We start from the raw sequence: 57,925 nt of genomic DNA, 5'->3' as shown, positions 1-57,925 counted from the left end.
ACGAAGAAATTCCGAGCTAATACGTCTAATTGAATGTGCTATTACGATTATTCAATTATATACGGAAAAAAACTTGTTTTTTCAATAAAAAAGACACATAAAACACAAACAACTTAACAAATTCTAAAATTTGCAAAGATTTGTGGCAAGAACATGCTGAAACATCACAAGAATTTAAAAAAACAAAAAAAAAATCCATTATGCAGGATAAGACAAGTTTCTTCTACAATAGTAAAGTAATTAAAGCAGATTCATAAAGTGAATATAATTTAAATAGTAAAATTAAAATTGCTAAATCTACTTCCAACCTCTTTTCTGGAGAAATCATCTTGTTGCATGATTGATGAGATTAGTTGAGTTTCAATGCTGAGTATCCAACATACATCAAACTAACCAACATTGCAATTTTTTTTTGAGTGGAAAGAGTCTTTCCACATAAGTATAAATACCTTTGTCAACACAATTCTTCACCCCAAACAATGAAGTTTTCAAATATTTCCAGGTATTTTTCCTAACATCATAACAATAACAGGATCGAGATTTAACCGATTCGTTTAACCTGATCAAGAAAATTAAAATCTCACCGTCACAACAACTGCAGATTCGATAAGTACCAAAATTCCTCATGTTTGAAGGACAGTGAATGATATGACTCTGCCATTCCTCTTTTTGAGGGTCTCCTAAAACCCGCAAATGCACCAACTTAGAGGTACTGTTCCATACGGCTAATTTACCATTCACTTCTATCAGCTCGTAATGACCGTTCCAGAGTTGTGAGCCCCTCCACAACGGGATAAATTTGAAATTTTCAGCTTTAAGATCGAATGCAACTAGAGATGCACTCCAGCAATTCAATATATAGATAACTCCACAAACACAAAGTGTGTGTATCTTTTTATGTGCGGAATAAATCACACGATTAATCTCTCTCCAAGATTTATCTGTTCCTAAAGTAAAAACCCAATTTCTTGTGCACTCTCTTGAAACACAAAGTGTCATCAAAACCTTATACTTGTTTTCTTCTGGTTCGTAACCTAGTGTATATGAACATCCATAATATAATGCAAGATAACATTCACTCAAGTTACGAAGATTATATAATTGTTTCACTCGGGGAAGAACTATTACTTCTCTCGTACCGGGATTGAAAATCCTAACAGATTCGAATTTTTCAACCCAAAAACAGAATAAACCATTCTTGTACGATAAGTTGTTGTATGGAAAATCAAAATCACATCTAGATACTTTTCTTCCCTCTTTTGTCATCTCTATGCTATGAAAGCCATCACATTCTGGCACAAAAAATTTGATTTCATCAAGGCGACTTCTCCTACGGGATAGTTGATGAATATCCATAAAATATGATTCCGATGGGAGAGAATTAAAAAAGGTTGAAAGACACTTAAACCGCATTAAAGACTTAACAGGAAGCCTTGAGAATAGTTCAATTGTGATATCGTCCGGAAAAATTGTAGGGTTTATTGAACTAGCTTTCATCTTCTTCGCCGCCATGATGAACAAAGCCGGATAAATCTTTCACGGACTAATGTTGGTATTTTTCGTTGGTTTTTAAAGAAAGATCTACTTATATGGTAAAAAAAAAAAAAAAAAAAAAAAANAAAAAAAAAAACAAAAAAGGAAAATCTGATGCCAACAAGGTAAACAAAAAGAAAAATAAACTACAAACCTACTCGTACTAGAAAACAAAAAGGAAACTTCAATTTTTTTTTAATAAATAATAAATCCACTCGTATCAAACAAATGACTACAATACAAATTATTTTGCATATAAAAGCTTTTATTATTTAAAATTTTATATATTCTCGGTTTAATTAAAAACCGCTATAGTTAAATTGTTTGATTTGACAGAAACCTATGTGATGGAAGTGCCTTTGAAGCCCTCCAACTAACATAGTAACATGGTAACAGAATAATCCATTATCGTGTTAAATAATACATAGCACATGGCTTTCACAAGGATGCTAGCCAGATATGGACAAAGTTATGAAAAGAGGCTGATTACTCAAGCAGATGTTGTCAATTTTCTTGCTTCAAAGTAGCATGCTCACAGCCAATACTTCTTTGAGGTCACCTCATTTAGGTCTCTAAACTTGCTACTAAGAAAAGTGTCCCTTTACCTAATTGGCAATTTACTAGTTTAGTGTACCAGCTAATATACATTTAGCTAAATGAATCAACAACAACAACATATACCAGGTTAGAGTGTACGCACACCTTACTCTTACCTTGACAGCTAACTTAATGAATCATCATCAAGAGGTGTCTTAATTAAATCCATTTTCTTATAGAGAAGGAAAGCAACAATCGTACCTTATAGATAAATAAATATATAAAAGCTTGGACTTCTGGTTGCTCGAGCTTTGTGAATTCTTGAAGTTAAATGGTGATTTCAACCAACTTCAATATGAGCACATGAACCAGTTGTGGTTGACCGATCGTATAAAAATGAATCCGCCTTGCAATTATATATCGAGCTGGTATGAGGTGCACTGCAGAAATATAATTACAATAGCAAAATCGAGGAGATTATAAACACCACCGGAGACTTAAGAGGGTTAGCTTTGGTCCTATTGTTGCATATTTCTCTGATGTTACCCTCACCCTGCAGCCCTCGTTTAGCTCTATTTGCAAGGAAACTAAAAGAAATCACCTACTTGTCACCCAATGACACTTTGAGCTGGCGCCTTTATCAGTCCGACTTCATTCATCAAAAGTCTCACATTCTCTGCATCTTTCCATCTTCCAACTGCGGAATAGATCTTTCCCAACAGTATATAATTTCCTGTGTTCTCTGGCTCCACCTTAAACAGCCACCTTGCAGACAATTCTCCCAGTTCCACATTTTCATGTATCACACAGGCACCAAGTAGTGCACCCCAGACGGCATGACTTGGTTCAAAAGTCATAGTTTTAATAAGTTCATATGCCTCCTCAAGTCGGCCAGCTCGACCAAGAAGATCAACCATACAGGTATAATGATCTGTTCTAAGACTGCCAGAGTGATTTGTAAGCATAAAATTAAACAAACAAAGACCGTCATCCACCAAACCAGCATGACCACAAGCATGCAAAACCGAGGTGAAAGTGACTTCGTTAGGTTTGACCCCAGATTGCACCATCTCATTAAACAGTGACAAAGAAGTCTCGCCATGCCCATGCATCCCATAACCAGCAATTAACGTACTCCACAATATTATGTCCCTTTCTTTCTTGGGTATCCCATTGAAAATCTTGTGACCATTATCTAAGTTTCCACATTTCGAGTATATATCAACTAAACCAGTAGCTACCTCAGTTCTTGTAACAAATCCGGATCTTACAAGATAGCTGTGCATGCTCAACGCTTGCCTTAGATCAGCTTCAATGGCAAATGCAGGAAGTACACTTTTCAGGGTTGCATCATTAGGTTTGACAGCCTCTGACAACATGAACTTGAAAAGCTCTATCGCTTCTCTTGCAAGCTCATTATGAAGGCACCCAGACAAAATTGCATTCCATGGGACAGTCCTCTTCTTGCTAGTCTTTGTAAACACCTGATAGCCTAGTCTAAAACAATTGCATTTAGCATACATGTCAATAAGGCCAGTTTCTACATTAACATCAGCCTGAAGGTCCTGCCTGATAGCCCAGCCATGCAGACATTTACCAAGCCTCAAATGAGGTAAACTGGCACATGCAGCAAGAAGGGATGACAGAGTTACTGCATTAGGCTTTACACCTTCAAGCTGCATCCTTTGAGAAAACCATAGTGCATTTTTTATGGCACCATCTGAAATGAAACCGTGGATCATTGAAGTCCAAGTAACCACATCTCTATCTATCATCTTCTCAAAAACCAACCTTGCTTCATCTATTCTTCCACACTTGACGTACATATCAATGACAGCATTCCGAACTGACAAATTGTCCCAAAAACCTACTTGTTCAACCAGTGAGTGAACCTCTCTACCCATCTCAAAGTCCTTCAGACACCCACACGCAGGCAACACGGAAAGCACAGTGGCACAATCAGCGTCAACACCAGCATCTTCCATTTTCCTGTAAATCATTAGTGCCTCCTTAGGACTATCATTTCGGCAATACCCACTGATCATAGTATTCCAGGTCACAACAGTTCGTACCTGCATTGCTTCAAAGACCCTCCTAGCACCCTCTTTATCTCCACAACTCATATACATGGACAAAAGTGAATTTCCCACAAAAGTATCCCACATATGCCCACTTATAACAGTCAACCCATGAATAACAATACCCTGCTGAGGTAAGAACAGATCACTGCACGCCCTAATCACATAAGGAAATGTATGCCTGTCAGGCTTGTGTTTATCCGATCGCAGCATTTCCCCGAAGAGTTTGAGGGCAATGTTAGGGAACCCCTTCTGGGTGTACATTCTTATCATGGACCTGTATGACAGCAAAGTTCGTTGAGGCAATTCATCGAACACTTTCCGAGCATAGGAAGTGTGACCACAGAGTGCATATGCTGCTGTCAGGAGAGAACGCAAATGGGTCGAGCTGATGGATTGTAGGAGCCCGAGTGTAATGGTATGAGCATGGACTCCCTTGGTGGTTCTTAAAGATTTGATTTTGGCGCAGTGTTCTAAGAGAGACTTGCATTGCTCTGCTGCTGTAGCTGTTGTTTCAATGACTCGTTTTAGGTGCGTCAATTTCTTGAACAGTGGCAAAGATGGGCCATTCATGAATTACAACATATGTCTTTTCAGCGCAACAAGCAAAGCAATTCACCTCTTTTCTTGATTTTGGTCTTAACTCAGCGGTTATGGTAGGCCAGCTTGTTGGTTAAACTAGATGCCTATTTGCAAAACAAACATAATGCTCCTATTATACCAAAAGAGGATTTTTTGCTCATCGAAAATTAACTCAACCAACTTTTTTTAACACATAAATGGCACAAATTAGTATCTTTTTTTTAAAAAAAAAAGGTTTTACACAGAAAATTTATAGTCGAAGTTAATATAAATTGATCATCGACAAGTAAATTTGGTTCACTTTTGGATCAATCATCTCTTGATTGTCTTATAGATTGACTTCCTTCTAGTAACTTCAAGATATATATAAACTTTTTTGACTTTCTGCAGCTTTTTCCATGTAAGTACGTTTATGCATCCTCAACATTCTTTAACAAGAAGAGATGGAAATAAAATGTATTTCTAGCTTTGGGGACAACAAATTTGCTGAGAAGTATGATTTATTTCATAAGTTCAAATGACACTTAATTCTCCAGGAAATAGCCACCTGTTAATTTATGTTGAATAAAATGTGACATCTTTTTAACTCTTCAACAATCATTCATTAAAGACCCCAGAATAAGGGTCCATTACACCCAAAAGATCTCCCATCCATAACCACAATGACAGAAGAAAACATCTAAATTTAGTACTTCAAAACAGGTGAACTCTCCATATCAAACCTAACAATACTCATCTAGACAATCATATTACTGACAATTACAAACAATTCGCAAGAATGGCAGAAGCCTAACTTTCACCTAATTGTTAATGCTCAACAGGACCTGTAGGAGAGCAAAGTTCAAATCTTGACACCCTTTTTCCTGTTGATATAAGCAGCTCTAGCTTCCATCTTCACAGGCATAGGTGCTGAGAACACGGAACTTTCATTTTCGTGCTCATTAATATCATTCTCATCTCTCACATTCCTTTCATAATAGCCATCCTTTCTTGAAACGTAATTTGGATCCATTTCATTATCACTACTTCCACTAGACCCTCCATCTCCTTCCTCATCACCTTCACAACCCTTGGATGCCATACCAAGCTTTTCAACTCTTTTGCTAAGATTTTTTATCAGCTCTTTCTCAGAATCAAAAGTTTCTTGCTCATTAACATTCCCCATTGAAGCAGGCTCCATGGTACTATGGAAAGATCGGTAAGCATCTCCATTCTCTGCAAAGGTCACTGATTTCCTTTGTTTGGGTTTAACCCCACCATAACTCCTGGCCAAACCACCACCCCTAGTTCGTAAAACGCCAGATTTTCTAGTATCAGAGAACCTAGGGCTTTGGGGATCTTCCTCCTCCTCCTCTTCCTCTTCAGATTCCTTCACTGATGCAACGAATTTGTCAACGGCTCCGTTAAAATTTGTGTCAAATTCTACTTTACGGTCACTGGAAAAGACCCTAGCTTTGTTTCCACCTCTCACATTCTTCACTACTCTACTTGAGAATATGGAAACTCCATTAATCACCTTCATAAATCGAGTCAGTTCGTTGCTTATTGACCTTTTACCATCTCTGATTAACGGATCATCGCCCTACAAAAAGAAAACCCTTTTTCAACATTTGCCCAACACGCTAGGGTTATTATAATAAGCGTATAATTGCAATTAGAGCTTAATTACCTCAATAGAATCAAGTCTAACGAGTAAATCCGTCGCTCTATGAGAAACAGCTCGAGTATCAAAGTGTGTTTTACCAGAAACTGACGATTTGAGAACATAGAGAGTTGTTTTGATGGAAGCCAGCTGCTTCAGCTGTCGAAGGGTTCTCGATCTACGAGCAAGGAAAGCTCTGAAATGGGTCTGAATAGTTCGCGCTGCAGCATCGCGTAATGTTTGACGAGAACGAGAAGAAACAGAAGGAGAAGAGGAGCTCCGGCGGAGGGAAGATTCTAAGGCAGCGATCCGACGGAGAAGAGATGTAACAATTCGTTGGGTTTGTTGGTCTGTTACTTTGTTGGCTTGATTATTCAATTCTTGAAAATGATGATGATTTTGGTGAACGTTTTCACATTGGCATTGGGTATGAGAGGGCGGCGACGATGGTGGTGGTGGGACTAGATGGGAAGTACAGAAGTGAGGCTGTGGAGGGGGGTAGTGGGTATAAGGGGGAGTGGAGTGTGGATTTAGGGGTGGAGGGTATGGTGAGGGGATGGGGTGACAAGAGTAGCAGTAACAGATGGTGGTGGTGGGGGTGGTTGCGGCCGTCGTAGGGTAGGGGTGGTAGTGATGGTGAGATGCCATTTTCCGAAAGGTAGTATCTTTGGGGGAAAAGTTCAAGACCTGTTTGGCTCAACTTTTTGATTATGTTAGAGAGACGTTGTTGACTACTTCATCCAATCTATTTTACCATACTCTTCTAACTTGAGTCTACTTTTAACACACATTCTCAGTTTATTTTGTCTGATTTTGATTTGACACGAATTTTAAAAAAAAAAAAAATTCAACTAAAGATACATAATGTACTTAAATATTATTTAATCTTATCGTATTTCATGTCATGTTTTATTTGCAAAGTTAAAATTAAAGATTTGACAAAAAAAAAACATGTTATTCTTTTTTAAACGGATTAAAAGTGAAAGTAAGATAAATAAATCGAAAGAAATTAAATATTCTTTTCTCAAGCACGTGCGAAGCGACAGTGAGCGCACCAAGTTGGCTCAGAACTGCAGCTGTTATCTCTAGTCTGCTGTTAACTGAAAATTGAATATTTAAATCGTTTTGATTTGTAGAGTTCTTATCAATGGGAATAAAATGCATGTATAAGCTTCAAAAACCATTACAACAACTATATATAACAATAAATCCAGTGTAGTTTCCACGGATGGGGTTTAGTATTAGGATAAAGTATACACGGACTTTACTCCTATTTTGAAAAGATCGAGAGGTTTTTTTTGGATAAAAGCTCGACTGATACCAACGATGAAAAAGTAGCAGCAATAATAACAATTAATGAACTCAAACAATGGAGTATTATGGGAACACATTCTCATATTTGGCTTAAGTCCAAGTTAAACACTCTTTTTGCAAAGTGAGAGATTAATTTTATAGCCTTCCAACCATAAGGAGAAGGACACTAGAGACCATCAATTGGCCAATTGTTATAACTTGTTGATACCTTATGTCATTATTAAATAATCACCAAATGCCAGATGCTACTTTTTCATACATATCATCTCAACATGTTTCTTACCAACTCAACAGATTAAATCCAACTCTTGGGATTAAGACATGCATAGGTGTATTGTGGGCTGGGAAAATATGTACTACCAATGCAAGAATGCAATGAACAAAAAGTAACCAGTAATGTTGTAATTTGTATGCCTCATTCTCATTATGGTTTAGGCAGCAAACTGTTTTAAGTATTCCAAGACTGAAAACTATCTTTACAATGATGAAACTCAAGCACGAAAAAGAATCATGAATTATCTGATTCTTAAACCTCTAGAGCAGAAACTGAGAATGAATTATCTCAACTCGACATCATCAGCGCGTCACCACTTCCAACCCACCAAAGCTTGAGCTCAACATCTTTTTCCCCTCCATCCATAGCAATAACAGGATTATTCAGATCAAAAGATTTATGATTATCAGCAACATCATCCAAATTTTTCACCAGAGTCTCTTTAGTTTTGCTTTCAGTGAATCCAGTGTAATGAGCCCTCTTGTGGCCTCCCAAAGATTGGCCGGATGGGAAAACTTTGGAGCAAATTGGGCACTTGTGAACCTTGCTTTTGATAGGATCAGGACTTGTCCTGATTACTCCAATTTGAGAATTGACCATATTCAGCCCTGCATTCTTGACTGAACAAGAATTCAGAAAAGCAAGATCCTGCATTACAACTGATGAGCTTGGATCATTCTCAAATTGCATTTCAGTAGAGTAGCACACCTTTGTGATCTCAGTGTTGATCAACATCAACCTGTCTGAAAACTCAGCGATTTCATAGTTCTTTTTGTAACCATCAGCACAACCAGAATCAGAAAAGACAGTATGAGACAAATGCTTTACAGTAAAAGCATCAGCAGAAATCCCCTTAGCACAGTGAAATGATTCACTTTCAAGAATGACATTTTCATTTTTAGAATTCTCTGAAATCGAAATGTATTCATCCCAGTCCGTAACACCTGATGACAGCATCATCAAACACCTAGCAGCTTCTTCCATTTCATCAACTTCACTAATTGCAGAAGAGGATTCATTCAAACCGGAAAAAGAAGAACTTGCATCCATCTTATATTTTATCTTTGATCTCTTCTTCCGAATAGGGCAAACAGTATCGAAATCAGACAAACTCTGTTTTGATTCAGAATCTTGATTATCAACCCTTAATCTTTTCGAGTGAACCTTCATGTGACCAAAAAGGGCCCTCATTGAAGCAAACCCTTTTCCACATTTCTCGCAAATATGACCTTTTTCCATCCCTTTCTTCGAATGAGTCCGCAAATGACCTGCCAGAGCTTTCATGGAGGGGAATTCTTTGCCACATTCTTTACAGATATTTGTCGTTTCCAAAGAACAAATCTTTAAATCAGAAACCCTCCAAGATTTTCTTGGATTCTCTCTTAAACCGTAACCAACTGAGTCACCATCATCACCAATGATGATATTATTGTCCTTTTCTTGATTCATGCTTCCATCAGATTGCTCTGAAATGCTCAAATCATCATGGGTATTTGCAGCTTCTTCTTGAGAACCCATTTTGCTATCAGCTTCTTCTTTCTGATTCTTTGCAGCTGAAATCAATGCTGAATGACCCCTCATGTGACCTCCCAATGACTTTCCACTATCACAACTCTTGTCACAAAACTTGCATACAAACTTGTGTCCTTGTGTTTCTTCCATTTGGGGTTCGCAAAAAGAATGTTACTTGAAGAGGGAAGTCAGTAGGAAATGCTGAAAGAATAATGGCGCACTAAAACGGAAGCTCAAAAGTTTTGCAAAATCAAGAAATCGGTAATGGGAATTGTGTATTCAGATACTCACTATATATGGAACTAAAAGAAAACCCTTTTTAAGTCTGACTCTCCATGAGTCGAACTCTAACTAAATGGAGAAGATGGGTTTGTTAGGAGTTCGTTTTTTGGGTTTATTTATACTCAGAACCTAACCAATTGGAGAGTGAGTAGAAACAGAGTTCTTGAAAATCTTGAATTCTTGAGGAGAAAGCATTACATACATGCAATTAAAGATTTGTCACGTGATGCTCTATCATTTGTGCAAAATCATACAAAAAAAGGGCAAAAAGGATAAGAAAATTTTGAAGTCTGGGAAGCTAGAGTGACTCGAATTGGCTCATTAATAAAGTAACAAATGAGATCGCAACTCTGATTATTAGTTTGGTTGGTTGACTACTTTCAGTTTATCAGTTAGGTTTGATTAACAATCTATCAATTAATTTAGTGTGTAGAATTAATGGTAATAGTGTTGTGTATTGCAATTGCAAATTAGTTTTACTTATCATACTCCATCCTTTCCATTTCATGTGGTCGTACTTATGTAACTTCTTTCTTTTAATTGGACTTGAAACCAGTTAAACTTTGCAAAACTCACATTGGTAGAGTCAACTCTAATTTATAACTGATTGATGAAAAAGAGTCGAGAAATTGAAAAAAATTATACAAAACTTGACAACCAAATGAGACAAGAGCTTCAGCTTCTAAAGATGTTTAACAAGGGTTCTGACTAATTTTCGTAGTCGTATTCAGGATTTTTAAGAAAGAATACTTACATATTCCCACGAGAAACAAATCCAAGATTTTAACGTAGTGAAGGCAGACTATTTGTGCATCTCCTACTGTTTGTGATAGCAGATGAAACGTAGTTGTAATGTATATAACAATCTGAGGCGCATGCTACCTTATATCATCTAGTTCAGCTGAAATCAGTACTTTCTGGGTGCACTGTTAGAACTGATGTATCACTAAATTTGCAAGAATTAGTAGCTAAAGAAGTAAAAGATTGAACTCATTTAGTTTAAATTCAGGATCCGCCTATGTTCTGGAACAAACTTTCAGGATTCATACTAAGGTTCAAAAAAGTTGGTTTATATGACTGCTTTCTCCGCCTTGGCATATTCTTCAGAAATCAAACCCATTACTTTGGCCCCGCAGATTACTAGGATCACGAAACTTTGATTTAGGCCCATTTGAGAACAAATGAGTCGTTGGATCTTAGCTTGGAGCACCAAAATCAGCCAACTGACAATCGTGTGATCAGTGATGTAAAGACCTTTCTTGGATTTTGTCATAAAGGTATAAGAAAAGTCCAGCCCAACAACCAACCTTTTGTTTGAAGCAGAAAGATCAAGACAACTACTCACTGACGCATGGAAATAAATGATTACAAGACTAATGCCCTTTCAACTTGGAATATTAATTAATTATTCAAGTCTGTAATACTGAATCTTTGTACTAACCAGTTAAAGATTCCGAAAGCATCCAACTTAAAAGACTGCCGACATGAAAATTGTCAATCGAAAGGCACACCAAATTCATACCAAAACTCGGAAGGAAAACAGTATCTGGTTCAAAACTTAAATGCCCTTCATAATCAAACAAATAAATCCTCCGATATGACAAGTAAATGATAAAACAAGTATCATCAATACAAAAGAAACAGAAAACATCTTACATGCGACTCAGATAGTGACGATGGTGGTCTTTATGACTACAATGGAAACAGAAATTGAAGTGGTAAAAAAATAGTAAAGAATCCCAGCTGATGATTGTCTGATAACTAATATCTTTAAGACCAAAACAAGCCACTTGAGCAAAGTAAGGCTCTTAAGCGACAGCAGGCATGTCCTTAAGCCAGGCATCGAGAGGCTTACCAATTGAGTAGACGATAAAGCCAATCTCTCTTAACTTGTCAGCGTTCACAACATTCCTGCCATCAAAAACGAAAGCGGGTTTTTGCATGTTATCATATATCTTCTGGAAATCAAGGGTCTTGAACTCATCCCACTCAGTGAGAATGCAAACAGCATGGGCATCCTTTGTTGCACCGTAGGCATCCATAGAAACACTGACTTGTTGTTTCACAGATGTGGGACTCATTGGCTGGAGGTGAAGGGGATGATCCCAGTCAAACTTCTTCATCGAGAGGTCCCTCTGGATTTGGTCCTCTTGCACCTGAGGATCATATATGCTCAATTTAGCATTATCCCCCATTAGTCCCTTGCATACATCAATAGCAGGGGTCTCTCGAGTATCGCCAGTGTCCTTCTTGAAAGCAAAACCTAGAATTGCAACTTTCTTGTTTGAGACTGTGTTGAACATAGAGGCAACAACACGATTGACAAAACGACTCTTTTGATAGTCATTAATCTTGATAACTTGTTTCCAGTATTCAGCAACCTCAGGCAGACCATTGCACTCGCAAATGTAAACCAGGTTCAGAATATCCTTCTGGAAGCAAGATCCACCAAAACCAACACTAGCGTTGAGGAACTTGGGACCAATCCTCGAGTCCTTACCAACAGCATATGCCACCTGTGTAACATTTGCTCCTGTAGCCTCACAGAGAGCTGACATGGCATTCACAGAGGAGATTCTTTGTGCCAAGAATGCATTGGCAGCCAACTTTGAGAGCTCAGCGGACCACAAGTTGGTGGTAATGATATTGCTTTCAGGAACCCAATGAGCATAAACATCCTTCAATGCTTGGATAGCCTTCTGGCCTCCTGGAGTTTCCCGGCCTCCAATTAGAACCCTGTCAGGTTTAAAGAGGTCTTCGATTGCGGTACCCTCTGCAAGAAATTCAGGGTTTGAGAGGATCTGGAAGTTAATTCCCTTGCTGTTGTGGGTCAAAATCTTTTCAATTGCCTCAGCCGTTTTTACTGGAACAGTTGATTTCTCAACAACTATTTTGTCAGATTTCGAGACATCGGCAATCATACGGGCTGCACTCTCCCAGTAGGTAAGATCTGCAGCCTTGCCTGCTCCAAGACCCCTAGTCTTGGTAGGAGTGTTGACAGAAACAAAAACTATATCAGCCTCATGTACATGTTTCTCCACATCTGTGCTGAAGAAGAGATTCTTGCCTCGGCATTGCTTGACCACATCGTCAAGGCCTGGCTCATAGATGGGAAGTGTGTCACTGTTCCAGGCAGTGATGCGAGGTACAGAGATATCAACAACAACCACTTCAATCGTGGGGCATTTGAGTGCAATGACGGCCATGGTGGGGCCACCAACATATCCAGCTCCTATGCAGCAAATCTTCACCATTTTTCTTTCTTCTTTTTTAACTCTGTAACAGACAAAAGTTCACATATTTCTGAGGCTAAACTTCTCACGGTTGCGGAAAAACCCATCATGTCCAACAAACAACATATCAGAGAATATGCATTAACTGATAAACTAAAAAGTTTTAACGTGTGTATAACAGTTAACCCCTTAAGCAAATGCTTAGGTCCGATCAAGACATCCAAAATGAAAATAATGATTGGAGTATACACCATGATCACACTATCTGCCCAATACTTACCACAAGATCTACATTCTAAACTATTAAATGTAACACCTAACCAGAAAACTTACTGTTTCGTGCATTTCTCATTGCAGAGTAAACAAGAAGAAAAAACGTACAAAATATTAGACTTCCTGAACAAGGATACACTCAAAACATGCCATGTCCAACTATTACAGTCAAACGGAAGAGGAAATTTTACATTCAGAGGATGACATTAACATGCAATTTTAACAACTTGATATGTAATTCTCAAACAACTGAAAACAAGGCCAACGTCACTAATTCAACACAGAAACTAACAAATGCAAGAGGAAATGATATGCAGTAAGCCAGTAACCATGATCTTGACCAGATCTAATACAAAGACATCCAGATCATCCACTAAAAATCATATTTCAGATCCATCTCTGAATGATATGAACAAACACTAGATCTAATCAAAATCTAACAATTCATTTATGTATAATTGAGCACTTCCATAATTAATCAAAATCATAAATAATTGCGTTGTTATACACCAAGTTGTGTAAATCAAGCTTTACCTCCTCATATTAACCTTACAACATACACCAAATTCACACCTTCTGATCAACGAAATCAACAAATATAGCAAGCTGAATCATAAATGCTTGAGATACAACACACGAAATCGTGTGATTCATCATTTTCCCTCAAATTAACGTTAAAAATACTACAAAATTCACAACTTCTGATCCATAAAATCGAACAAATATAACAAGCTGATAATATTTTTTTAAAAAAATGATATGCGATGTAATACACATAATCATGTAAATGCATAGAGTGCAGCTGAAATTAAGAACAGTATAAGAATAAGCAATTCGAAAATTCATACCTTAGAGATGAATTTGAGAAAATGAAAGAGGAAAAGATGGATCTGTAAGGGTATGTGTTATGAAGGAGAAGAGGGCGGGGAGGTCCTTTATATAGTAGTAGCAGATCTAAGATCTACAAATATGTGAGAAGGGGGTGAGGAGTCTTTAATAAGGAAACTTTTTAGAGGAAAATAAATTAAAAATTCGTAAATAAATAAATAGTATTTTTTCACGTTTTCAGCACTGATGTGGAGAGATCAACGACAAGCCTCCAGCCCTCCACACGTAAAGCGAACAATGTATTCGTCAGTTGCGGGTTTGATCAATTCTCCAAAATAGCCTTGTAACTTGAATGGTAGAAACGTTTTACAGTAATTATTAATTTGCACCTTTGTAAAGTTACACTATGTGTGGATGGTTGTTGTGTATTGTTTTATAATATATTGTATTATATGGATTGATATTATTTTAATGAATATAGTGTTTGAATAAATTATATCGTTATATGTCGTTATATAATATTACACATCTATGATCTGAATGAGGGTATAGCTACCTACCACGAAAATGTATGGTGAAAGATGAAATATAACTAACAATAAATAAAGATAAAATGAGAAGAAAATATTAAGATAACGACGCGATCACACCAAATCGGTCATTACATGAGGTAACGATTGATTTAAACCATACGATACGAACAATAAAATTTAAACAACATTTAAAACAAAAATTATATTTAAACTAACAATGTAATACAACGGATAACAAGCATCCAAATAAGGTGTCAAAGTGATGTTGCGCGTTATGATGTATAGAACTATAGTATAATTAGTTAATTACTGGATGACATAAGTTTTTTCTTTATTAATCGTTTTGTCAATATATATAAGATTATGTGACAAGTCAACGAGTTTAAGAAAGAGATATTAAATTAAAGTTGGTGATTTTGAAAATATAATGAAGTTATAGTGACTATAATAAAGAGTGTGAACTTATGTTTTTTTTATAATGTAAAAGAAAGCTAATTTTAATTAATTTTTTTCAAATAGAAAATATACTCTCTTTTTTTCTAAACGAACTAATAAGTAAATACTTCATATAAAATTTGAGGGCACACTTATTGCGTAAAAGATGGCATGCTTATTTAGTTTCTTCTTCTTTTCAAATTTTAATGATGCAATTGGGGTGAAAATTTAGAATAACACAATGTGAATTTTCTTTTTAAAAAATAGGGGTAGGTGGAAAGTAAATGAAAAAAAGACTTCACATATCAAATTTTCATTAATAAGATAAAATTTCAGAGAAATTAATCAATCAAATGATTAAGATACCTCTCATAATTTATATTTATATTTAATGAAAATTTATTCGATCTAGTAAGTGTGCCCGTGAAAAAGACGAAATTAGATAATTTGTTGACTTTTTGAGCCTATTATAGTGTGGTCTCTCTTCATCTAATTTTCCGTATTGAGTTGAAATTTCTTTTCATAGAATACCAGTGGTAAGTGGAGAGAAAAAAAGAATGAGAATAGTCAATTTGGGAAAGGTGGAATAGTTTGGGCTGTAAGCCAGCAGAGATTGGTTATATTTCCCACGCGTTTTGACGGTGCAAGCACCACTGTCAAAGCACGGCGCTGGCGCTGCCCTTCCGGGTAGGTGCACTCCGGTTTTCAGAACCAATTCTGTGGACCATGGTCAACTTTCCTATTAGGAATCAAACATTTAGTTTCGAATATTTATATTAAAATTTAATTAATAATATAAATTCACTTATGAAAAGTATTATTTTGATCGACTAAGAATATTCTACTATAGATGATTTTATTTTTAACCCACAAAATCAAAAATCTTTTACTAAAAATGGGTATATTATGAACTCCAAATACAAATAAGTCATTATTAAAAGATTAGTTTGGCTGATTTATTTGTTAATTTGACTTTAAATATTTTACAGAGTCTCACATCGAATGAAAAAAAGATGAATAATTTTCTTAATGCGACTTGAATAATTCATAGTATTATGTGATGAGTGTTTTCTTTTTGTTAGTTAAGTTATACTTTGTTAATGTATTGATGTCTTTGATCCCGCATAAATATATGGTCCACAATTTTTACGTAACTCGTGTGGGTATTAGGTATTCACATTCAATAAGACCAACCTAATGCTATATTAGGTTATTTTTGTATAATTTTTCACACATTATTATTTTTTGTTGAATATTATATTGTGATTATTTTAAGATAAGATTTTATTCGGGAAGAAAAATGTTCTTTATCAGAAAAAAAAAATTATACCCAAATTTGAATCCAAAAATTTTAATTAAGAAATGAACATCATCATCTATTGCAGCATACAAATTACTCTTTTCTAATTACAGTCCCAGTGAATCAAAGTGGTAAAACAAATAATTAATAATTTCATAAAACAAACTTGAAATGAGTGAACTTTTAATAAGCTTGATCTACCAAACTGTCCCAGTCTTACCTTTTTAATTATTTCATTTTTTCATGAATCTGTTTGAGAATTATAAATCATAAACACTTTTTTAAAAAGCACCCTCATTCAGTGCAATATATTTATTTAATAAAGGGATAAGGGTCTAAAAAATATCTCAACTTTGATCAGATTTGCGATTGCGATACTAAACTTTCATGAGGACCTATTACCTCCCTAGACTATTTAATACCGTATTTTAAACATATATATTTCCCCATGTGAACATAAAAAATAATGCAAAATTATAAATAGTAACGTGTCCACGTGTACACATATATACCTTTAAAATACACTATTAAATAGTTCAAGGGGTAAAAAATACGGTGTTAAATGGTCTAGGGAGGTAATAGGTCCTTATGAAAGTTTAGTATTGCAACAGCAAACTCAACCAAAGTTGAGATATTTTTTAGACCCTTATCCCTTTAATAAATAAATCATGCATAAAGAATAAGAAAAAGTGAAGTCGAATCAGAAATATCCTACTGACTTTCCAAGTTTATTTTTTCTAACTAAAAGGAAAACTCAGCGTCAGCCATAATAATATTTATATTGTCATAAGCTTTGAAGCTCGTATTAATACAACAATTTAAATAAAAGAAACAGGTATAAGCGAACTAAAAAAAAAAACTCGTGGTCCTTTAATTTGTCTATTCCCCACAATTTTATACATTGGACTTGCTCCAAATTAGGTGATCAAGTTAGAAAAATATTGTTCCATGTGTCACATATTAATTGTCATATATTTTAAGGTAACGGGAACTACATTGCCGTCGCTGTTCTTTGGACACGCCTCCTAAACTTATCATTCACTTGCAAATTCCACATGCCTTAAAAAAATAAAATATAATTTTTTGTCCTTATTTTTACAATAAATTGCACTTTATTTATTTAAGAACAAAATTACGATATTTAATATTACTAATGGTGAAATGAGATTAAAAAAAATATATTATTTTTTTATTTTGAAAAATGACTAGTACATTAAGATAATTATTTTTTAAATAATTTTGACAGCTAATATGAGATGGGTGTTTGATTAGTGGGATATTTGTTTTTGTTTTGTGTCTGTTGACCTTTGTCTTTCTCGACCAAATTCTGCTACTGATAATCTATTTACATCATCAAACATAGTATTAGCTCCTCGTGTCTCTAAATTTGTAATATATATAAAAAATATTTAAATAGTTATAAAAAATTTAATATATATAATGGATATGTATAAAAATATATGATACATATACTAATCGAAGATAACAAATATCACGTAAAGTAAAGTGAAGTTATTAATCTAATAGCACAAAATTATTACTAGAATTACCGTGATGATTTGAGTTGACTATTTAACACTAATTACGGGAAAAGTAAGCTTCAAATCAAAGAATGAGGTACTCGATCTACATGTGGTGGGATGGGTACAGCTTGAAAAGGGGGAAATGGCCTTTGAGTGAAATGCAAGTTCATTCCCTAGTCCCAACTCCCAACAATACTATAATTTTGCAAATCAAACTCTTTCATCTGTCCATTTTTAGTTGTCATGGTTTCTTTTTAGAGTTGAATTACAAGAATTTTGATTAACATGATGTATTTTTTCATCATATTGATATGTAAAAAATTACAATTTATACTACTTTTCGTATAGTTTTGGAATATCTAAATTTTTTGTTTGAAATATTGAATTAATAAAATTTAATTCAACTTTAAAAATTAATCAAATTAACTTTTGAAAAATGTAATATGACAATTAAAAATGGACGGAGAAGTGTTAAAATTTGGTTTGGGTACCCACTTTCTAGACTACATGTCAACGAAAGGTCATTTGGACTTTTGATCCTATTTCATTTTGTTTTTAACTTTTACCTAGGAAAACAAATAATTATTTTAGAACATATATTTATATTTTCATATCATAATATTTCGTAACTTTTTAAATTTTAACTGAACTCTAGAAAAAATTCCTGAGTTTGAGCTTAACTCCAAAATAAACCCAGTTCAAATTCTTGCTCAATTCAAGAATTTATCATAATGTGTTCACTGGCTATTTTTTCAAAAGCCATCCGTGTGATTAATTTTCAGTAATTTTGCAAGCGTCGATTATTCATGGATTAATGCGCTTAAAAGTGTCTATTCGTAAAAAAAAATCCCCAATTAATGACAATAATAGAAGGGAGAAAAAACAAAAATAATGACTTCTAATCCAATCACCAAAGAGAACGTCAGATTAAAGAGGAAATTTCATGACAACAAAGAGATTAAGCTAGCGTTTGGCCATAGATTTCTAAATATCCTTGGCAAATATTATTTGGATGAAATTTCACCATGTGTTTGGTCATAGTATTTTGGGAAACATATTTCACATTTTTAGAAAAATATGATTTATACCCATAAGTTTTAAAAACTATCAAAATTAACCATAAGTTTTTAAAACTATCAAAATTAACCATAAGTTTGTATTACAAGTCAATTGAATCTTCGTTGCAACAAATAACAAGTAATGTGGTAGTTTGGAGTAAGTGCAACAAACATCATTCCATACATCATGAAGTAGACAAAACACATGACTTTGTTACCTTAAGCCGATTGTTCATCAACAACCATATCATCACTTTTATATTTCATCACTACTTTGGTGTTCACGTAAAAAATTATGTAATACAACGCAAACAACTACTATAGAGGGTGCTTTTGTAAAAGATAAAAGTTTTGTGTAAAATTTCAATTTTTAAAAGATCCCAAATAATGAGATTTGACCCAAATACTAGAAAAAAAATTGCATTTGAGAATTTGAGATATTTGCCAAAAAAATTTTCCCAAATATTACTTGGGAAATCTATGGCCAAATGGGTCCTAAGTTTAGGGACGGCAATGGAGTGGTGGGTGAGGCGGGTTGAGCTTAACCCGTAAAATTTTTAATCCGCCCCGCCTTACCCCATATAGCAATTTTTTTCATTTTCAACCTGCACCGCATAATTTTTTTAATATTTTATTTTTCTAGTTAAGTTTGATACTAGAAATAAAATTCGTAAAAATAAATTTTATTATTTCATTAAGTTGTATTAATTTAATAGATAATGACTTAAAAAGTTATTTTTTAGAGGTCCATTGGAAAACATGTAAGAAATTGATTTTTTTTATTGAACTATTTTCATTACTATCTTGCATATTTTAGTAGCTTTAAAGAAATCATTGTAATAAATAATGTTCTATCAGTCTTATAATATGTAAAAAGTTAAAATTAAGTTTGAACCCACATAAAATCACATATACCCGCAACCCGCCCCGTATTAGTTTTTAAAAAACACACTTCAACCTGCCCGACATTCTCCCGCTACGCACAATCTTAAATCCGCCCCGCATCTATCCCGTCCCATTGTCATCCCTACTTAATAAGTTTTCATGGCTATAGTTTATTTAATTACGCTTTATATCTATAATTTCATTTGCTATAGATATTTCCGTTTGTAAATTTCGCTTGCCAATATACAAACATATAAATTTTGTTTATACATTTAGAATTTTTCAGATAATATACAAATTAAATGTATCAACAAATCATATACAAACAAGATAAACAAATAGTTAGGATAAACATATACAAACTCTGGATTTATACAATTAGGAATTGAATTATACAAATTCTGAACGTGAATCACGTAAATTGGTTATATGTTAGTGATGAAAAATAATTTCTTCAAACTATAATTATATGAAATAATTAACTAGAATATATTCGCATAATTTTCCTATTAAAGTACTATGGTCGCAATGTTTTCATTTGAGAAGTCCATCAGACAGAACTAAGCACGCAGAACCACAATCGCGTATTACATCTGCTAGACATCAAATCACAATAAAATTGGGGCCAGTTAGAGTAAAGTACAGCCTAGTGTGACGTCCCGCCACCGACATAGGCAACTCTTGCAACGAAGAAGGCATGGAGGTTTCTAGAATAGGCTAGAGAACCTTAGATATTTCAAGAAACCTTTAGAGAAATGTAGAATTCTCTAGATAGGGGTCAAAGTGTAAATATTTGAGGGACCTCTCATGTAAATATTAATTGCACTTTAGTCATTGGAGAGTAGTATAAATAGAGGTGCCACCATTTGCAAAGGCACCAAGCAAGTTGTAAGCAATCTTCCAAAGCTCAATATAAAGCCTTCTTCAAAAAGCTCTCTTTGTTCTTTCCAAAACTTTCCTTAAACATTCTCTTAGCCATCCAAGTCCTAAAGGCTTCCTTGAGTTTACAAGATCTTGAAAGATTAGTGAGTAAACCGTCAAGGGCCACACGGAATCTTAGCCATCACTCTAAGTCCGTGACACTAGCCTTTCTCTCATTTTTGTCTTGAGTCCAATATTTAGCCAAGCCCAGAAAAATAGTAAAGACTTAAAATATAATAAGATAAAATAATTATAATTTGCTTAATTATGATTTATAGCTACATATTAGAAGAAGAGAGAGACGAGCAAGATTGAGAGATGAAGGAAGAGGAGAGAGGGGGCAGAGAGAAGAGAAAGGCAAAATGTATTTGTATATTTGCTAGATAATTATGTATATGTAACTTGTATGTATATGTATCAATTATTGTATTTATATATTTGTTGGGTAATTGTATTTATATAACTAGTATGCATATGTATCAATGAATAAAACTATATTAATGAATACAATTTTTTATCCGAATATAATTCGTATCAATGAAAATTGTATCAACAAATACTTGTATCAATGTTGTACCAAGTTCAACATTTGTATTTGTATAATTGATTGTTATCATTTATATTAATTGTATTAACGAATACAATTTATATCAATGAATAAATTACATCAATATTGTATCAAGTTCAACATTCGTTACTGACTTATCATTTGTATATGTATACTTGATTGTTATCATTTGTATTTATACTTGTATTTAGATAGATGAAGCAAAGAGAGGCGAGAGAGAGGAAGGAAGAGGAGAGAGGCGAGGGAGAGCGGAAGATAATAGAGAGAAAATAGTAACAAACCTTAACTATAGCTACAAATTGTATAATGGTGTATTGTTAATACATATTACATATTTGCCTAATTACATAATTACTTTATAGTCTAATGATATTGGTGTAATTCTTCTTTGTAAGCGTGTGGATTTAATTTCATAGTCTAATTTTGTTGAATACGTTGGGTTAATTCAAGAGATTCTAATGGGCCTAATAACAGATCAATCTTTTGGGAAGTCCATAAAAAAGTAACTATTTCATCCCTGAAACAAGTACGACGTCGTTTGTAAGCTCTCTTTAGTCGACCAGAACGTGCTTCTTGATTTTCTTGAGCTTCGTTCCCATTTCCCTCTTTCCCTGTATAGGAACCACAACAAACCCTAGCCTAATTCATAAGCCATAACCATGACGATCCGGCAGCTCTTAACCCTAGCCCGCCGGTCCCGAAACCTCACCACATCCCATTCACTCCGACGTCTTTATTCGGCGTCTGCCGCCGTCGCCGCCACATCCTCCTCCGCCCCTGCCATCGGTCCGCCACCACCAGATGCAATGATCTACGATCGATTGGCTGAAAACGTTAAACAAAAGATCAAAAGACTCGAGAATCCTGATTCCCGATTCCTTCAGTACAACTCACCACACCCAACTTTAGCCGACCACACATCAATCCTCAGCTTCCCTTCTACGCGCGTGACCACACTACCATCAGGCCTGCGCGTGGCCACGGAGACTAATCTCGCTGTCAAGACTGCCACCGTTGGGGTATTCATTGATGCAGGGTCAAGGTTTGAGACCGATGAGACTAACGGAACAGCTCATTTTCTTGAGCATATGATCTTTAAGGGTACCGAAAAGAGGACTTCTTGGGAAATGGAGGAGGAGATTGAGAATATGGGTGGACATTTGAATGCCTATACTTCCAGGGAGCAAACAGCATACTATGCTAAAGTTTTGGATAATGATGTCCCTGTAGCTTTGGATATTTTGGCTGATATACTTCAGAATTCTAAGTTTGAAGAGAAAAAGATTGAACGTGAACGTGATGTCATCCTTAGGGAGATGGAGGAGGTGCACTTTTTTCTCTATTCTTTGATCTCTGAATATCAAGATTGCTGTTTTTTCCATCCTTGTTAATGAGCTGCAATAACCCTATGTTATATTCTACTAGCCTCTGCATGCACTTGGAGCTTAACCAGTAAGCTGGTCACTCAAAACTAATTGGCATATTCATGGTAAATTGACTAGTTTTACACTGACCGCCAACCTAGCAACCCTCATTAGCTCATGTAGGATAAGAACTTGCTCTAATCCCTGTTCTAAAATTCTAGATCACTTGCGTTCTTGTTGAGTTCCCTGGATGCTAACAGGTTTTAACTTTACTGTTTCATCGTTTTTCTTTTACTTTCATTTAAAATTACCTCTAGCTTCTTCGGTTTCATGAAAGTATACAGTCCATAGTATTTGAGTACAGTTGCAGACAGGTAGATGTCGAAATGGTTTACTGATTAATATCCTAAGATTTTGTTTAGGATTATTGTGCTTCAGGTTGCCCTTGTTGATACAATGTAGTATTAAGTTTTAACCACTATGTATCTCTTTATTTGAGAGATTAAGAGCCATAATAAAGGAAATGAAATGGCCGTGCATTAAGTTTGTGCTTGACCTTACAAAGAAAAGACATTCCTCTTTACAGAAACAGAAGAGAGTACACTCCACAGAACCCAAAAAGTTACTCCCATAGTGAGCTTATGAATTCTCTATCATGCTGCCTGTATCATATTCAACCTGAAAATTAGCAATCCATTATAACTATCTGTTTGCAGGTTGAAGGTCAAACAGAGGAAGTCATCTTTGATCACTTGCATTCAACTGCATTCCAGTACTCACCTTTGGGTAGGACTATTCTTGGACCTGCCCAGAATATAAAGACAATCACCAGAAGTCACCTGAAGGACTACATATCAACACATTATACCGCTCCCAGAATGGTATTTTGGAAATATTTTCATCTTCTTTTTCTTAGTCTGTCTTGCTTGTTAGCTCAAACTTGATTCTTTTAATATTATCATAATCTGCTGTATAAATTCTCAGCCTTCTCCGTGGACATTAAAATAGGTAATTGTTGCTTCTGGGCCTGTTAAACATGAAGAATTTGTTGAGCAAGTGAAGAAACAATTTACTAAACTTTCAACCAATCCTACTACGGCCTCAGAATTGGTTGCCAGAGAACCAGCAATTTTTACAGGTTCAGAGGTATGCCTATCTTATCAGGGTTCGTTACGCCTTCATGGTGCTTTTTTTGCTAGAATACAGTTCTTATGCTGATCATTTTACCAAAATCAGGTTAGGGTAATTGATGATGACATTCCGTTGGCACAATTTGCTGTTGCTTTTCAAGGGGCACCATGGACTGATCCAGATGCCATTCCGCTGATGGTAATGCAATCCATGCTGGGCACTTGGAATAAAAATGCCGGAGGAGGGAAACACATGGGGTGAGTTGTGTATCACTACTTCGTTTACAATCTGTGTCATTGCAAGCATGTCAATGGATCTGTCTCATGATTTTTATGGGACTTCCTAACCATTTGCAGCTCCGATCTGGCACAAAGTGTTGGCATTAATGAACTAGCTGAGAGCATGATGTCTTTTAACACCAATTATAAGGATACTGGGCTGTTCGGCGTGTATGCTGTTGCAAAGGTAAAAATCTTTAACACCTAGTGTTCCTTCTGTTGGAAAGAATGTAGTATGATGATACGTTACCTTATTTTCCTTGCATTTTCTTCCATCAAGTAAAATTTGTTCTGATTTTCTTTTTTGGTGTGTATGTGTGTGTGACTGTGTGTGTGAGAGAGATAGAGAGAGTCTGAGAGGGGTGGATCTGTTGGTTAGCTGAAGAGCTGCTATAAATGCAAGCTCTTGCTCAGCTGATTGGAGTATTAGAGTTGGATGTAAAGGTTTTAATGCGCCGCGTCTTGTATCGTGGGTTTAGGTATTCAAATGTACCTTTTATTATACCCTTCAGCTGTGTTTTTATTTCATTATGATTAAAATGGAGTCTGGAATCTTGAATATGCTTAAAAAGCATTCTAAGTGTTTATTGGTTGTATATTGAATGCGAAGTGAACTAGTTCTTCTTCATGTCATCTACTGCTCATGTTTTGGATTGATGCAGTTCATATATTATTAGACAAGGTGCTCATCTGCTTGGATTTTTTGAGATATTGTGGTTAGTATAAACGGAGTAATTCATTTATTTGTTCTTAAAAGAAGCAGACCTTTTCTCTAATGACAAAAAAAAGATGGTTAGGTGTTGGTATTGTGACCCTTTTGACTGGCATGTGGTTGTAAATAATTCTAGTTTTATATTAGGCAAGGTAGTTCTGATCATCTTGGATTTTTTGAGATATTTTGGTTAGTATAAACTGAGCAATTTGTTTATTTGTTCTTAAAAGAAGCAAATTTTTTTCTCTAAAGACAAAATTAGTATGATTTGGTGTTGTATTGCGATCCTTTTTATGGTTGTGAATAATCCTTGTTTTATCTCAAATGAAATCTTAATTTGCAGCCTGATTGTTTGAGTGATTTGTCCTACTGCATTATGCGTGAGATAAGCAAGTTGTGCTACCGGGTTTCGGATGCTGATGTGACTCGTGCTTGCAACCAGGTCAGTGTTGCTTAATGTTTTAACGGTCTGGTCTAGTTGTTATTCCCCCCCTGCTGTTTTCTTTGTTTCTCTCTCACCAATACCGGTTTGCAGTTGAAGTCTTCTCTCATGCTTCACATTGATGGAACTAGTCCTGTTGCTGAAGACATTGGGCGTCAGGTACTATTCTGATATCTGATTCCGTGGGTGTACACGTGTGTTTTGTCATGATTGTAATTAGTCTTTTTTCTTTTTGTTATTCCTTGTAATTTCGGGGGCAAGTGTTGGGATTGGGTTGTGTCATAGATTAGATGCTGCAGATGGAATTTATTTCCTTCTCCCACAGTATTAGTTTCCCTAAGAATGTTCTGGACACCTCCATATATGTGCATGAATGAGACTGAATTGCTTCATGTACTTTAGTCATTCCATGACCATAAAGATTCTGAAGTAGAAGCTATAATAGTAGCGAAGAGGATATTTTAGGAATTTCATTACTCTTAGAGCAGTTTTAGTTGAACCGTGCCAAATCCTACTAATGGTACTGCCCTACCCTAGATGATGACAACAGTTCGGTCCATTATTGCATATAGATTCTGAATTTCAAGATTTCACGATGCCAGAATAATCCTCTTCACCACTATTACGGCTTCTACTTCCAATGTTACTGTAACTAAATATAAACACGTGTTAGCCATATCAGCAGCAATGACACATACCATATTTGGATCATAAAGTTCATTTTTGTGAGAGGTAGTGTGACTGGGTGGTGCTGTACAACATCAAGAAGCCAGCCTAATTATGCGTGCTTAATGTTCGGTAAAAATAGCTCTTAACAGACCTTGTAAGAAGAAAAAATGGAAAACAAAAAAGAACAGCTCTTAAACCGCAGTCCCTTTGCTCAAGTTGAGTTGGAAAAATTTATAATGTGAAGAGCCAAATGATCAAGTATGTGCCTTTTCTCTGGTTTTATGTTTGCTGACAAGTTTGAGTGTGTCATCAAGTATTTGTGTTTTGTATGAAGTGAAGCGTACTGCATCATCTGCTTGCAAGTGGAGAACATAGGTTGATTAAACTCCCCCCCCCTTCCAATATGAGGAAAAAATGTATTTAAACTTCGTTAGGAATGGGATCCAGTGATTTTGTGAACTAAGATCATTTTGCTTAATGCATTTTCCCTTTCGTTTCTCCTGCTTGCAGCTACTCACATATGGCAGAAGGATTCCAGTCACAGAGCTGTTTGCAAGGGTTGATGCCGTGGATGCTAGCACTATCAAACGAGTTGCAAACAGATTTATCTTTGACCAGGTAGGATTCAATTTTTTTTTGAGACTTGGGAGTTCATTGCTATAAAACAATGAACCAAATTTTTCTTCCTTTTGGCAGGATGTCGCTATATCCGCGTTGGGGCCTATCCAGACTCTACCTGATTATAACTGGTTCAGGCGCAGAACCTACATGCTCCGTTATTAGATGATTCTTTTTTTTTTTTGGAGTTGTAATGCATCACAATTACACACCTCGCTCGACCATTCCAAACTTGGACATATAGGTCTTACTTTTCTAATTCTTCCTCTTGCCTACCTTCTGGTTTTGTAACGGTTTTGTAGTTTTTCCCTATAAAAATAAGCGGCCTATATTTAATAATTTGGTTGTTGACGTTTGTTTTCATATTCTTTGAAAAATTGTACTCGTAGATGCAAATTGACATTTAGGTTTCTTATGGTTTACCCTGTAGTTTTTATATGAAATCAAGAATGCTATGGATCTTCATTCAAAAATTGTCTGGAATCTCTTCTTGGTAGTCGATGCAGTAATTTCCAGACTTAATGAGGTAGTGGTTTGTCTATGATAGACTTGAGAAAGTTGTTTTCATTTGGACCTTCTGTCAAAAGAAAAAAAATGGGAAGGACGCTGGTTGTTGCAGATGAGTTCGTCTACTAGTAGAAATATTTTTTTATTTTTTTTTTCAGGATTGCAATCCTGATGATGATGTATATATAAATCATGTAGAGACACAACAAAAGTGTGTGTTTGGGGGGGTGGATTTCGCAAGATGAGTTATAGGAAAGAAAAAAAAAAAACTAATGCAAGAAAACTTCAGGCAGAATGGAATGATTCAACAAATTCTTACTTATCACCAAAATAAGAAAAGCATTCATCTACCAATCTTCTAACATCCACGCATGCTCATTTCATATTCGTGATGCTACTACTTGGTACTTACCAAGGTATAATAACTTAATTCACCTATAAATTAGCTTGGGGAGTTGAGATAAGCCATATTCCTGGCAATGGGAACTCATGTAGTTGAATGCTCACAAAAGCAAGAGGAAGGTGAACACATTTTCCGGAGTAGATATCCTCCGGTCCATGTACCAGACAACGTGACTCTCCCGAATTTTGTACTTCACAATGTAGAGTTGTATGCTGACAGACTGGCGTTTGTGGATGCTACCACTGGCAAAGGCTACACTTATGGCGAAGTTGAAAGAGACATAAGGAGGTTTGCCAAGGCCTTGAGGTCCCTTGGCTTAAGAAAAGGAAGGGTTGTGTTGGTAGTGCTTCCAAATGTACCGGAATATGCTATTGTTGCTCTCGGAATCATGGCTGGTGGTGGTGTCTTTTCAGGTGCAAATCCAGCAGCTCATTCATCAGAAATTATGAAACAAGTTGAATCTGCTGATGGCAAGCTTATTGTCTCTGATCTACCAACCTATCACAAGGTAAGTAAACTTCCAACTCATTTCAGTGGTGTACGCATAAAGTTGCCTAAGCAGTGTCAGCCTATTATCACGATTAACTTGACTTGTCTATGATTTGCGTATGGGGTTATAGAGGTTTTAAGACTTTACTTCTTGTCCCCAATGGATGTTTATTATATACACACGCGCACATACTTACTTAAGAAATTTGAGATGACACCTCTTGTAGAAGAGTGTCTTCAGATGGCTCATTAGGACCAAACTTCTTGTACTTGTTACTCGTATTGGTCCAACTAAAACTTGCATTTTACTATGATGGAAAACAAGATGATTTCATCTTCCAACTAAAGTAATGGAAATTGCAGGTGAAAGATTGTGGGCTGCCAGTAATAATACTAGGTGAAGAACGTGTAGAAGGAACAATTCATTGGGATGAATTGCTCGAAGCTGCAGATCGTGCCAGTTCCAGAACTGATCACATAACAAACCAAGAAGATGAAATTGTGCAACAAAGTGATCTATGTGCACTGCCCTTTTCATCAGGCACGACAGGACTATCCAAGGGAGTGATGTTAACTCACAGAAATCTAGTAGCAAACCTCTGCTCTACACTCTTTAGCATTAGTCCAGAAATGATAGGTCAAGTTACGATACTAGGTCTGATACCATTCTTTCACATTTATGGTATAACCGGAATCTGTTGTGCAACCATTAGGAACAAAGGGAAAGTGGTTGTCATGCGTAGGTACGAACTGAGGGCATTTCTAAATGCACTCATCACACATGAAGTCTCATTTGCACCTATCGTGCCACCTATCATCTTGGCACTTGTTAAGAATCCGATCGTTGATGAATTTGATCTCAAAAAGCTTAAGCTTAGATCCATAATGACAGCAGCTGCTCCACTTGCCCCTGAGATTCTTAATGAATTTGAGAAGAAATTTCCGGATGTTCAGGTCCAAGAGGTGAACATCCACTAGAAACTTATAGTGGTCCTTCTGATGTCAACGAATTATTCAGTCCAAAATGTTGTTTTTGACAAGTTTTGTTCTGGTTTATTCAACTGCTAGGCATATGGGATGACTGAGCACAGCTGCATTACTCTTTCCCACAGCAATCAGCACATTGCTAAAAGAAATTCCGTTGGTTTTATTCTGCCTAATTTGGAGGTAAAGTTCATTGATCCTGATACCGGTAGATCTCTCCCCAAGAACACACCAGGCGAGATATGTGTCAAAAGCCAATGTGTTATGAAGGGTAGCTGACCATAACTCTTCCCTTTAAACAGTCCTTCGTTCTAGCAGGCATTGGTAGATATATGGAACTTAACCCTTTGATGTGAAAATGTACAGGTTACTACAAAAATGAAACCGAGACTAGCCTTACAATTGATACGGAGGGGTGGCTTCACACTGGTGACATTGGCTACATAGACGATGATGGTGATATCTTTCTAGTGGATCGTATCAAAGAGCTTATCAAGTACAAGGGATTCCAAGTAAAGATAACACTCATATAACCAAGTCGAATCTGTTTTTCTTTTTGGACCTATCTTAAAACTTGATCAAATTTACTAAGCTGAACCAAGAATCCTGTTTTTACTTTTGTCTTTGGACCTCTTTGCTGGTTTAACAGGTTGCACCAGCTGAATTAGAGGGGATCCTTCTCACACATCCTTCAGTGGAAGATGCTGCAGTAGTTGGGTAAGTAAAATCAACTAGCTGAGTTCAGTTTTAAAATGGAAAAACTGACACGAATAACGGATGTATATTCTTTACAACTCTAGGCTACCAGATGAAGAAGCAGGAGAGATACCAGCAGCATGGGTAGTATTGAACTCAAAAGCAAAAGAAAGCCATGAGGACATCATCAACTACGTTGCATCAACCGTTGCACAGTATAAACGAGTGAGAGTGGTGCAGTTTGTGGATAGTATTCCGAAATCTCCTTCTGGAAAAATAATGAGAAGACTTATCAAGGAAAAGATGCTAGAAAGACTTAAAGAGGGAACATAGTGATGTTACAAATACAAAAACTTTTCTTGCAGTGTACAACTTACTCCAGAAGAACAATAAAACACAATGGTGTTATTTCATATTAAAAAATGAGATCTAATCGTAGATTATAAAAGACCTTATTGGATTAAACCAAAGATGCTTCCTTTTTATGTTTGCAATAATGCAGGTTGTGTTGACATATATAATTGTTCTATAACCATTCACTTGTCTGAAGAAAATGACCGCCCCACCTCCACCCTAAAGGCTACGCACGTTGAAGTTCTAGAAATATAATCAATATCAACAACTACACCTCAATCCCGAACTTATTTATTCAACAAACTAACTGCAAACAAAAAGAAAGCTAGGAAGGATTTTAACATGTTTCTATCCCCATCTATACTTGCTGAATGGTAACTAAAAAGGAAAAATCAAAAGCAAGAGATAATGATTGAATAACAAAAGAAGCTTATTAATTATGTCATTATTAAGTTCATACATCTCACTGTGAAAATTTAAAGAATTTAGCTCATTAGCTCAAGAAAATCAGGACATTGACATGTATTGCGAAACAAATCATTCCACCATCTTGCAAAATCAACCTTGTTTTCTTCTAAATTTTGGTCAGTTGGTATGAATCAACTTCCATACTAATTGAACTTTCAACAACTAAAAAAAACATATGCTAACTAGATCATTTCTACTGCTAAATCACATACTTTGCAAGCATGAAGCATCACACATATAATTCAATCTCCTAGAATTATTTACATTTAACAAGTAAGACATTAGGAATGTTGCTCCTAATGTAAAAATACTAGGTGATTCCTTCCATTTGTTCTAACCTTAGTGGAAAGAATTATCTAATACCTATTGTTGGTGGGAGGTATCCTCTGAAATTAATCGAGGTGGGTGAAAACTGATCCGGTCATTAAAACTAAAGGTGAAGGAGAGTGATGTTGAGAAGGTAGTGAAAAGAGCAAACATGTTGCATTTTTTATTTTATTTTAGTAATTGCAACATAATTCCTTAGTGTCATTTAGATTTGCTTTAGGGACTAAAATAGCACATTAGACATAGTTAAAGGTCATATATGCTCTGCAGAATAATATAAAGAGTAAAACTGAAATAAGGCAATATTTAAGGACTAAAAGCACTATTTTCCCTAACTTCTGTATAGAAAAAGAGTACGATGATCTGCAGGGAAGACTGAACTCTGAAACGACAACTGATTTGAGGGCTTAGGGTTCCGACCGAATCGCTCTCGGATTGAGAGTTCATTGGAGACTTCATTTTTTCAGGTAATTAATTTGTTATACAAACAATTCATACAATTAGAGTGAATAAAAGTTAGATTTTTTTTCCAGAAAAGTTGGAATGCCATAAATTTGTTTGGCCAAAGTAAAACTGATAATTTTGATGCAAATCATTGAATTGAAGACAAAAAAGCAGCCTTAGTATAGCTCATTACTGGTAGAACCCTAAAAGGGCTGAAAACGCGGTCTTTTTTTGTTCACTGGGCGGGGCGATTTTCTCCAGTAAATTTCTTTTCAGTTGCATACGCACTGTTATGTTAGTTTATATATTAGTTCACTAAAGTTGTGATTTTTTTTTCGACATTTGGATAATAAAGGGTGTTGAATGATGTGTATTCATGTGAATTCTTTATAGAGAGGGGATGCAATTCTTTGGTCTCAATTCCCTTTGTACGCAATGTAGGTTTTCACTTTTAATGGGCTTTTCTTGTTTTTCTGGCTCTGGCAGAACAGGAAATGAAAGGGACAGAGATTTTTGTTGGTGGTTTGGCCCGTACTACTACTGAAAGCAAAATTCATGAGGTTTGTTCCGGATTTATGTTACGTGATCTATTTGGTTCCTCAAGTTAATTTTTTTTATTTTTATATTTTTGGTTCAAGTATTTTTTATTTTTCTTACATTGAGCTTGTTTTGATTTTCTTTTTGTGTGGATAAAATAAGTAAGTATTATTAACTGGGTGAGCAGTTGCTGAGAGTTGCAAAAAGTGCGTAAAAATGAAGTTCTAAAAAACGAATGTGTTATCTACATTGTTAACAATTTCAACTTATCAACATGTTACTAGTTTCAATTTTTTTTTTTCAACTTATCAACAACATTATTTTAAAGTTTTATTATACCAAAAACGAGGTCAGTTAAACACTTATGCATCAGTATATGACTAGGGTAAGTTTCACCATCAAAACACATCCAGGTGCTTCACTCGGGAGAGTCCACATGATTCATGTTGGGGTTGTAAACAAAATCTTGTGCAGAGTTTTTTGTGTGTTCCTACCAGCTGCATGGAGATGGTTATATCCAGAGTCCTTCACATTAGTCAATGGATCCTAATTAGATTTTTTTAAAAAAATGGTCCCATAACTCCCTCGCTTCCTTACAATGTGAAAAAGATGATTAGTATCGTCGATATCCTTTTCATACATATAAAACCGATTGGATGGGATAAAACGTCTCATTCTCTTGTTGTCTTTGAGTGAGATATACATCATATACAACATCCAACTAATGCATGTGACTTTGGGTGGAACTTTACCTTGCGCAACAGTTACCCAGGCCATTCACTGGATGCCTTTCATCAGATTATGATAGTACTAGTTAAGTGTACGTGCTTTGCACGTGTGTGTTGCGTTGATTAATAATAAATGTATATAAAAAGAACAAATTGTTGTGCGCATGTTATATTATTAAGTACAATTTTATTTTTTTAAAAATAATATAAAGTTGTGCGAATGTTATGATGTTGTGCGTATGTTGTAATGTTTTAGGCTAAGTCTCCTATTGACTTGAAGGATTGAAGTTAGGCTAGATTGCTTGTTCAATCAAAGGGTTAAATTCACTGAATTCTAAGGGTGACTAGTTTTCTGCTGTCTTTGAGGGCTTGGTTGGGTCATTTTTTGAACAGACCATACTTCTTTTGAGGCAAGTGGGGTTTATCCCTTATTATGGTAATGACGCAACCAATTGCTCCTTTTTGCTCCTTACATCATAAATTGTTATTCTCATGAACTATATTACAAAATGGATATTATTTTAACTTCTATTAAATAACAATCAATTTTGTTCTTAAATAAACTATATGATATGGTTGTTGTTTGTCAGCTTTACTCCTCTCTCTTGGGGTTGAATTGTTAAACTTAGTCATGCCCTATTTTGTGGTAGATCAGTTTACCTATTTACATTCTGCACTTGCAAATTTATTTTTCGTGACTCTACTTTAATCTTTAAAAAACTAACAGAACACTCCTTTGCCGAAAGCTAGTGTTTCTGGTTTACAAAAATATAATGGTAAGAAACATATGATTAGAGCTAGACTTCTTATCGTCAATGATTTGGAACTATCTTATATTATCACAGTGTATTTGTGTCAGATTATGTGTATATAAACATCTACATTTTACAGGTATTTTCTTCATGCGGTGAGATTGTGGAAATACGGTTGATAAAAGACCAGATAGGCAATGCCAAGGTAGTCAGTATGATCTGTTTATTTGTATTACCTGTAATTTTCATGCTTTGCCATCCCTAAAAAAAAGAAAAGAAGCTAAAAAAAGAGACATTAGAAAAAAGGATGGTTTAGATGCTAATGTTGCAGTGTTAATTTGTTATGACTACAGGGGTTCTGCTTTGTACGATTTGCAACAAAATATGCTGCTGACAAAGCTCTGAAGGAAAAATCTGGATATGTGGTAAAAGGCTAACATAGATGCATTATTTCACTGTCTTGTCTTGATAAACTCTTGCATTATTTTTTATTGCTATCAAATTGCCTTTGTGAAGCTGTTATAATTCATGAATGTACATAAGATCGACCACTTACTTGGATAAGCAATAGTTTCTCAAAAAAAAATAAAAAATTCCTAGCTGAAACTTTTACTTGATGGCTTACATCTATTTTCAAAGGCTTGCCTTCTTTTTATTCAAGAATGGGTTCCTCTAAAATAATATTAAGAAAACGTGACTTACTCAGAATATTGATTTTTCCCCAGAATAAAAGATTGGCTGTATAACCAACTATTTCTTGACATTTTGACACTTTTAACTAATTACTTGAATATTTTTCTTCATGAAGATAAGCTTGAACTGTACATCTTGCTTTCTTGAAAGCTCAGATTTGTATAAATGCTGGGATTTTTTCCACCAATGGGAGCAATTGATCAGTTCAGTGTTTTTTTGCTCTTTTTCGTTTTACTTTCTTTTTTTTCCATTCTTTGGATAGCTACAAACACCTAATTTGGTATTTGTTCAACTATGAACATCTTTGTTTTGTTGGGTTATCTCCTTACTTATTCATGAGCATTCACTAGATTATATGTTGTATTTGATAGCATAGTCATGGACCATAGACCTATTAATAGTTCCATGGATCCAAATAGTAATCCCCTAATATCAGGGGGTAAGCTATGTAGATCTTAACAGGTAACAAAAGGTTGGTTGGTTCATTAAAGTACCTCTCTGTTATCACATCAAGCTCTTCTTTTGCTACGGTCGTAGTTTGTCAATTCATGCTCTGCAAGCACTGATCATCGGGATGTTGTTGTATGAACTATAAGATACTTACTAAAGCACCAAGCTAAATGCTACTATACAAAGACGGAAGAAAATTCTCAAGATATAGGATACTCTGATGCAAATTGGGTTGATTCTCCTATTGATCAACTATTTATGTTTGGATACTATGTCTTTTGTGGTGGTGACTCTGTATTATGGAACAGTAAGAATCACAACGTTGGTTTTATCACATAAGGTAGAATTGTAAACTTAGTTTCTTAATGCAAGTGATTTCTAAAAAGGTGACGTATGAAAAGGAAAGGAGGGAGTATTATTTATCCGGCTCATATTGTCCATGACCAATTTTTCTTTTGATGACCAAGAAATCCCCGAGGGTCAGTTGCTCACGGTTTGAAACTTGGTGACTGGATAAGATTACTTCTCTCTTAGTATGAAATGTTTGGCAAATAGTCATCTTGTTATGAGTCTGGTTGCTTGTAATCTGTTGAACAGTGAGATTTTCTCCCTATTACATTTGATATATTTTTGTGGCTATTATTTCAGCTGGACGGGAAGAAAATTGGGATTCGCCCCTCAGTTGAGCAGGACACTCTATTTCTTGGAAATCTTAACAAAGGTTTGTCTCATTTTTCTTGCAAATCTTGTTGTCCAAGATTTGTTGCCCGACTTAACTAGTGTCTTTCTGTGACACTGGAGAAGCTTTATAATGACAATATCAAGTTACATTCAAAATGTGAAGATGCCATTACATTGAAGATATTTTGAACTTACAAGGACCTGGCATTATCTTACAATTTTATGGGCTGATATTTCATATATATCCATTGTGTTGATTAAATTGTCTCTTTTTCTTTTTCTCATTCATTTTGGGCTTTGTACACTTGGTAGTTTATAAGAATAAATTTTCTTCTCTGGAGTAGTGAATTTGAACCTGATAGGATCTTCCTTCTACTTATGTTTTCTTTGGCACTTGTGGAAGAGACAAGTTTTCTATAACTGTATGCATTCCTTATTGTTTGTTTGGATTATTTAAAGGTTGGGGTGCCGAGGAATTTGAGAGTTTTGTGCGCCAGGTACACCCTTTGACTGCTTAGAGTGCTTTTTTTTTTTTAAATCTCTTGAAATATTGATTATCAATCTTTCCCTCTCTCTAGGTTTTTCCAGATGTTGTATCTGTCGATCTTGCAATTCTTGGAGATGTCCAACTTGGTCAGAAGCAACGGAATCGGGGATTTGCCTTCGTGAAATTCTCATCTCATGCTGTAAGTGCCTCTGTCTATGTTTAACATTGTTAATTAGTATTATGGATGTTGAATTATTTCAACTTTTTTGTAACATCACTTTTACTCATATCGTTGCATCTTAAATACTACAGGATAGAAGCTCAGGTTCGTGGTTTTGATTCTCTGTTCCAGAACCAAATTATGATGCCTAGATTCTTGAGGAATCTCCCAATATGAAATAAACTTTCAGACATGTTATTAACCTCACCTTATAAAAAAAGAACACTCTTAGACATGTTATTACAGATTGAGAAATTGAATCCTTAAATTATGATAATAGCATTCTTTTCAATCTCTAACATATGACTGGAATGCATACCAGATATTCTAAAACGTGAAACAAAAGCTGCAGAATTTGTTCTCTACAAAATTTTGAACACCACATGAAAATGTTATGTGTGCTAGTGAGAATCTCTTTAAAAATTGGTAAGTAATGTGCTTATTAGAAACTAAAAAGGACAAAATAAAAGACGTTCCATATATTTATATGAATTCTAAGCGTAATGCTCTACTATTTTTTTTTGATAACCGTGGTGTCCGAGCCAGCTTTTGCGCACTTCGACTAATTCCACGGGATACCTGCCACCTCTATACCCATTTGTATATCAACTAACTGGTAAAGTGCTATCATCTTCTTGTACTTGTGTTGTTTTGACTTTTAGTATCTCCAGGGCTGCTATCTCCATATGGACTTCTGAAAACTCCTAATGACATCTGATCATTGATGTCTCCAATGTTCTAGAGTCCATGTTTTCATCTACTAGTCTTAAAGTACGCACTTTGTGCGTGTTTCCTATACTGAAATGTTAAATGTTCAAGCAATGAAATAATGTAAATAAGATAATTAAAATGTTACTCCCTCTGTCCCATTTTATGTGGCAACATTTCCTTTTTGGTCAGTCCCAAAAAGAATGTCACATTTCCTTATATGGAAAGTATTTAAAGGTACAATTCCTTTTTTATCCTTGTTGGTCCCACTTAATCTTAAAATAATACTCCAATACATTTATGAGGAGAGAGAAATTGAGTCTACTTTTTAAAAGGGCAATTTGGTAAACATTTCAAAGTCTTCATTTATTTCTTAAACTCCGTGCCCGGTCAAATGTTGCCACATAAAATGGGACGGAGGGAGTAATTAATTTCAATGTCCCGAATATTAAGATTTCCAACTTGATTCGAATAAGGACAAATTTAATAAGTATAATTTAATTGATTTTAAAATCCTAAATACTAAGAAGCATTAACATGAAAAGTATTATAGTTATGTTACATAATTCAAATAGAAAATAATTTATACAAGATAACATTTTAATAGGATTTAAAATTCTTTAACAACCTCTTGCAGAAATGCAGGGTAAGGCTGCATACTGCGTACACTAGATCCTTGTGGTCTGGCCCTTCCTTGGATCCCGCACATCTTAAGTGCTATCGCCTCAATATACTGTCACTTGGTTATCTGTAACAATATGCTTTCCTTCTGTGGTGCTTTAGTTTGCTGAGGTCAGCTTGACCAGTTGCTTCAATTTTCTTCACTCCCGTACTTCTTGCAGATATTTCCAATGTCTGACATACTTATACAAAAAGAATATTATTGGACCAATGTAAAGGTCCAAAAATTATTCACCGGTGTTAAGAATTCTAGCTTACAAAAGTTGTCCAAATTCTACCCAATCAAGAATTATTTACTAGACTTTTCCTGTTGAAAGCCAATTTTTATGCCTTCTGTGAACAATTTACTTAATTTCCTTATAACATGATAAATCTAATATACTGCTACTAGGTCCTAAGCTAAGTTTTGATTTGTTCTTTGTTGTCTGTTCAAAGTAACAGTCGTTTTTTCCTTCTAAAATGTTATTTTACTCCAATCCCACCAAAAAGGGAGAACGTTCCTTACATTTTCCAGCTCCAAACTTAGGTATCTTTGCTCAGGCCTACCAGTGCCAAGTCATTACTAGATATTCATTTGAGATGCAGGGAGAATCAGGCCAACTCTTTTTCATTGGTGCACATCTTTTATGTTGATTTCTGTCTTACGAATGACACTTCCATATTTATGATAGATAACACTCACAAAATGTGTAAATGGGCACTCTATTGAAGTTGTATTCCGGAATCAAAGTTTCTGTTATTTTCTTGATTCTTCTAGCTGTTAATAAAACTTGTAGATTCTTAGTCATTAATGATTCAATTTTATCCAAGTAGCTCTAAAGCAATTGGTAATCTTAAATGAAGCTATGATCTTATAGATATTAGCTCTTATTTTCTGATTTATCAAAAGATACAGAGGATTTCATATACCAATCCCAGCTAGTTTAGGATTAAGGCATAGTGTTTGTTGAAATAAAAAAGAAATGCTTATATCCATAAATCTCAGTCTCAATGCCACATTTTAAAAAACAACTCCTCATTTTGGATGTTGTAATGTCAAGCTTTGTGTCTGCCTTGATAGGATTTAGATGGCTTTTAAGTGAGCAACTAAACTTTGTTAATCCTCGACTATGAACTTAACAAACTTCATATGATTATGTAATCTGCTCAATTTACAGCAAGTTGGGTCAAAATTGGAACCCTCATTTAGCCTTTAATCTGTTGCCTTTCTGTGCTGAAATCACTGTATCTTGCTGTGCAAGTTCAAGAATCAGTGCAGAAGGAATATGCTGTAATTCATACTTAAAACTCCCAAATTTGTCCTTGTCTGCTTCACTGTCATGTAACATGTTTCCCAAAACTCTTGAATATTGTGCAGTAGCCATTGGTTACTGCCAAATAAATAATTCAATAAAATCCAATACTTCCATCCCATTATGAATATGCTACTCTAATGAAAACAATCCTGTAACATCCCAAATATAAATATCCTTCAAAATTCTCAATCACAGGCTGCGGCCCGTGCTTTACGGGTAGGCTCCCAATCTGATTTTCTCATCGGTGGCAACTTGCATCCATCTGTACAGTGGGCTGAGGAGGAATCTGAAGTTGATCCTAATGAACTTGCTCAGGTTTCTTCCAATCTTCCATTTTTACGATATTTAGAGAATGAAAATCCTTAGATTTCTGTCATTTTCACCTTGGCTTTGTTTGGATTGTCAGATAAGAGTAGCCTTTGTCAGAAACGTACCTCCTGGTGCTGATGAAGATTACTTGAAGAAGCTCTTTCAGCCCTTTGGCAATGTATTATACCTTGCAGTTTCATTTTGATGTTTTCCCGAATATTCCAGTTGCATTAAAAATTCAAACATTCAAACTCTCTGATGACACCTACCATACATGTGGTTAATATATCTCAGGTAGAGAAGGTAGCTCTATCCAGGAAGGGTAGTTCAACCATTGGATTTGTTTACTTCGATAAGCGATCTGTAAGTTCTACCGTGTCATTGTTAGTACAAGTTTGACTTTTATTTTTAGAGTTCTACTCCTGCTCCAATTACTAATTTCAGCCCCCCCTCCTTGTAATTTTGTTGAATGGTACCTTATTTTATTTTTTGTCTTCTGGCTACGTTTAGGTGCAAATCATCGATTTCTTATATTTACATATATCAAAAGTGAAATTATTTTAATATGTCTGATTATAATGTCTTCAAAATAAAAAACCTAGAACAAGTAAACAAATTGACTATTTTGAATTTCGAATTTGGGTTAAAGTTCATGCAGAATGTAGTCTTCAACACCTAATGATTGAACATTTTTAGTTTTCAGAGATAGTCTCCCTTCCCCAATCAAACAGCCTTCTTTTAAAAGTTAGAGTCCATACCTCCCCAACTGTAGTTTCTTGCTGTTGATTAATGCTGTGTATATCAGGATACAGGGTCTTTAGAGATCCTCTGCCCAACCAGTCATCCTCCCAGAAGGCTATCTTCATACCATTGCCTACTTTGAAACTGGTTTTCAAGCTGAATTTGGACCATAGATTACTGATGGTTTTCCACAGACTGACACCATAAGTACTGCTGACTTCTTTAGTTATCCACACCCCTTCCATGTCATACTTAGCTTTGATTACCCTTTTCCACAGAGACTGTTCATCAGAGACAAATCTCCATAGCCATATTATCTACAAACTTTGATTTTGGATTCTCAGGTTCTTAATTCCCAGGCCTCCTTCCTTCTTACTGAGTAGCAGGTCATCCCATTTCACTAGGTGGATCTTTGTTTTGTCACTATTGCCTTCCCAAAGGAAGTTTCTTCTTAGAGCATCAATTCTATCGATCACATTTACAGGAATTGGGAACAGAGACATCATGTAAGTAGGCATAGTATCTAGGACAGCATTGATGAGCACTACTCTGCCTCCCAATGATAAATACTGGCTCTTCCAATTAGATAGCTTCTTCTCACACTCTTCAGCCACTCCATTCCATATCTCCTTAGATCTACTCTTTGTCCCAAGAAGCATTGATCTACTCTTTGTCCCAAGAAGCATTCCTAGGTAAACAGTGGGTAATTCTCCAATCCTTCCTAGAATGTGAGTTGGCTCTTGGAGATCTGGGATCTCATTCACTGGTTAAACAAAACTGTTATTCCAGTTGATGTTTAGTAAGTGCATATTAATCTATTAAACTGATCATCTGTCTTCATTGTCAACTCTTCGATATGATGCATAAAATCCATCGGAGCTCTTTATGCCAAACACTACTGATCATATGTCTTCATTGTCCCTCTCATTTCCTGAATCTACAATGTCTCTTCTCATCTTCTTAACATTCAGTAATCTCTAGCCCCAAATCCCAATTACCATATTCGCAGTTAACTATGACTCCTTTTCCCTTAATTGTCTCCATTAGCACTGTAAATACTAAATCCTCTCTCAATTCTCTTACTCGCTATGTAATTTTGATCATCTAATAGTCTTTATTCAAATTGAAATATTGACGGTTGCTTAAATTGCCAAGTGATGTTAAGAGGTAAGCTTTTTGTGCCTGGTCAACTACAAGAGATTCTTCCAAACCTAAGGCAGCAAAGATTAGCTGCCAGGCAATTTTGAAGCTGATTAAGGTGGTGGGACAATTACCTTAACGATCAATAATCAATGGAGTAGGCTAATGTTAGGGGATCTATATAGTGAGGGCTCAAGGAGGTGAAGTCAATGGGCAGTGGGAGAAGGGAGCTGATATCCTTAAAATGGGAATTTTGTCTGCATATCTGAACGGGTGTGTGAGATAGTAACAGAAAGTTTGGCAATGGAGCCACTCGAAAATTTCTTGAATCACAGTTTGTCATTAGTTTCCTACCATTAATATGCTTACAAGTCTTGTTTAGCATCATTAAAGCTACTGCTACTTGTGATGAATAATAGACAATTAGTATTCTTCTTTTCTAGAGTCAGTACAATAAACTGAAAGGATATGATCCATGTAGTAGCATTGAATATCAATTCTGCGGGAAAATCTGATTTTATCAGGGGAAAAGTAGAAATCAAAATAAAAAAGGGACCCTTAAAATTGCAATTTCGCTTTATAATAGCTGACATTGTCTTTCTTTTGTTTCTTTTCCCACCCCCATCTACCAACGAATGCCGTGAGGATAGGATCTTGACAATGCTATTAAAGGATTGAATGAGAAAACTGTACAAGGGCCAATGGGCGGTCCCTCAAGCAAGATTCAGGTGATTTTTGTCCTTTCTAGTTTTCATAAGTTGTCCAAGCTGATATCTTTTACAATAGTTTACAGATATGTAATATTGATGATCAATTATGATCTGCTAACAGGTCGAAGTTGCGAGGCCAACGGATAAGAACAGGAAACGAGGTCGTGAGGATCAAAAAATGTCCAGTAACATTGAGAGTCATTCCAAGCTTTTGAAGGATGATCCAAATGTTGAGATGGTTGGGGGTCCTAAATCAAAATCTCAACCGGTGATGCACCTATCAGATGTTAATTTCTTTTTTGATATCTCTGATGTCTCCTCTCCTTTAAAATATTTTATATGCTGGCTTTTTAATCTTGCAAATATTTGCCGGTACAATTTCCTTTGAAAATAAAGTAAAAGTGGCTCTGATAGAAATTTCGTGGCTTGCATTGGGCAAAGCTTATATGATGCTTCTACCTTTGTAGTATACCGTCAGTTCTTTTCAAATATACAACTAATGCCTCAATCTCAAGCTAGTTGGGGTCACCATATGAATTTACACTATCTATTGCACTCTATCTGAACCTTTTTCATTGGATAATCTGTAACTTGAAGTTCCATGGTATTAGAGGTTCTCTAAATCTGCATGGATTCATGCGACTGTAAGTGTTTGAGATAAGCTCATTCTTTGTGATTTTAGGTCTTTGAGATAACTTCATTCTATGTGATTTTAGGTCCTTAAGTAACTACATTCTATGTGATTTTTGGGTCTTTAAGATAACTTCATTTTATGTGATTTTGTGGTGTACTTCATTTCTTTTCATTTGGAGTCTATGTAGGACATTTGTCTTAAGAGACCCTTCACTTTGTTCTCTATCTGTGCTACTTGCACCTTATGGCGTATGACCATTCCTGAATTTCTCTAATCTTGTATGATGCATCTATCTTAACATTAAAATTTCTGCAACACTTATTTTGTGGATATGGGACCTTAGAGGACTGACATTCACTCCCATATGACAATGCTGGTCCAGTAATCGTTTTGTAGAACTTGCCTTTTTCTCTTGTAAATATCCTCCTAGCGCATAATATTCTGGTAGCACTCCACTTCCACCATGGAGGTTTGATGGGATGGGAATCCCATATCAAGAAAATATAATAAGAATAATAATATTGTGTTTAACGTTATGATCATAAATGCTTGAAGCGAGTCTATATGAAGTTATTGTCAGCTGCATGATTGAACTGTTTAAGCTCATTTTGATTTGAATGGTTGTTATTTTCCATTCAACTCTGAATCTGTCGTCTTATGCTTTGATTATATTTCTTCAATCAGGAAATGGATTATTTGGATCCTTATGAAGCTGCTGTAATTGCACTACCTGTGCTTGTCAAGGAGCGTTTAGTTCGGATCTTGCGGCTTGGTATTGCTACTAGATATGATGTAAGTTAACGGATGGACTCTACTACCCGAAGCTGTAATTCTGTTCATGTATTATGTCGTTCTAATTTATCAAGAAGGTTTTCATGTCAATTCTAGCCAAAATAGTGTTCTTCTTAATTTTGTTATCATCAACAGCAAAATATGAAATTTCTTCTTTTTCTGTGATTATGTATTGACAAAGAAAGGCAAGTTCCGTTTTGGTTGCCATTATCTAGTTTGTTTGTATTGGCTTCAAGTGTTTGTTTATTGAACTACCAAACAAGCTGATATAAAATTTGTGATCCTCTTTCTTGCCTCTTCATTTATATGGGTTATAGTGGCAAGATATAAATTCTTCGTTTTCTTTTGAGTGGTATCTGGAGTTATCAATTCTGTTTCACTAATATAAATGTCTAATGTTAGTGAATTGATCCATGCTTTTGATGGTTCATATTAAGGGTGTGTTCAGTATGAAGGTTAATGTTTTTTGGGAAAATCAGTGGATTTCTTACTTATTTTCTTGTGTTCAGTACTTGAGCAAAAATTATTAACGTAAAAGCATTTGTATATAATCTAAGACAAATTCTATGGCAGATGGGGGGGTACAGTGTTCAGTACAACCGATGTGGAATGTTGCTTGTGGAACTTGTTTTCCCTACTTCCACTAGGGAAGTCATTTTCCTCATTGTAAGGAACTTCTTTTCCTAGAGAAAATATGTTCCAAAAACATTGACCAATCAAACATGGGTAAACAAGTTCCTTGTTCCATACCTAACACACCCTAATCCATGGAATTTATTTCTTAGGATCAGGGATAGGCCCACTTTATCTCTGCAGAAGCTGAAAAAATAAGACATGTCAATTCTACAAATACATGATTTACTTTCTGCAGAAAAAATAAGACATGTAAATTCTACAAATATATGGTTTACTTGTATGTTTGTGTGGTCAAACAACTGACATGTTTTTATCTGGTTAGCACGTTGCATTGTGAAATCTGCATAAATTATCATGCAACATAAGCTTTTCACCTGCTTTATGCGACATCTGTTACGTCATAATATTTGCTGTAACCTATTTCTGATGTTGAATGTTCTGTGTTACCTTGAACCGGCTAAAGGTTTTGAATGTGTTTTTATTCTCAGATAGATGTTGTAAATCTAACCAGTCTTAAGATGTTGCCCGAGTCAGCTGCCATATCTGTTCTTGACCAGGTCTGAAATATTTATACCTCTTGTATTCCTAGTGAAAATTTTAGTAGTATATTCTACAGCAATTGAAGATCGACTCTCATGCTTCTATTCTCCAATGCCTTTCATTTATAGCTCATGTGGTCTGAAGCTGATATGCAGAACAAGGGAGGATTTTTAGCTTCATTAATTTCTAAAGTAATGTTCTGCAGAGTGCAGATAAGCATCAAAAAATTTATCTTTGTTAGTACTATTATCTTTTGCACGCATTATTTAACAAAGTCTTCTCTGGAAATAGCAGCAGGTTGAAAAGCTGGGATTGAAACAGTTTGATAGCAAGTCGAGGATAGAAGATGTTGCCTTGAGGGTACCAGAACCAGACAGCTTCTCTACAAGAGTTTGTTTGCCAGATCTAGATTCATATGCCTCTCGAGTACCCTTGCCCATGGCTAGGTTAGCTTACACGTCAACTCTAAAACACTTTAGAACTATGCTCCATGTCTGGTTCTAAGAGCAGAATGATGTTGGGCAAGTAAAAATAGTCTTGGAGTGATAATATGTTTTTGCCGGCTCTTTAGTGAAGCACCTATTGTAGAAAACTACTGAGGTAACATGAACACTATGCTGCTGTTTCTTGCAGGGCTGATGTTTACACATCTCGCTATTCAGCGTATTTAGATCCCCATCTATCTGGTCGGGTGACAACAGAAAGGATGGAGGAAGCAAGTTCCCATTTGCAGGCGACTTCACTTATGTATGGTCGGGTGACAACGAGAATGGAGGAAGCAGGTCCTTTTCACAAAAAAAGGATGGATGATGCAGGTCCCAATTTGCAGTCACTCCTCTCTGGCGGGGGGACTACAAGGAGGATGGAGGAAGCAAGTCCCGTTTTGCAGGCAACATCCCTCCCATCTGGTCGGGTATCAAGGATGGATGAAGCAGGTCCCACTTTTCAGGCATCATGGAGTCCTTCAGCTACTGCTGACAGAGTTGGACTTCATTCACGCATTACCCCAACTTCTGATCATCAACAGACTCGACCACGGATCAGGTTTGATCCCTTCACTGGTGAGCCATACAAATTTGACCCCTTCACTGGCGAGCCAATTGTTCCTGAGAGCTCAAGTCATCATCGAAGCCTGTACTGAACTGAACGTTTTCTGGGCCTACATATGGCTAATTGCCAAACTCATGTAACATAATGATGCGTATTTGTACTTCCACATTTGTAAAATAGTACTAGCTGTTAGCAGGATTATTGCGTTATCTTTCTCGTTATTAGAAATTTTGGCATAATAATATGATCTCCAGTGGAAGTCTACTTTAATCATTGAGGTTATTATGGCTGGCTTAGTAGAAACAGCGCGTAAGGGTTGTGAAATTTCATAGTGCTCGCTAGGGGTAGACATCCGAGGATAATAAATAATCTAGATAAGAACTTCATGTTGTTTTCAAAAGATATCAAAATCATCCTCCTTTTTAACTGTTGTACTTTTTGCAACTAAGGATCAAACGTGAACGAATTTCCACTGTGATTCCTTCTTTATTTTGAATTGCTAAATTTCCACTGACGTTTTGATAAAGCTAAGTATTTGCAGAAAATGTTATGGTTCACTACAGTTTACGGGTAACACAAAGTAGTTTTAATTCAGTTCACGGTATGAAGGAAACACAGAAGTCTTAAAACAAGTCTTTCTTCCTCTGGAACAGTGGCCAGATAGTGTCATTACACACAATTAACAAGCAAACATCGAAAGGATATATCTCCACTAAAGGATGATACACAAAAGCAAGAACAGGATAGCTCTTTCATCCTCGGGGAAAATCTAAATCAACTTTGATATTAAAAGAGTCTGCATCAGAGAAGAGTGAAAAAGATGAACAGGTTTTGCAGCATAAGTCATAGATAATTAATACATGAAATGATATACGAGTATCTTATTGTGAGTCTTCCAACGACAAAACTAGAACTGTACTTCAGAAAAATAACTTTTAAGTTGGAATTCGGCTTAGTACACAACTTAAATGGTCGTCCACTCTAGCAGCATAACTATGTACAAGTTTTGGCCAAAGTGGACATACTACAACTTAGGCGACTGGCCACCTCACAGATATCTGGAAGTCACTGTACTTACTTCCACTCCAGCATGTCTAGAAGCCAAAGGACCTCGTCTTCAGAATTGGCAGCATCACAGAAATCCATCTCAATCCCAAAAACATCAAGGGCCCCCTCTTTACCATGGTCCATGAACAGCAAAGATATCCATGCCCGAACACCCGATACAAACAAGCACATAGGAGAGGAGAAGTCAAGATAGTCATAAGCTAAAGCCCGATATGCTGTTCGATCTATATAATCAAAGAGGGACTTCTTGATAATGCATGCAACTTTATTTGTATCTTTGCGCCCAACAAGCACAGAGACACTGACTGTCTGGCACAAAGGAATTGTAAATCTTGGTTCCACAGGTAGAGTCATCTTGTATTCAGGCCCTTCCAAGTGGAACCTAAGCACATCACAGATTCCAGGAGGTGGGATCCAGACTCCCTTCTGAAGAACAGGCCCTGGGACCACATCTGAAAATATTATTTTCTCTTCAGTCCATATGTCAATGTAGAACTCTAAGTCACTGAAGGAAAGCTTTGGAGGGAGAACAGTCCGGCGGTATGGACGCTTATGAAAGTTCTGAAATAGATTATAGTATGTTACAGTGGGAGGTGATGACCGTTTGCATATTGATGGCCATTTTTTAGAACAAAGACATTTCCAGAAGTAATCATCTTGTGCAATATCTCGCCACTGTTTGCACACTATCATACATGTAGCCAGTTCAGTGCCCTCCAGAAATGGGAATACAGCCTTCAGAATTTCTTCACACGCCATCTTGTGCACAACAAGGAAACCAGCTGGAATATAGTCTGCTTTTCAGCTCTTTATAAAGATTTTGGTAATTCAAAGCAATCAGCTCTCATGCCTTGCAGTTGATGCAATCATACTGCACTTCAGAGAAAGGATAATTCTTCACCTAGATAATGACTTGCAAAAGCATGAACTTATCTGCATACAGAGTTTCAGTTTTAAGAAACTGGTTTCCTTATGCAATAAATCAAGAGTAACTGTGAAGATAACCCAAATATCTAAGTATACATTTATACTAAATCATGCTTAGATGACATGAAATTGTGAATAAAGAAAAAAAAAAACAAAAGTATGGATGTTGGACAAACAAGGAAGCTATAAAGATATGTGAAATGAGAATCTATGAGGTTAATTACTACAAATATCTCAAAACACTTCCTGACCACCGGGGTCATATTTTATTCTGACCAAATATCTCAAACAAATGAGGTTCAAAGTTCCAACTTAATAAATCTTCAAATATAAAAATAGAACGAAAAACCAAAAAACTTGCAATTACATTTCTTCCTACATAGAGATTCGCTTGGAAATAAAACAGACTAGACGCAAAGAGAAGAATGAATCGTTCTTCTGCAACGGTCTACCCAAGGACAAATTTCAATTTTCTTATTTCCTTCATAAGCAATATACAAACAAAAGTCTTTGCAGTTTGCGTATTGACCTGTAAAAGAACACTATAAGTTATGTAAAGATCATATATCCAAGTAGCTGTCAGCTTTATGAAAACACCAAGGAGATGTTATGGTGTTGGAGGAAACTCAGTGAACTGATCAAAATCCCAGAAAATACTTGAAGAGAAAAGGCCGCCCCTTTCAGAAAATTACTAAAACAGATTCAACAATTACGCACAAAAAAAAATAGTAGCAACCGGTACATGAAAAAGGACAAAGCATACGCATCCAGAAAATGAGCAAAATAAAGGTAATTCCACCCACCCACCCACCCGAAAAAGGTTCAATTTTTGTCCGCTTTCTTAAGGCTGAAAACAAACAAAACAAGTATAACTTTCTGGGTTAACAAAAGGGGGAAAAAACCAACGGAAAGAAAGAAAAAAAAACCTAAATTAGAAAATACAACAAGAACATTAACAATCCGAACTTGTTAGTCCATCATATGAATCCTCTATATCTATTCCTCTCCATTTGAACCCTTAATTCGAATATAACCCTAAATTAAACCTATGAACTTTTTATTTATCAATGAGATATGATCAATCAATGGAAATGAACGTCAGGAAATCAAACAACTGAAACAAAGAAGCAAAGATTATGAGATTATTACCTCTTTAAAGAAATCAGACCGTCATCGGAAAACATTCCCCGGTAACCGTCGCCGGAATCGGAAGAGAAAATGATTAGCAGACTTTTGCATTTAAGAGAGAGAAATAGAAATTTGTTATTGATGTGTGTCCCAAAAAAACAACTGCGTACCGTTCGGATTGGGCCCTGTGGGTCCCATCTTTTCTTGATAACGGTGCAAGAAATGCCAACGTTCTTTATATTGTATGCTGCTGATGCACCAGATCGTAGCCCTTGTGAAGACCCAACAAGAACGACGGCGTTCCGTCGCATCCCACTTTTCGCTTTAAAAATAGACCCTATTTCTTTTACTTTGACTTGACATGAAATATACTCCTTTCATTTTATCTTATTTTGACTTGATATAAATAAAAATAATGAATATTTTTAAAGTTTGTAGTCTAAAACTTTTCACATGAAAAGTTAAAATTAAAAAATACTACTCCCTTCCAATTTACATGGCACCTTTCAGATTTCTAGATTCAATTAAATCTATCTCTGATCGTAAATTTTTCATATATCTTTTAAATTATTGTGATTTATAATGCTTTTTACGTAATTTATAAGTACATAAATTTCATTTTTAAAAAAGCTAAAAATTTCATGCACAAAATTTTGATCAAACTTAAATTATTTGACTCTTAAAAAATAAAAATGTCATACAAATTAAAACAGATAAGGTATCATAAAGAAGAAAAACGTTATTTTAAAAACAGATTCAAAATGAAAGTAGAATAAACAAATTTACTCAGAGGAAGTAATATAATTATGCCATGAATGGACCAATCTGTATTAAAGTAATATATTATTTATATTATATTGAATATATTAATGCCTTTTAAATTTGTTCGTAAATTTTATTTGCATATTCAAACTATGGATTTTTCAATAAATCATCTAAATACGTGATAAAATATTTATTTTAGACTCTTTTGATTGATATGTAGAAAAGTTTTGTGAGTATTCACAATTTACTATTACGTAAACAAGTTAATCACATAACACGTGTTTCCTCCTTTGAAAACATAGATTAATTTAAATATGTACGAGATTTCACATTTTATTTAAATTAATGCACATAACTAAAAAAAATATAATATATTTAAATGATTAATCTAAGAGAAAATTTCACAAATAGTCACTAAAATAAACTTAACTATGCTCCATAGCTATAATTTGTTAATCACGATTCATAGCTACATGTTAAGGGAGGACAGAGACGGACGAATTTGGGAGAGGAAGGGAGAGAGGTGAGCGAGAGAGGGCATAGAGTAAAGAGAGGTGAATTGTATTTGTATATCTATCATATAATATATATATATATAAAATTCATATTTGTATATGTATAAGAGAGGAAAGGAAGAGAGGAGAGAGGCACAAGTAATTATAGCTAAAATTAAGTTGGGAGTGGTAACTAATAAAACTATAGTTATATTAGCTAATTAACTAATATATATTTACTTATCCACGTAATTTCTCCTTAATCTAATCCATAATATTACGGAAAAATCACCCCATATACACATTTAAGAGTCAATATTACAGGTTTTAAATATACTTTTAAAAAATTCTTGCTTATAACAATTTAATTACGGGTTATAACATATCACTAATTATTTATATGTTAATTAAATTTTACTTTATTAAATAAGTAATTTTTTATAATTTTATATTATTATTAAATTATTGAAATAAAGAATACCCTATAATTATCTCTTACACAATTATAGGGATTTTACATTGATTACGCTTCCTTATTTAATGTTATACTCATAACCTCCCATTAGTCAATCCCACCACCCTTCCCCCACACCTATCCAACTATACACGCTATCACCCCACTTTCACCTTCTTCTCTCCCATTTTTCTCACCAGCCAACTACACCAATATTCAATCTTTCGTGCAATTTTTTTTCCTAACAAAATTATGTCTAAGAAATCCAATGAAACGCCTCGAAAGAGTCCCATATTGGGTGAAGGAACATCTAATGATGATGTTCATGTTTCAAATTTTAATATATTAACCCACCCCCCCCCCCCCTCCCCCGCCTAAAATTGTTGAAATCCAGCGAATATTCAAAATCCAGCGACAGATGGTTCATCTAAGTTGAAGGAGCGACAAAGAGAGAAAAAATGAAGAAAAAAAAAGGTCACCCCTGCAAATCAAAAGGGAAAGAAGAGGAAGGGGAAAATTGTTGAAACCCCTTCTGATTTTGATTTTAATTTTGTTACTGAAATCAAAAAGAAAAAAGAAAAAAATGTAGAAATTGGAGCATCTTCAAAACCATCAACAAGAAGAACAACAAAAAGTTATTTTTTTTTAACTTTTGAACAATTTTTTTGTGTTTAAGTATTTGATGATATATAATATCATATGTTTTCTTTCAGGTAGATACCGTTTACATATGAATTACTGATTGCCTATTACAATTTCAAGATACTATTTTGAAAATATCAGTGTGTTTCCAAACTGTACATTTATTGGATGAAATCTGTATGAAATCAATATGTGTATGACTACGCTTTAATGTTTCGATTTTAAAATTTTATGAATTGTGATATAATAATGGTATACAAATTGTATGAATTGTGTTTTAACATTGGTGTGATTGTTTATTAACTGTATTTATGGTATAAGTTATTAAATTGGTATGAAAATGGTATGATTTGTCAAACTATTGATTTTTTCTAAAAAAAATCACATCATGCTTACTTTATATTCTAAACATGTTTTTGGATGAAATGTGTATGAAATCTGATTAATACGTGTATGCCTATGAGTTTAATATTTTATTGTTGGATATTGTATGAATTGTGATATAATATTGATATACAAATGGTATAAATTGTGTGATTATATGAATTTATCAATTTTTATACATGTTGTTTGAATAAAACGTGTATGAAATTTTGATTAATATGTGTATGACACTAACTGAAGTTAGTGTGGGAGTGAAACACTAACTGCAATTTATTTTAAATTTATTTATAGTAGGACACCAGTTGAAAACCAAATTAATATTCATGTAAACTTATATTAAATTAAATACTCAGGATACTATAATTACCTTTTATAATTATCACTAATATTTACACTATCTTATGTATTAAACTGGAATAAATTTTATTTTTAACAGTATGCAATCTGTATGATTAATTAATGAACCGTGTATAAAGAATGAACGGTATATTAAACACTAAGTTTATAACCAATTATGTTTCATATCAAAACAAAACATTAATCTAAACGACAAAATAAAATAAAAATTATATATAGTCTAAACAAATAAACAGTCATTAGTTTTGCACAGGATAATTTGAACATGTTTCATGTTGTGGCCAACTTGACAACATCTACTGCAAGTAACTTTGGACCTTTTGAATTTCACATCAGCAACCCTCTTTCATATATAATTCATTTCATTTGAAAATCAACATAATTCTCTGTTTCATTAAAAATAATAACAATTAGTCTAACATTATACAAATCAATTTGAAATATGTTAAATAATATTAACTTTTCATTCCAAAGACAATACAAATTTCATCCATAAAAATCATTATAATAACAACAAAATTATACACACTCGTCATTATTTTTTCATACAAATATCATTCAGACAATACATTACAAAACAAATTTCATACAAAACATAATATTTCACATTTAATACTCACTTAATACACATTTCATACAACAATCATCATTCATACCAAATTTACACATTTTCATACTCATTTAATACACATTTCATACAAAACGATTATTCATTCAAATTATATAAATTTCTCTTCCCAAATAATTAATTACTGTCACCCAACTTTATACAAAAATAACAAAACTAATATAAACTCAACAATTTCACATTTAATACCAATTTAAAACACTTGTAATACACTTCGTCAAGAATTTCAATTATTTTTTTTTTACATATTTCTTAACACACTTTTCATACATAATTCATTCGACTTATACTATCAAATTCATTATCAAATAAAATAAATTTTCATAAATTCGTCAACATTATAATTAAATTATTTTTATTGAATAATTAGCACACTTTCATACAAATTTCATTTAATTTATTCATAAAATCACATTAAATTTATAATTTCACAAAACAACAACCGTATACAAAATAAACAAATAAAAAAAAACACTAATTTTTTTACATTTCACAACAGTAAACATAATATGATATCAACAGTTAACAAAATATGACTCTACCTTCAATTAATCGACAGTTTTGATCATTTTTGTTTCATTTCGCTATCATTCTAAAACAAACGTTAAACAATAATAAATACTAACCCGAATGATCCCATCTTTCACCATGTTTAATTAAAATTGATACGTAGTTATCCATCACAACAAAATCAAGAATTTTCAAAGATGAAAAAAACTTCAATTACTCGAATGTGAGATTTTTTTTGTTGAAAATTGAAGAGAAAAACGTTGAAATTTTTTTGTTGCAAATTGAAGAGAGAGAAAGGTTGAAAAAAAAGAAGATAAAATCTGAATTTCTATTTGATTTTAACTAATTTGAGTGAATTAAGGATACTAAATAATCTTAATTAGTTTAAATCCCTTAATTCGTGCTATTTATTAATTATCTACAATAAATTTAAATTAAATTAACACCACAATTTCAGTTTATTACTTGTTTTCATTAAAAACCATTTTTTTTTTCATTTTTCTTTTATCTCTTTATTTTATTTAAATTACTTTTTTCAATTATTGAAAACAGTTTTTTTAAAAAAATATTATTTGTTAGAACCTAAAATTTTTAATGTTATAACTTGAAAGTCTAAATCTACTGCTATAGCTTGAAATTATTACTATAATATATTACATATATAAAATTGAGCAACTTTCACATATAGCAAACACAAAATTCATATTTGTATGTTATAGCAAACTTTGCATAATTGCGCTCCATAGCAAACATAAATATGTATATTTCGCTATACATATACAAAAGAAAGCAGTTGTATAATCTGCTTTGGTATACATATATAAAAAGATCAATTGTATAAAATGAGAGAGACGAGTGAGCGAGCGAGATCTGGGAGAGTGGCGAGTGAGATCTGGGAGAGGGGAGAGAGGAGAACAAAAATATATGTATATATACAATTTTCACGCATTTTATACATTTGCGTTTTTGTATAAAGTGAGAGAGCGAGATTTGGGAGAGTGGCGAGCGAGATCTAGGAGAGGGGAGAGAGAGGAACGAAAATATATGTATATATACAATTTTCTCTCGCTTTATACAAACACAAACGCANTGCATCCGCCCATTAATTAAGTATCCGTGCTGCTAACAACTTAATAATTTAAGTATCCGTGCTGCTATATTATGCATCCGCCCGTTAATTAAGTATCCGTGCTGCTAACAACTTAATAATTTAAGTATCCGCCTGTTATTAATTAAAGTATCCGCGCTACTATATTAAGTATCCACACTGCTATATTATGTATCTGAAAAACACTAAAAAAGGAAATTTTTGGTAATTAATGAAAGAGTAGGGAAAGGAAGTAATTTATTTCTTATAGTATGTCATTTGCCTAATTTTTACTATAAAATTTACACTAATATTATGGACCAAGAATTAGAAGGCTCTTGACATTATGGCCCATATATGGTATCTGTTGTCATTTGTCAGCCCACATACTTCACAAGTCCGCCCAATGTGCTTGAACAAAATCATTCCGCCTCCCAAAATTTGGCTAACGCTACAATAAATGTAAGATATGACATATTAGACGAACTTTATGTTATTACCTTTTAATTACTTTAATGTGCTTTTATAATTTTATTCGTTTCAATTTGTTTATCTGATTTTAATTTCATAACATGGAGTTTTAAATAAATAAAAAAGAATTAAAAGGTTTAAACAAATATTCTTTTCAAAACGGACTACAAATTAAAAAATACCCTATTTTTTATTTATATACTAGTTGAATTAATTATGAAATTTTACAATTAGTTAATTTGTATAAATTGTAAGTATAATAAAGGGATTGTTAGAAAAGATAAAGTAGGAAAAATTGTATAAAATCTTGAGGAAAAATATAGAAATGTCTCCGACGCAAGCATAGCAACATTACAAGGGAAAGGAAAAATGAATAAAAATAAACAAAAGAACAAAAGAAGAGAGGTAAAAGGTATAACAAAACGACAAATGGGGAAAAAGTGTAAAAGAAGAAGAAACGCAGAAACAATTGTGCATGCGGGACAAAACAAGTGGGCTTATCAAATGGTTTAAAACCAAAAAAAAGGAGGCACCGATTATTAACTTATTAAATTCACGTGAACTCATCGATTAAATCGACTTATATCCTTCTTATAACCGGCCGAGTGGAGCGGGTGTATTCATAACAATGGAATTCTGTTGGAAAATAATGACTTCATAATTAATATGGAAACATGTATTACTATTATATTTTGACGACAATGGTTTGATATATCATAAGTAATATTTTTTAGGAGTACTATTGAAGGTGATAATATAAAAATGTTGACTGAAGTAAAGTGATACATAGATCAGCAACCAAAAGTACTAGTTATTCTTTTCTACAAAAAATGTTTTTGTAATAATAAACAAGTATATATTATAAGGGAGGTAGCTCAGCTTGTGCACAATGCCGACCAAAAAACAAAAGGAATAAAGCAGACAAGTGAAACACATGGTGAATCGTAAATGTAGCTGCTGCTGCTATTCATAACTGATGTTGATGTATTCACTTGACGAAACATGATTATAAATTAGGTTTATAAGTTTTACTTATTTACGGTATAATTTTCTATATACATATCAAATGCTATTTTTTGTTTCAATTGATGTGTCATATTTTCCTAATAAAAACAATATACGCCCTTATAAATTCTTATGAATTAGACAATGCATAAGTTAAGTTTCACCAATATGTCTTTATCAAATAGTTGTACATTGTAAATTTTTGATGAGATGCGCGTTCATTGTCATTGTTATGTCAAAAGAAACAAAATTCAAAATCACATTTGACAGTAGGGACCTGAATATATAGATCTATTACTATCATTCTTATAATTAGGGGCAGAGCTAGAGTTTTGTATACGATAAAAAATTCAATAAAAGGCGGAGAGGGAGGGTTGGCACTAAATTAATTAATACTCCAATTGAATTATTAAAAAAGAGGATTTGAGTTGGAAAAAGACAACTTTAATCACAAGTTCGTGAAATATATTATAGTACAATAAATTGAGATTATAGATATCAATTATTTAATGACAGATGAAAGCACGAGCATTAGTCACACGTGGCTTACATGCCGTATATAGATAGCTAGGAAATCACATGCTCACATGTGACTAAATTGAAATAATTTGTGATTTTTTAAAACTCATAATCATATTTCTATTAGCCAACAATTGAGATACATAATACATTGATATTGCGTCTATTCATTTGTTTGGTATAAATACTCGGAGCGTGAATAACTTTTTTTACGTCCATTATATATATGGTTGAGATCGAGTTAGTTAAAACAATATTTGTGGTGTGAGGCAAAGGAAGAATGAAGGAAATAGAGCAGAGGAGAATGCAGGGAATGTGCAGAACAAGCTGTACATTTCATGCTGCTTCACTGTCTATACATTGTCACATGCCCCCTCTCTCTCAACACTTTATTTCTCTCTTCTATTTGCCTCTTACCTTAGCATGTGCAATATCCCATGTGCTTTTTCTTCCATCGGCCCACCTCTATGTGACAGTCGCCGAGTCAGAAGGGAGTCTGAAAAGGTGGATTTGGGCCTAACTCAATCTCAAAAGTTAGCTTGTGAAGGGAGGATTGTTCAAGTTCATATAAAGAGACCAAATTCTCATCTCTTTTCTGATGTGGGAATTCTTAACATAATTATTGTGTTCACGGACTTAATAACTTTGTTCAAACTCTGTATCTGACATTATTATTTAATGATCATGAAAAACCTAACTATTTTATGATCGTTATAAAAATTTATAAGCTTTAAATTTTGAATTTGATTCTAACCGACGAAGATGAAGGCCTTTTGATTTTCCTCATGTAAATGGTCTCATTTGATGTACGTTTTTTAGGCATTGTTGGCCCATACACACATTCACATGGCACCCTTACACAACTGGCTAACTAACTTTTCTTCCCTATTCAATGACTTTCTTGCCCTTTCTTATCTTTGCTTCACCATTTTTATAGTCCTTCAAAAAAAGTACTCTCTTGTCTACCTTAATTTTAGATTATTCTCTACTAAAATGTTATGAAAATAAATGAATAACGGCTCCCTTTTCAATCTATCTAATTAACATGGTCAACTTCAACGTCACTCGACGATCCAACATAATCTTACACTCAATAATGTATCAATTGTCATTACATATATTACTGTATTATGATACGATATTTTCTACACTTTATCATGCACTAACATTCTCTGGTTAACAAATGGACGTGTATAAATATTAAGTGTGAGTAGATTGACTATTGAGGGAAAAATATCTAATAAAAATAGTCTGTGCAAAAGAAGAAAAAGGGAAAGAGCTAGACTCAAAAAGAGTGTTACAAGAGAATATCCTAAATAATAAAAATGACTTAAGAGGGAAAAGTATAACCTTTATTTGGACATTTATTGAGGGTAATTTGGGTACAAAAATAGAAGGTCCCGTCATTTCACATGTGATCTAAGCCAGCTTTCTCTGGCAAAGCCTTGTCCTCTAAATTTCTTTGTCAACTTGGATACATAATATTTTACCCTAATAATTACGTAACCAAATTGGTTTAGTTTTCTCACCAAATAAATACTCTATCGAGAAGAGTATGATAGGGCGGCTGAGATTTTTCCATCTCTAATAAAAAATATCGCCGTATTAATTTAACTATTTAATATGCAAAAATAATAATCATTCATTTAAAAACACCTTATGATGTTTATTGATGGTAGACATATACTACATTAGGATGTGAAGAACTAACAAGTTCTTCTTCTCTTGAGTTTGTTAATTTGGCACAAAAAACATACTCATGAAAAAAAGTTTGACTCATAGGGCTTAGTTGGTTTGGAGGGTGGTTATCCACACGAATGACCCGGGATTGATCCCTCTCAATGCCTTCTGAGTCGAGTCTGTCGCATAGGGCTTGCCTAGTGCGGTTTACATTTCCTGTGTGGTTTGCAGGCTATTACACAGTGGGGGGTTTACCCAGTGCGCACAAAGTGCTCACCCGAAGGGTAGAGGTTGTAGCAGCTGCGGGTTATCCTGGGATTCCAAAAAAAAAGAAGACGAAATTAAAAACAATTTTAATGTCTTTGCCCTAATTAGTGTATCCAGGAAGTTCATTCTTCTCATTAATCTATTCGACATAAATATCAAATCATAAACTTTAAACATATTAAATGTACGTAGATACTAATAAGTTCCATTTCAGTATATAGTGTCACGAATTCAAATCTCAATAACTTTGTGTTAACATGTGAAAGAGAAGTACTTATTTCACATGAATTAAAATAACACGTCGTGGAGTTGGGACCTATTCTCATTTCTCATTGTTATAGAGAACCCAAATGTCATGGTTCATCAAGAAAAAAAAATGCGCCCATAAATGAACAGGACCATTAACTTTTTTTGGGACCTTTCTATTATTTGTAATAATTTAAAAATGGAAACTACACGGCCTACAATTTTGTTAGTTTGGCTTTTACAAGTCCTAGTAATTTGAATTTTCAAACAATTTTGAGATATTTTTGCTTCTTGATGAGTACTTTCGACTCT

At 34.6% G+C, this 57,925-nt stretch overlaps 8 protein-coding genes across 16 annotated transcripts; 3 read left to right on the top strand and 5 right to left on the bottom strand.

The window, feature by feature from the left end:
- Positions 1-2,425: 2,425 nt before the first annotated feature.
- Positions 2,426-4,924, bottom strand: LOC125846478 (pentatricopeptide repeat-containing protein At5g39350). The gene has a single exon (XM_049525902.1). It carries the CDS (start codon positions 4,719-4,721, stop codon positions 2,679-2,681), a length of 2,043 nt encoding a protein of 680 aa, XP_049381859.1. The 5' UTR covers positions 4,722-4,924; the 3' UTR covers positions 2,426-2,678.
- Positions 4,925-5,571: 647 nt separating this feature from the next.
- LOC125846491 (BAG family molecular chaperone regulator 8, chloroplastic) lies at positions 5,572-7,112 on the bottom strand. The gene is made up of 2 exons (XM_049525922.1): positions 6,400-7,112; positions 5,572-6,312 (listed from the first exon to the last, which is right to left on the bottom strand). Exons 1-2 carry the CDS (start codon positions 7,018-7,020, stop codon positions 5,572-5,574), a joined length of 1,362 nt encoding a protein of 453 aa, XP_049381879.1. The 5' UTR covers positions 7,021-7,112.
- Positions 7,113-7,949: 837 nt separating this feature from the next.
- Positions 7,950-9,803, bottom strand: LOC125846490 (zinc finger protein ZAT9-like). Its single transcript, XM_049525921.1, has one exon. It carries the CDS (start codon positions 9,620-9,622, stop codon positions 8,249-8,251), a length of 1,374 nt encoding a protein of 457 aa, XP_049381878.1. The 5' UTR covers positions 9,623-9,803; the 3' UTR covers positions 7,950-8,248.
- Positions 9,804-11,303: 1,500 nt separating this feature from the next.
- LOC125846487 (UDP-glucose 6-dehydrogenase 2) lies at positions 11,304-14,249 on the bottom strand. Its single transcript, XM_049525919.1, has 2 exons — positions 14,109-14,249; positions 11,304-13,030 (listed from the first exon to the last, which is right to left on the bottom strand). The coding sequence occupies exon 2, from the start codon at positions 13,006-13,008 to the stop codon at positions 11,563-11,565; it is 1,446 nt and encodes a 481-aa protein (XP_049381876.1). The 5' UTR covers positions 13,009-13,030; positions 14,109-14,249; the 3' UTR covers positions 11,304-11,562.
- Positions 14,250-21,847: 7,598 nt separating this feature from the next.
- Positions 21,848-26,888, top strand: LOC125846486 (probable mitochondrial-processing peptidase subunit beta, mitochondrial). Its single transcript, XM_049525918.1, has 9 exons — positions 21,848-22,636; positions 23,392-23,556; positions 23,684-23,821; positions 23,912-24,063; positions 24,163-24,271; positions 25,140-25,238; positions 25,332-25,397; positions 26,418-26,525; positions 26,604-26,888. Exons 1-9 carry the CDS (start codon positions 21,971-21,973, stop codon positions 26,688-26,690), a joined length of 1,590 nt encoding a protein of 529 aa, XP_049381875.1. The 5' UTR covers positions 21,848-21,970; the 3' UTR covers positions 26,691-26,888.
- A 623-nt stretch (positions 26,889-27,511) lies between these two features.
- LOC125846484 (4-coumarate--CoA ligase-like 1) lies at positions 27,512-30,074 on the top strand. The gene is made up of 6 exons (XM_049525916.1): positions 27,512-27,943; positions 28,288-28,887; positions 28,993-29,179; positions 29,275-29,420; positions 29,558-29,625; positions 29,709-30,074. Exons 1-6 carry the CDS (start codon positions 27,512-27,514, stop codon positions 29,935-29,937), a joined length of 1,662 nt encoding a protein of 553 aa, XP_049381873.1. The 3' UTR covers positions 29,938-30,074.
- Positions 30,075-31,057: 983 nt separating this feature from the next.
- Positions 31,058-45,225, top strand: LOC125846480 (uncharacterized). 7 transcript variants are annotated; one of them, XM_049525912.1, is made up of 18 exons: positions 31,069-31,220; positions 31,684-31,757; positions 33,354-33,419; positions 33,568-33,639; positions 35,006-35,078; positions 35,498-35,535; positions 35,617-35,724; positions 38,625-38,744; positions 38,836-38,916; positions 39,033-39,101; positions 41,270-41,347; positions 41,451-41,615; positions 42,648-42,755; positions 43,880-43,948; positions 44,060-44,122; positions 44,223-44,377; positions 44,565-44,650; positions 44,747-45,225. In XM_049525912.1, the coding sequence occupies exons 2-18, from the start codon at positions 31,692-31,694 to the stop codon at positions 45,070-45,072; spliced, it is 1,743 nt and encodes a 580-aa protein (XP_049381869.1). In that variant the 5' UTR covers positions 31,069-31,220; positions 31,684-31,691; the 3' UTR covers positions 45,073-45,225. The 7 variants fall into 7 exon arrangements, with proteins under 7 accessions (XP_049381863.1, XP_049381869.1, XP_049381868.1 ...); XM_049525911.1 differs by having other exon boundaries at positions 44,565-44,713; XM_049525906.1 differs by having other exon boundaries at positions 31,058-31,220; positions 44,565-45,225.
- Positions 45,226-45,747: 522 nt separating this feature from the next.
- Positions 45,748-48,263, bottom strand: LOC125846499 (F-box protein At5g39250). 3 transcript variants are annotated; one of them, XM_049525939.1, is made up of 2 exons: positions 48,126-48,263; positions 45,748-46,982 (listed from the first exon to the last, which is right to left on the bottom strand). In XM_049525939.1, exon 2 carries the CDS (start codon positions 46,806-46,808, stop codon positions 46,056-46,058), a length of 753 nt encoding a protein of 250 aa, XP_049381896.1. In that variant the 5' UTR covers positions 46,809-46,982; positions 48,126-48,263; the 3' UTR covers positions 45,748-46,055. The 3 variants fall into 3 exon arrangements, with proteins under 3 accessions (XP_049381896.1, XP_049381898.1, XP_049381897.1); XM_049525941.1 differs by having other exon boundaries at positions 45,748-46,920; positions 48,126-48,242; XM_049525940.1 differs by having other exon boundaries at positions 45,748-47,041; positions 48,126-48,225.
- Positions 48,264-57,925: the final 9,662 nt, after the last annotated feature.

This window comes from Solanum stenotomum, chromosome 12 (genome assembly GCF_019186545.1).
Source record: "Solanum stenotomum isolate F172 chromosome 12, ASM1918654v1, whole genome shotgun sequence".
Lineage (NCBI taxonomy): Eukaryota > Viridiplantae > Streptophyta > Magnoliopsida > Solanales > Solanaceae > Solanum > Solanum stenotomum.
The sequence above is the reverse complement of the archived record's forward strand: the minus strand, read 5'-3'. Positions and strand labels throughout refer to the sequence as shown.

Bases quoted from the DNA above. Each gene is read 5' to 3' on its own strand.
- LOC125846484 (XM_049525916.1), top strand. From the start codon at position 27,512: ATGGGAACTCATGTAGTTGAATGCTCACAAAAGCAAGAGGAAGGTGAA. The intron at 27,944-28,287 runs GTAAGTAAACTT...TGGAAATTGCAG, and splicing joins ATCTACCAACCTATCACAAG to GTGAAAGATTGTGGGCTGCC. The intron at 28,888-28,992 runs GTGAACATCCAC...TTCAACTGCTAG, and splicing joins CGGATGTTCAGGTCCAAGAG to GCATATGGGATGACTGAGCA.
- LOC125846490 (XM_049525921.1), bottom strand. From the start codon at position 9,622: ATGGAAGAAACACAAGGACACAAGTTTGTATGCAAGTTTTGTGACAAG.
- LOC125846486 (XM_049525918.1), top strand. From the start codon at position 21,971: ATGACGATCCGGCAGCTCTTAACCCTAGCCCGCCGGTCCCGAAACCTC. The intron at 24,064-24,162 runs GTGAGTTGTGTA...AACCATTTGCAG, and splicing joins GGAGGAGGGAAACACATGGG to CTCCGATCTGGCACAAAGTG. The intron at 25,239-25,331 runs GTCAGTGTTGCT...ACCGGTTTGCAG, and splicing joins TGACTCGTGCTTGCAACCAG to TTGAAGTCTTCTCTCATGCT.
- LOC125846480 (XM_049525906.1), top strand. From the start codon at position 31,692: ATGAAAGGGACAGAGATTTTTGTTGGTGGTTTGGCCCGTACTACTACT. The intron at 31,758-33,353 runs GTTTGTTCCGGA...TACATTTTACAG, and splicing joins CTGAAAGCAAAATTCATGAG to GTATTTTCTTCATGCGGTGA. The intron at 35,725-38,624 runs GTAAGTGCCTCT...TCTCAATCACAG, and splicing joins TGAAATTCTCATCTCATGCT to GCTGCGGCCCGTGCTTTACG.
- LOC125846478 (XM_049525902.1), bottom strand. From the start codon at position 4,721: ATGAATGGCCCATCTTTGCCACTGTTCAAGAAATTGACGCACCTAAAA.
- LOC125846487 (XM_049525919.1), bottom strand. From the start codon at position 13,008: ATGGTGAAGATTTGCTGCATAGGAGCTGGATATGTTGGTGGCCCCACC.
- LOC125846499 (XM_049525939.1), bottom strand. From the start codon at position 46,808: ATGGCGTGTGAAGAAATTCTGAAGGCTGTATTCCCATTTCTGGAGGGC.
- LOC125846491 (XM_049525922.1), bottom strand. From the start codon at position 7,020: ATGGCATCTCACCATCACTACCACCCCTACCCTACGACGGCCGCAACC. The intron at 6,313-6,399 runs GTAATTAAGCTC...TTCTTTTTGTAG, and splicing joins TTAGACTTGATTCTATTGAG to GGCGATGATCCGTTAATCAG.